Here is a 72,089-nt window from a genome sequence, read left to right on the forward strand (position 1 = left end):
AACCACATATCATGAATTATCCTAAGAATAACATCAGAAGATAACACCTGATTAACATATTTACTACTATACATCCTTATAACCACCTCTACCATTATGCTTTTTTCAATAAACAAAACATACTACATCCATCAACTGTTCATATTGAAACTTTCCCCCATCAAAAAAATGTCTTTATTCATGTCAATATTATCTCTTGGTGGGCTACCCCCCTACTAGGGTTTTTACCAAAATGACTAGTTATTATTCAAACAACCAACCTTAAACAATTAATTATAATTATAATTCTAATTAGTATATCACTATTAACCCTATACTATTACTTACGAACCTCACTTACATCAATTTTAATAAATTATAAAACTAATATATGAAACATTATTAACAATAAACCATTAAATTTAAAAGAACAAGTATTATCGGTAGTTACAATTTTTCTCGCAGTGTGTGGGTTACCCATAATTCAACCAATTTATATATCTTTATAAGATCTTCATAAGGTCTTAAGTTAATTTTAAACTAATGACCTTCAAAGTCATAAATAAAGGGTATTCTTTTAGGCCTTAATACATATAACGTATTACCCTGAAATTGCAGTTCAAAATTATTATTCTTAACTATAAAGCCAAAATTTAATGAGAGAGTTTAAAACTCATAAATAAATTTACAGTTTATCACCTATATAACTTCAGTCATCTCATTCTTGCAACGATGATTATTTTCTACTAACCATAAAGATATTGGTACAATATATTTAATTTTCGGAGTATGATCAGGAATAGTTGGAACATCATTAAGTATCTTAATCCGCATAGAATCAGGCCAACCAGGAAGTTTAATTGGAGATGATCAAATCTACAATGTAATTGTAACTGCACACGCATTTATTATAATTTTTTTCATAGTAATACCCATTATAATTGGGGGATTTGGAAACTGATTAGTACCTTTAATGATTGGAGCCCCAGACATAGCCTTCCCACGATTAAATAATATAAGATTTTGATTACTACCCCCATCATTAACTCTACTATTATCAGGAAGAATTGTAGAAAGTGGTGCAGGAACTGGTTGAACAGTGTATCCTCCCCTATCTGCAGGAATTGCACATGCCGGAGCCTCTGTTGATTTATCAATTTTTTCATTACATTTAGCAGGAGTATCCTCTATTCTAGGGGCAGTAAACTTTATTACAACAGTAATTAATATACGAACTATAGGAATATCTATAGAACGAGTACCATTATTTGTATGATCAGTAGTAATTACTGCAGTTCTACTATTATTATCACTACCAGTTCTAGCAGGAGCAATTACTATATTATTAACAGATCGAAACTTAAATACCTCATTCTTTGATCCATCTGGTGGTGGAGATCCAATCTTATATCAACACCTATTCTGATTTTTTGGACACCCAGAAGTGTATATCCTAATTCTACCAGGATTTGGGATAATTTCACATATTGTAACTCAAGAAAGAGGTAAAAAAGAAACATTTGGAGTCCTTGGAATAATTTATGCAATAATAGCAATTGGATTCCTAGGATTTATTGTTTGAGCACATCATATATTTACTGTAGGAATAGATGTTGATACACGAGCATATTTTACTGCAGCCACAATAATCATTGCTGTACCAACAGGAATTAAGATATTTAGATGGATTGCAACATTACACGGGACACAAATTAATTACTCCCCATCAATATTATGAGCATTAGGATTTATTTTCTTATTTACGATAGGGGGATTAACAGGAGTAGTATTAGCAAATTCATCACTAGATATTGTACTACATGATACATACTATGTTGTAGCACACTTTCACTATGTACTGTCTATAGGAGCAGTATTTGCTATTATAGCAGGACTAGTACATTGATTTCCGCTATTTACAGGAGTAATGATAAATCCAGATTGATTAAAAATTCAATTCATCTCAATATTTATTGGGGTCAACCTAACATTCTTTCCACAACATTTTCTAGGATTAAGAGGGATACCACGACGATACTCAGATTACCCAGATGCATATATAATATGAAATATTGTTTCAAGATTAGGGTCAATCTTATCATTTACAGCAGTAATTATTATAATTTTTATTACCTGAGAAGGTATGACAAGCGCCCGACCAACATTATTTAATCTACAACAAGCATCATCAATTGAGTGATATCAAATATCACCTCCTTCTGAACATACATACTCAGAACTTCCAATACTACTTACTAACAACTAATCTTTAAGGTGGCAGAGAAGTGCATTGAACTTAAGCTTCAAATATAAGGATACCCTTACTTAAAAGTGGCAACCTGAAATCAAATAGGATTACAAGATAGATCCTCCCCATTAATAGATCAAATAATATTTTTCCATGACCACACAATATTAATTTTAATTATAATTACAGTATTAGTAGGATATTTAATAGCATCATTATTTAATAATAAATTAACAAATCGAATACTTTTAGAAGGACAAACACTAGAAACAATATGAACAATTATGCCACCAATTACCCTAATTTTTATTGCCCTACCCTCTTTACGTTTATTATATTTATTAGATGAAATTAATCAACCTTCATTAACGCTTAAAACTATTGGGCATCAATGATACTGAAGTTATGAATACTCCGATTTTATAAAGGCAGAATTTGATTCATATATATCCCCAACAAATGAAATATCTTTAAACTCGTTTCGATTATTGGATGTAGATAATCGAACAGTACTACCAATTAACATAGATATTCGAGTATTAACTACATCTGCTGAGGTATTGCATTCATGAGCCATACCATCCATAGGAATTAAGATAGATGCCACTCCAGGACGACTTAACCAGGCAGGGGTAAACATTAGTCGAATTGGTCTATTTTTTGGACAGTGTTCAGAAATTTGTGGGTCTAATCATAGATTTATACCGATTATTGTTGAAACTACAACTCACAAATCTTTTATTAATTGATTAATAAAAATTATACAAGAATCATTAGATGACTGAAAAGTAAGTAATGGTCTCTTAAACCACAAAATAGTAATATAACAACTACTTCTAATGAAAAGAGTTAGTTAATATAATAACATAGGAATGTCAAACCTAAATTATCCTTGTAGATACTTTTTTATCCCACAAATATATCCGTTAAACTGAATTATTCTATTTACAATATTTATATTAATTTATTTTTTATTTTTAATTGTCAACTATTATAATTATAATAAATTATTAAATAATAATAATTTTAAAATAGAAAATAAGCCAAAAATGAAATACTGAAAATGATAACAAGATTATTTTCATCATTCGACCCAACATCATCAGTTATAAGTATATCACTAAATTGAATAAGAACATTCTTGGGGTTATTAATAATTCCAGTCCCATTTTGGTTAATACAATCACGAACCTCTATATTATATAATATAATAATAGTAAAATTACATGAAGAGTTTAAAACATTTTTAGGAATAATTAATCACCAAGGAAGAACTCTAATATTTATTAGTATATTTTCAATAATCTTATTTAATAATTCAATAGGATTATTACGTTATGTATTTACTAGATCAAGCCACTTAGTCTTTACCCTAACCCTAGCCCTACCAATATGATTATCATTTATAATATTCGGGTGAATTAATAACACAAAACATATATTAGCACACCTAGTACCGGAAGGTGTGCCAGCACTATTAATACCAATTATAGTAGGGATTGAAATGATTAGAAACCTAATTCGTCCAATAACTCTATCAGTACGACTAGCAGCCAACATAATAGTTGGCCATTTAATAATATCAATAATTGGAAATGCAGGAACAGTATTAGAAATTATTGGGATTTCAGTACTAATTTTAGCACAAGTTATACTAATTATTATAGAAACAGCCGTAGCATTTATTCAGTCTTATGTATTTGCCTTATTAATTGCTATTTATTCTAGAGAATCAAAATAACTAATGTCAGCAAATCAAAATCACCCATATCACTTAGTAGATCAAAGCCCATGACCAGCAACAGGAGCCCTTAGAGCAATAATATTAACAACAGGGATAATTAGATGATTTCACCAACAAAATATAGTACTATTATTAATAGGGATAACAACAATACTCCTTACAATAATTCAATGATGACGAGATATTTCACGAGAAGGAACATATCAAGGATTACATACAAATCAAGTTATAATAGGATTACGATGAGGTATAATTTTATTTATTATTTCAGAAGTATTATTTTTCGTATCATTCTTTTGAGCATTTTTCCATAGAAGATTGTCCCCGACAATTGAACTAGGAATACTATGACCACCAAGGGGGATTACTCCATTTAACCCAATACAAGTACCTTTATTAAATACAGCAATTCTGCTAGCCTCAGGAGTAACAGTAACATGAGCCCATCATAGACTATTAGAAAAAAACCATTCACATACAATGCAAGCACTTATATTAACACTAATATTAGGAGTATATTTCACTATTCTTCAGGCATATGAATATTATGAATCCCCGTTTACTATTGCTGATGCAGTATATGGATCCACATTCTTTATAGCAACAGGATTTCACGGATTACATGTTATTATTGGGTCAACATTCCTAGGAGTATGCTTAGCTCGACACATCTCATGCCACTTTTCACCAACACATCACTTCGGGTTTGAGGCAGCAGCATGATATTGACATTTCGTAGATGTAGAATGATTATTCCTTTATATTTCAATTTATTGATGAGGTAGATAATTTACTTAGTATATTTAAAGTACACTTAACTTCCAATTAAAAATATTATAATAAAATAAAGTAAATAATTAATATAATCATAAGTACTTCATTATTAATTATAATAATTACATCAATTGTAATAATATTATCCACACTACTATCAAAAAAAATAATTACAGACCGAGAAAAAAGATCACCATTTGAATGTGGATTTGACCCAAAATCCTCAGCACGAATTCCATTCTCTATAAAATTTTTTCTAATTGCAGAAATTTTTCTAATTTTTGATGTAGAAATTGTATTACTATTACCAATAACAGTTATTATTACTAATTCAAAATTAATATATTGATTATGTGTTAGACTCCTATTCCTATTAATTTTACTTTTAGGCTTGTATCATGAATGAACCCAAGGATCACTAGAATGAGCATGCTGGAGTTATAGTTAATAATAACATTTGAGTTGCATTCAAAAGGTATTGAATTATTCAATTTACTTTACTAAGCAAGAAGCAAAAGCAATCAGCTTCGACCTGAATAAATTGGTATATATTACCCTTGCTTACTTGACTGAAGCCAAAGAAAGGCGGCATATTAATGTTAATAATAAAATTAGGGTTATCCCCTCAGTTAAGGAGTATATTATTAAGTGGGGGCTGCTAACTTCCATCTTTAGTGGTGAAATTCCATTAATACTCTTCACATTATTTCTTTAGTATAAATTTACATTATCTTTTCATGATAAAGCTGGACTTTAAATAAGTTCAAGAAATGTTTACAGAATTATTTTATTCTTCCTAATAACTTCAATATCATGCTTTATTATAAGCTATATAAACACACATAAATTATTAATAAAATTACTATTAAAAATGAAAATATAAAATAAATATTAAAATAATTAGAATGTATTAGTTGAATATTTAAAGAACCACTCCTTATATATTTATACACTCCCTGCCCCCCATAAGCTCACTTCACCCATAATCAATAACCTTAATATATATCCCCCAGTAATAAATGATCTACCAATTAATCCACCGGAAGATAAATAAGGCAAAAATCATATTCCTCCTAATAAATAGTATATTATTTTATTATTAAAAAATGGATAAACTTCGAACAAAAAAGATGTAATATTATATCCAATTCACCCTCCCAATAAAATACAAATAACTGCTCCTATTTTCAAATTAAGGGGAATAACAACAACAAACCCAGAAGAAAAAACTAATCATATTAACCCAGAACCACCTACAACAGATAACAACAATAAGCCTAATATGCCTTTAAATATACCTCACCCCCCATCATCAGAAAAGAATTGAAATGATGACCCTCTATAAGATTTACCAGCTAAATAATAATTTAATCGAAAACTATAAGCTATGGTTATACCCGTAGAAATTCATAATAAAGCAAATATTACTAAATTAAAAGAAGACATGCTTAATATTTCCAAAATTAAATCCTTAGAATAAAACCCAGCCAAAAATGGTATTCCACATAGGGCAAGGCTAGAAACTATTATACAAGAAATAGTTATTGGTATTTTATTAATTAATCCCCCCATACAACGGATAACCTGAACATCTCCTATAATATGAATTACTACACCAGCACATAAAAACAATAAAGACTTAAATATAGCGTGTGTCAACAAGTGAAAAAAGGCTAACTCCTTTAATCCCATAGATAATGTTAATATTATTAGCCCAAGTTGTCTTAATGTAGATAAGGCAATAATTTTCCTTAAATCATATTCAAAATTAGCACCAACCCCAGCCATAAATATAGTTAGCCCAGATAGTAATAAAAGTATCCTACCAAAAACAGTATATATTAATATATCTCCAAAACGAATTAATAAATAAACCCCAGCAGTAACCAAAGTAGAAGAATGAACTAATGCAGAAACTGGGGTTGGTGCAGCTATAGCCGCCGGCAACCACGCAGAAAACGGAATTTGTGCACTCTTTGTTATTCCAGCAATAATAATAAATCTAGTAATTAATATTATATCAAAATCAGAAACTAATCATAAATAACAAATATAATTTCATCTACCATAGTTTAATATTCAAGCAATAGATAATAAAATAAATACATCACCAATTCGATTAGACAAAGCAGTTAATATCCCAGCAGAATAGGAACGAACATTCTGATAATAAATTACTAGACAGTAAGAAACTAATCCTAGACCATCCCATCCTAAAATAATTCTAATAATATTAGGAGAAATAATTAAAAACATTATAGATCCAACAAATAATAAGACTAAAATAATAAATCGATTTATATTATAGTCTCCCTCCATATAAGAACCTCTATAATTAATAACCATAGAAGAGATATATATAACTAAGCCCATAAAAATTAAAGATATTCAATCGAATAATATTGTTATAATAATGTTAGATCTATTCAAATTAACAATACTTCACTCAATAAAAATTGTAACATCCTTAATTAAAAATATTATCCCTAATAACAATAAAATTATTATACTAATTAATAAAATAATTGATACTATGCTTGTAATAAAAAAATTAAAAACAATTGATTTAAGAACTTTTAGTTACCGCTAAGCCCACAACTTACTATTCTATTTAAACTACTTAAATATTTTAAATTCAATGAAATATTGGAGAACAAAAAATAATTAAAAAATTTAATGGAAATAAATGACAAAATAATAATAAATATTCACGAATATTACTTCTTCAACAAGAAAATACACCAGAATAATATATTCCATGCTGAGTATAAGAATATAAATATAGAGTATAGCCAGCACTTAAAAAAGAAAGTAACGCAACACCCACAAAACTAAAGTAAGATCACCCAATAATTCTATTAATTAAACTAATTTCACCCAGCAAGTTAATAGAGGGGGGAGCAGCCATATTAGTAATTCTTAATATAAATCATCACAAAGATAATCTAGGAATATAATTAATTATTCCCCTATTAATTAGTATACTACGACTACCTAATCGTTCATAAGTAATATTCACTAGACAAAATATCCCAGAAGAACAAAGGCCATGTGCCACTATTAAAGTAAGACCACCATTTATCCCTCATGCTCCTATAGTTATAATCCCTATTAAAACAAGACCTATGTGTGCTACAGATGAATACGCAACTAAGGCCCTTAAATCAATTTGACGTATACAAACAAGACTAATTATTCAAATTCCAACAATTCTAATACCAAATCAAAAAATATTATATTTAATAGCTAATCTCTCAATACAAGAAATAACTCGCAAAATCCCATATCCCCCAAGCTTTAATAAAATTCCAGCCAAAATTATAGACCCACTAACTGGAGCCTCAACATGAGCCCTAGGTAATCACAAATGAACCAAAAATATAGGTATTTTTACTAAAAAAGCAAACACCATTCTAATATATCAAACAAAATAATTTATATTAATATTAATATATCTAAATATATATATATACAGACCACCCACCTTATAATTTAACATAAAAATGCCAACCAAAAGAGGTAAAGAAGCAAGTAATGTGTAAAAAAGTAAATATACCCCCGCTTGTACTCGCTCTGGTTGATATCCTCACCCTAAAATTAAAAATAAAGTAGGTACTAATTGATACGCACCCACTTATTGTATCATTTTAGGTGTTTAATATGTTTAAAATGTTAATTGTCTATTATGACGTAATTTGTTTTGTTGAATTGGTTAGTCTTTTATGGTTATGAACTAACCTTAAAACATTTGATTGTGAATTGTGAGGTGAGAGATATTATGGATGTTTCTGGAATAATGGAAGTGATTTTGGAAATGTGAATGTTTTAATTTGTGTTGTGGAGAAGTATTATGATCGAAATACACTTTTGTTTGTAATAAGAAGTTTAATTGTGAGTTCTAGTGTAATATATTAACATTAACATATCCTTATCTGTTTTCCCACAACCTGAGGGCTTCATGGTAGGCTGATAAGTCTCAGGCTCGCCGTTGAGGAATAAACGTAAGTTGATCCTTTGAGTATATTCCGGGGAACGTAACAGGTTTAAACTTTTTGGCGCCCAACGTGGGGCTCGATAAATGTGTTTGAAAAGGGTATGCAGAAGCGTAATTTAAGAAGTGATCGTCGTAAGTTAAAAATGGATACTTTAAGTTGCTGTTCCGATAAAGGGAAAGCTGATGATGAAGAGGTCGAGTGCAATGATTGCAAAAGAAGCTTCCACTTACGTTGTGCTGGTTATCCTTTGCCAAAATCGCAGTATAAGGGGGAAGAATTGAAATGTCTAATTTGTAAAGAGAAGGGTAACAAAGGAAGTCCTTGTTTGGAACAGTTGTTTCAAACCCTGATGGAGAAAATGGAAATGGGAAGAAAAGAAGATAAAGATGAACAAGAAAGAATCAGAAGAGAAGATAAAGAGGAACAGGAAAGGATAAGAAAAGAAGATAAAGAGGAACAGGAAAGGATAAGAAATGAACAAGAAAGAATCAGAAGAGAAGATAAAGAGGAACAGGAAAGGATAAGAAAAGAAGATAAAGAGGAACAGGAAAGGATAAGAAATGAACAAGAAAGAATCAGAAGAGAAGATAAAGAGGAACAGGAAAGGATAAGAAAAGAAGATAAAGAGGAACAGGAAAGGATAAGAAATGAACAAGATAGAAAAAGAAATGAAGATAAAGATGAACAAGAAAGAATCAGAAGAGAAGATAAAGAGGAACAGGAAAGGATAAGAAATGAACAAGAAAAAATCAGAAGAGAAGATAAAGAGGAACAGGAAAGGATAAGAAATGAACAAGAAAAAATCAGAAGAGAAGATAAAGAGGAACAGGAAAAGATAAGAAATGAACAAGAAAGAAAAAGGAATGAAGAAAGAGGAGAATTGATGAAGCTGCTCAGTCAAGATAAGGAAGAATTATTATTTAGAATAGAAGAGGGGCGAAAGGAATGTAGAGAAATTAAGGAGACTCTGAGGAAGGAAATTGCGTGTGAGAGGCAGCAAGTAGCTGAATTAATTCTAAAGCTGGAAGAAAAACAAAAGGAGGATTATGACAAGTGGAACTTAGACTTGACACAGGAGAAAACATCTAGAGAAGCTAAAGAAAAGGAAATGGAAAATGAAATTGAGAAATTGAGGGGACGAATAGAGAGTGTTGAAATAATTGCAAGGCCAGAAGGAACACAGGGTTCCTCAGAATTACTTGATAATTTAGAGCTAAATCAGAGAAGGCAAGAAAGGAAACTTGAAGAAGTTACGGAGAAAGTCGCATCTGTAGATAGGCAGGTCGATCAACTACAGATGTTAATGGCAGGCTGTCGGGTTCTAGAACCTTCTCAAAATGGTGAAGCTGTATTTCAACCGGGAATGAACGGTTCAACAACTAGAGGTGATTCCAAGAGGAAGATGAGGAAAAGAAATCGTTACTCGTCAAGTTCTTGCTCTGCAGTTTCCTCTAGTTCTGAGGAAACTGAAACTAGGAAAATTACAAAGCCCAGGAAGAGACATAATAATGGAAAGTCCGAGAGATTGGTACAGGATGAGATATCTCGTGACAATGCCTATAAGAATAGCTCCTACAAATCTTTTCGCTTGTCTGATGTTAACGCTCTTTCAAAGTTTGCTGGAGAGATTAATACTGTCTCTGCTGAGAGGTATTTAAAAGAGCTAATAACATACCTCGATCTAATGAATGTCCCTATGATTTTTAGATTGAAGTTATTGCCCTCTCTTATGGTAGGAAAAGCTAAGGCGTGGTTTGTTGCAAATGAGAAGAAGTGGAAGACTTTTGAACACTTTTGTGCTGCCTTTAGAAAACAATATGCCTCTGCTGATGCCAAACAAAGGGAAATGCAGACTCTGATAAACAAAAGGTATACGAGGAGCTGTGGCCTCTCAATTGAAGAATATTGCTGGGACACATATGGCTCTTATTGTAATCTTGTGGATAGTGTTGACCAAAGCGAAGCGCTGAACTTGGTTATTAGTCAACTTCCGCTGCGAGTGCGTCAGTTGGTACTTACTCGCGATCCACGCAACATGGATCAACTTACCAGCTTCTTGGGAAGATATGAAGCCTCGGAGCAACTCGACGGATGGAGGACAGAAAACCTGAGATTCGAGGACAGAAGAACCAACCAAGCTAGAGTTAGGCAATTGACGTTCTCCAGAAATCAACCCGATTCAGCGAAGGTGCCTGCTGGTAACGGAAGATCTGATAATGAGAACTTTAGTGGTAGCGCTCGACAAACTAACAATACTTCAGGAGAAGAAAATAGAGGCAGGTTCTACAGAAGAAGGAACTGCGAGGGATCACAGCGATCTTCTGGAGAAGAAAGAAGAACGCCATTCCGAAGAAGTTCATATGGTAATAATAATTTCTCCCCACATCGCTATAACCGGTATAGAGGTAACTACAATTGGAGGAGGAAAGAAAGTGCTACACAGACGGAAGATTTCGATAGTGGAGAAACTAGTGTTAAACAATTAGATGTTACCACTTGGAATACGTCTGCCCCATCCTACACTCCAAGAAACTGAGAAGCAGTTTTGAGTTGAGTGGATGGCCCTAGAGTTTTGAAAAAGAAAATTTACTCCATTTTCATTTTGTTAATTTTCTTTTTGTTTGTGGGAGGATGCCATGATACGCACCCACTTATTGTATCATTTTAGGTGTTTAATATGTTTAAAATGTTAATTGTCTATTATGACGTAATTTGTTTTGTTGAATTGGTTAGTCTTTTATGGTTATGAACTAACCTTAAAACATTTGATTGTGAATTGTGAGGTGAGAGATATTATGGATGTTTCTGGAATAATGGAAGTGATTTTGGAAATGTGAATGTTTTAATTTGTGTTGTGGAGAAGTATTATGATCGAAATACACTTTTGTTTGTAATAAGAAGTTTAATTGTGAGTTCTAGTGTAATATATTAACATTAACATATCCTTATCTGTTTTCCCACAACCTGAGGGCTTCATGGTAGGCTGATAAGTCTCAGGCTCGCCGTTGAGGAATAAACGTAAGTTGATCCTTTGAGTATATTCCGGGGAACGTAACATAATGATCCCTCAAAAAACAAATAAAATAAAAAAAAAAATATTCTTATAAAAGTTAATATTAATAATAATAATAAAATAATTAACAAAAACATAAATCTAAAAGGATAAAAATAAATAGATATAATACTATTTCTAGCCACTATTATTAAAAAAAACAATTCAAATACTAAGCAAAATTAAAGAATAAGACATCACGTCTAATCCAATAAAATAACCAGCCCCCATACTCCGATACCAAACCACACTATTAATAAAAACAAAAAACAACCAAAAACAATAGAAATTTGAACCACCATTCATAAAGAACTATTAAATCTCAAAAGGATTAAAAATATAAAATAAAAAATATATTTTAACATTTTAACAATACAAAAGAATTAAAATAATCATTACCGTGAGTACGTGTAACTGACACTATAACAGATAGGCCAAGAGCCCCCTCACATACACAAAATGAAATAAATAATAAACAAAAATAAGCTTCTTCCTGATTATTAATAAAATAATAAGCTATATATAAATATAAGGATAATACAATAAATTCAAGTCTTAATAGAGTTACTAATAAATGCCTACGTTGAGAAATAAAACATAAAAATCTAATAAATAAAATAATTAATATAAATAATATGCTTAACATAAGTTTTTATAGTTTAATAAAAACAATGGTCTTGTAAATCATAAATGAATTAATAATTCTAAAAACATCAAGGAAGATATAATTATATCATCATTAGCTCCCAAAGCCAATATTTTTATTAAACTACTCCTTGATATTAAAATACAATTAATACTAATTATTATTATATTATTATTAGCACTAATAATATTATATATAAAACATCCACTATCTATGGGGGTTATACTAATTATACAAACTGTTACTGCATGTCTAACAATATCAACATTCTTAAAATCCACATGACTTTCCTATGTATTATTCCTAGTATTTTTAGGAGGAATATTAGTTCTATAAATTTATACAACAAGACTTACACCAAATGAAATATTCAAAATAAGAATAAAAATATTGGTTTTGGGCGTAACCCTAATATTATTATGTTTATTTATATTAATAATGATAGATCCATTATTAGCCCCCTCAATGTTACAAAATATAGATACCTATACAACCTGAAGAAATACCCCCCCCTGCCAGGAATAAAATTATATAATGAATCCATTATAATAATAACTACTATAACAGTAGTATATTTATTTATTACATTAATTGCAATTGTAAAAATTACTAGACTTTCATATGGTCCTCTAAAAATAATTAAATAATTACAAATGACAAAGCCAGCACGGATTTATCACCCCCTACTTAAATTAGCAAATAATGCATTAGTGGACTTACCAGCCCCACTAAATATTTCATACTGATGAAATTTTGGTTCACTTATAGGAATGTGTCTTTCAATCCAAATCTTAACAGGTCTTTTTTTAGCAATACATTATATTTCAAGAACAGATTTAGCCTTTTCTAGAGTAATACACATCTGCTGAGATGTAAATTATGGATGAATATTACGAACTATTCATGCTAACGGAGCCTCCATATTCTTTATTTGTATATATATATATACATGTTGGACGAGGAATATATTATGGATCCTACTTAGATTTTCACACATGATCTATTGGGGTCATAATTATATTAGCAACAATAGCAACAGCATTTGTTGGATATGTACTACCATGGGGTCAAATATCATTTTGAGGTGCTACAGTAATTACTAACTTACTCTCGGCAATTCCATACTTAGGAACTATATTAGTTCAATGAATTTGGGGTGGATTTGCAGTAGATAGTGTCACACTGACTCGATTCTTCGCCTTCCATTTTTTATTACCATTTATTTTAATAGCAATATCCATAGTTCATTTACTTTTTTTTGCATCAAACCGGATCTAATAATCCACTATCTATTAATAGCAACATGGATAAAATTCCATTCCATCCATACTTCTCCATAAAAGACATATTAGGGTTTATACTTATAATTTTAAGATTAATACAACTCTCATTAATATTTCCAACAACCCTAGGAGATCCTGAAAACTTTAACCCTGCAAATCCGCTAGTAACACCTGTACACATTCAACCAGAATGATACTTTCTATTTGCATATGCCATTCTACGATCAATTCCAAATAAACTTGGAGGAGTAGTAGCACTAGTATTATCTATTATAATTTTATTTATTATACCAATACATCATAAAAGAAATTTTCGTGGACTACAATTTTACCCTTTAAATCAAGTATTATTTTGATTAATATTTGCAAGCTTTATTTTATTAACCTGAATTGGAGCCCGACCCGTAGAAACTCCATATATTACTACTGGGCAAATATTAACAGTTATATATTTTATATACTTCATTATATCCCCGGCAACCCTACTACTATGAGATAAAATTTTAAAAAAATGACTTCTTGACTGAAATTTTAAGTGTATGTCTTGAAAACATAAAATAGAATGTAAATATTCTAGAAGTCTTTACATTCTAATTATTATGCAACTAAATATAAACTGATACAATCAAGCCCCTAAAACCGACAAAAAAAATAAATAGTTCAAAGAAACCGGAAGAAAACTCCTCCAAGCTAAATACATAAGTTTATCATAACAAAATCGTGGTAGTGTACCTCGAACTCAAATATAAATAAATCCTAAAAAAATAACCCTTAAATAAAAAAGATAAGAAAAATGGTATCCCCCAATAATAAAATTCTAAATAAAACACTTATAAATAAAATACTAGCATATTCAGATATAAAAATTAAAGCAAACCCCCCAGCACTATACTCAATATTAAATCCAGAAACAAGTTCAGACTCCCCCTCAGCAAAATCAAAAGGAGTTCGGTTAGTTTCAGCTAAACAAGAACTCAATCAGGCCAACGCCAGTGGTATAGCAATAAAAATAAATCATAAATAATCCTGAAAGATATTAAATAAAAGTAAATTATAACCACCAATTAAAAAAATAAAAGATAATAAAATTAATACTAATCTAACCTCATAAGAAATAGTTTGAGCAACAGCTCGAAGCCCACCAAGTAATGCATAATTAGAATTAGATGATCACCCAGCAGATATTACTCTATATACTCCTATTCTTATACAACATAAAAAGAAAAACACCCCCAAATAAAAATTAAATAATAAGGTGTGATACGGAAAAACAACCCAAACAACCAAAGATAAGAATAAGCTAAAAACTGGAGATATATAATATGGGTAATAATTTCTCAAAGTAGGTAATGTTTGCTCCTTAGTAAATAATTTAACTGCATCAGCAAAAGGCTGAAAAATACCACAAATTCCAACCCGATTAGGCCCCCTACGAGTTTGAATATAACCTAATACCCTACGTTCAAATAAAGTAAAAAAAGCAACTCTAATTAAAACACATACAACTAAAATAACAAAAGAAATAACTCCAATAAATAAATCTAATATCATCTACTATAAAAAGAAATTTATCTTCATTATTGAATTCTAAATTCAATGCACTTCTCTGCCATAATAGTAATTATTACTAATCAATATCACATATATAATATAAGTATTTGGTCCTTTCGTACTAAAACACTTTTAATATTAAAAGATAGAAACCAACCTGGCTCACGCCGGTTTGAACTCAGATCATGTAAGAAATTAAAGGTCGAACAGACCATCAAATTTGAAATGCTACATCCAAATGATATCTTAATCCAACATCGAGGTCGCAACCCCTCCTGTCGATAGGATCTCTCAAGAAAGATTACGCTGTTATCCCTAAGGTAACTTATTCTTTAAATCACTAAAAATGGATCCAAAATAACAAAAATTATTGAATATTAAATAAAAAAGAGCTAATTATTATCTTCCCATCACCCCCAACGAAATATTATTAAATAATATATATAGTTATACTGCTAATCAAAACATCATTAAAATAATATAAAGATCTATAGGGTCTTATCGTCCCCTTAAAAAATAAAGCCTTTTCACTTTAAAGTAAAATTATATATTAATTAACTAAAGACAGTCTATTCCTCGTCCAACCATTCATTCTAGCCCCCAATTAAAAGACTAATGATTATGCTACCTTCGCACGGTCAAAATACCGCGGCCATTAAACAAATGTCATTGGGCAGGTTATACTACCAGCTCCACTCCGTGGATTTGCATAATTTTTTTTTTTACGTCACTCAAAACCCCATGATTTAAATCCCCGCCGCACACAGCAGCAACCCTAGAAATTCTTCTTTTTCGATAATACACTTTGTATTATAAAACCCCCACTCTTAAATTTTCTCTTCCGCTCACTATCTTTCATTTCTTGTGAATAAGTGCATAAAAATTCCCCCTCCCTAAATTCGCATGAACGAATCCCAAATTATTCTTCACGAATAGCTAGACCGTTCTCTTGAGCAGATTCTCTCCTTAGCCTCCGCTATTAATTCCCCCGCTCCTTCCCCCCGAATAACCAGATCCAAGGCTCAACATCCCGATTATCCACAGTTTCTAGGTGGTCTAGAAACTCCTAAACGAAAAAAGAAACATCCATAACCCCAAACCAGTACACCTAAAACTAACACCCCTACCACCATCAATCCTACCCCTACCACCATCAATCCATCCCCGTCAAGGATGTCCGTAAATATACCCCATGGCTTATACCACGCCCCCTTCACAGGAAAAAACCCTCAAGAAGTTGAGCAGTTCTTTGAAAAGTTCGATAGTATTGCGGGCGCTTTGGCATGGGAGGAAAATAAAAAACGCGAAATGTTGCCATTGTTCCTCGCAGACATAGCGCTCACATTTTTGAACGATCTCAAGAAGCAGCCAAACTTCAACACCCTCACCTTTCCGCAAATCAAAAAAGAATTAATTTCATTATTTAAAGGCAGTCACTTAGTCAGCATGCCTATCCAAATTTTATTAGAGACAAAGCAGGAAATTAACCAGCCCATTCATGATTATGTTATTCGTAAGAAAAATCTCGTCCTTCAATTCTTCCCGCAAGCCACGAACCCTCAAATCCTTTCCTATGTTCTGTCGGGACTTCGATCTAAACACATTGCTGCGATAGGAGACAAAGAGTTCACCGACACAAGTTCTCTTATTGCACATCTGCAGAATCAAGAAAGGCAAGACATGCTGATTCAAGCTAGACGCAATGAGGAACAAAGTGAAGCGATGAAACTGATAGATGCCGCTAAGTACATGCACTCCATTTACGCAACAGCCTCCCCTCAGTTTCCCAGCTGTACGCAACCACAGGTCAGCAACACGCATCCTTTCCCCACACCTCAGCCTGCTTCGTCATTTGTGACGTATTCCCCCTTTACCCCCCTCCCGCAGATCTCTCAAGCTCCATACAACTTTCTTCCGCAGCAATCTTATCAAGCAACACCAGCTCTCCCGACCAACTCCTGGCAGTCACAAATCAATTGCAAACCTTAACATTAGAAAATAAAGTTGAAGCATTGTGTCACACTGTACAGAACCTGGCGGACCAAATACAATCAAATAACAGTAATCAATTTCAGACCCGGCCTACTTTTTACGGCCAGGGGAATGGCAATCGCAGAGGTTCTACTCGCGGCACGAGACGTATTTTCAGATCTCGAGGTGGAAATAATAATTCAGTCGGGGGGCGACAAAATTCACAGTTTTCGCAATGCCAGATCTGTTTCCGTTCAAATCACTCTACCAGGGACTGTTTTTATAATCCAAACAATGAAAACAAGGGCGATTTAAACTGAAAAACCGTGTGAATCGATGGGACGGATCCACACGCAAGACAAAATTTGACACAGTTCCTATCCTTGAAAAAAACAACCTATTATTCATTCAAGCTCATGTAAATAATACCCCCCTAGAAATTATGATTGACAACGCAAGCCAGATTAGTATTTGTCCTCAGCATTTAATTCCACCCAATGCAAAGAAAATTCAAATGCACAGCATTATTAAAGGCGTCGCTGGCAACAGACTTCCTATCTCAGAAATTGTAATACTCCCCCTTCACATAGGAAGATATAGGTACTCCCACCCTTTTAGAGTTGTGCAATCCAAAGAATTACCTCCTCTCCTTGGCAATGACTTCTTGAAGACACAAAATTGTGACATTTCACTTAGTACTAACCTGTTAACTCTTAGACGCTTAGGCCATATTCCGAACTATAACCTTCCCACAAAATCACACACCTACACCATCCCTGATGTAATTTTTTCTAAACTACACCCTACTAGCAACCAACACAGTTTAGTAACAATCCCAGAAAATGTAACCCTAAAACCTAGAACCCGAACATATGTGTCCGTTTCCATCACTCCCCCCTACCCCACAATATCCTACTCACACCTTCTCAGGAAACACTCCTTACATACAATATCCTCATACCCCATGCTCTCCTTAACACTTCTTCCCCTCTGTTACTAATTCATAACCCCTCAGAGAAACCAGTCACTCTCAAATCCAACACCCCACTTGGCCAAGCAACCCCCTGTGACATAATAATAGACATGACAGACGCATCCAACACTGATATGACTACCACTACATACGCATGCACAGAAGACAACACAAGACTGAAGGAAAGTCAGCAAAAATTTGACCCATCTTGCATCAGTATTAACCCTGACTTATCAGAGGCAGACAAACAAAAAATCATACAGTTAGTATTTGATTATGCTGATGTTTTAGCTTGGAAAGGCGATAAACTCACCACAACCCCAATTTATGAGTATGACATTGACATTGTAAACAATCAACCTCCTTATATGAGACAATACCCCATCTCTTTGAATCTTAGAGAGCAAATGAAAATTGAGCTATACAAGCTCTTACAAGATGGCATCATTCGCAGGTCAGAAGGTAGTCCATTCCGACACCCAGTTCTCTTAGTGCGCAAGCGAGACAATTCGTTCCGTGTGGTGTCTGACCTTCGGGCGCTTAATAAAATTATTCAGCCCTCTTCTCTCCCAACACCTAACACTGATAACATTTTAGCAGATATGGCAGGCAAGAAATATTACACAACCCTTGACCTTAAATCGGCATTTTTTCAGGTAAAATTAACAGAAAGGTCAAAGAAAATGACCTCATTTGCAATTCGTAATTGTGGAAATTACGAGTATGAAGTATTGCCAATGTGATTGAAGACAAGTAGTCAGGTCATGAACAATGTAATGTCTATGGCTCTATCTGGCATAGATAGTTCCGAGATATCTGCATATACGGATGACATAATTTGCTACACAAACTCAGTTGACGCAATGCTACAAGTTTTACATAAAGTCTTTGCTAAATTACGTGCAGCCAATTTAAAACTAGGGCCAAATAAATGTAAATTCTGCTTTGAAGAAATTCCAGTCTTGGGCCATCTTGTGTCGCAAAAGGGATTTAAAATTTCTGATCACATCCTGCGTGCAATCAAAGAATTCCCTCCACCTAAATCTAAGAAGAATTTGAAATCCTTCCTAGGCATATGCAATTTCATCAGACGCTATGTACAAGGGTTTGCGGAACCCGCAGAATGTTTGTTCAAATTACTCAAAAAGAAAGTAAACTTTCATTGGCATGAAGAGCATCAGAAAAGCTTTGAGGCATTAAAAGACAAAATTATTTCCGCACCCATTCTTAGACCTTATGACTCAAAGCAAACTTAATGCGTATACATCGACGCGTCCTACCAGGGTATGGGCGGCTGTCTTATGCAGAGGGATACTGATGGAGCACTACATCCGATAGCCTTCTGCAGCAGACACCTTACAGACACTGAGAAAAAAGCAGATGTATTTTCTCTTGAAATTGCAGCTGCCTTTTATGTCCTAAAATCATTCAAATTCTTCTTAATCAACACACCCTTTATAGTTTTCACAGATAACCATGCATTGTCTTACCTTAGAACAACAAAACAGTTGTCCGGGGTCCTTGCTCGAAGATCACTCTTCTTCCAAGAGTTCGACTTCCAAATCCACCATATCCCATCATCACAGAATGGTATTGCTGATGCATTATCGAGGAATCCTGTAGACCCAGCCCCTTCCTTGCCCAACGACACAGCACAAGACACTTCCCTTGACACAGACGAGGAGGACATACTAAATCAAGTCTTCATGTTACAATCTGATGACTTTGACATAGGTACGGCACAAAGAGAGGACCCATACTTACAAGCATTAATCAAAATTCATGAAAACCACCCAGATGCTGATCACAAATTAGAGAAAACAGCCTACTCATTTGTTCTTGACAACGGAATCCTTTATAGGAACACTAAATTTTCACCAGCCTATAGAAAACAGTTATGTATTCCCCAAAAACTAAGAAAAGAAGTGTTTCAATTAATTCACTGTAACAAAATGATGGCCGCACATCAAGGTGCTGCTAAAACATACTCCCATCTCTCTTTACGCTACTATTGGCCTAATCTAAAGAAATATGTGTACGCTGCAGTACGCAAATGCACTGAATGTCAAGTAGCAAAAAGAGCTCACGGAGCCGTACAACATACACTGCAAACGAGCCCACCCGCTAGTCATCCCTTTAGCCAAATACATATTGACGTGTGTGGACCACTGACTTCAACCTCTGACACAGGACACAAATATTTTCTATCCGTTGTTGACAATTGTACCAGATTTGCCATAACTACAACCCTCCCCAACCATGATGCCAACTCAATAGCTAACGCCCTTGTCTCGCATGTTTTTCTCATTTTTGGTCTTCCAGAGACGATTATGCTTGACAGGAGCTCCCCGAACTGTAGCAAATTAATACAGGAATTATCCAAATTTACTGGTGTCACATTAAAATTTGTTGATATCGCTGCCCACTTCAGAAATGGTGTAGTCGAATCATCTTTTCACTACTTAAAATCCATCATGAAAACTTATGTGGTACAAAAACAAGGTAAATGGCATGAACTTTTGGCTAGCGCGACCCATGCCCACAATGTAAGTACACATCTTGGTATGAACAACTCCCCCTATTTTTTGCTATTTGGACAACACCCTAGATTAATTGCAGATGCTGTTCTCCTTACTAATCCCAACACCACTATCCACTCTAATGAACAGAGAATAGAACAACTCCAGGCCGCTCGAGAACTAGCACACAAACATTTAGCAAAGCGATTTGAGTAGCAAAAACAATGTGCCGACAAAAAGACACAACAAACAACCTACTCCCCTGGACAATTAGTGTATATTTTGGACACTACCCCTCATCCCCACGTACCCAAGGCATTTTCCTCCTCCTACAAATTTCACGGGAAAATAATTTCACAAAACGACGCCAATTCCTATTTGGTGGAATACACCGATGGTCGTGGCAAACTGAAAACCGATGCTATCACGATTCACCGTTTGAAACCAAGGCACCTTGACTCGGACGAGTCTGTCACTTAAATATTCAATTTTTCCATTTTTCACCGTTGCACAGTCCATTCACACCTTATAAATATTCTTTTCGCACCCACATGCTAATATAATACTTGTATTTTCGCAATTTTTTTTCTTTTTCGCAACGCGATTTTTTTTTCACTCAGCCGCACAAAAGTACGAGCACATGTAAAAACGAAAGTTCCGCCATTTTGATTCACGTAGTACCCTCTTCCTTATGTTCCCTCCTCCTCAACACTGTACACATAAAAGAGTCGGGAATTAACTTTCAAAGCAAGTTCGAAGACTAAAATAAACTTTTAATATTCCACAAAGTAATAATAATAAAGAAGTAGAAAGTAAAAACGGCCAATCAGGAACGTAATCTCTCAACTGACTACTGGTTGAGTACGTGAATTTTCCACTCGCTAGCAACAACGCGATTTTTCTGTCTGCAGCAAGCAGATTGTAAAAAAAAAAAACTCGCACAAGTATCTGCGCATGCGCGACCTACCCGTAGACGAATATCGCACAGCTGACGATGTAGCAATCGCTTCGGCTCGAGCAAATACATAGCGGAGCACAAAACGTAAACAAATGGTAATAAAATACAAACAAATAAAAAATGCAGAAGTTTATATTATAAACTATTCAGTCTCGAGAATCGCTTGCATTACAGTTTGTTATTCCTCCTCTTTTCTAATTTTTCATTAATGATCTTTTACAATTTTATTTGAGTAGCTTACTCGGAAAACACTTTTTTTTTTCATCACAAATCTCATGCTTAATACATGATATTTTTTTATGCAAACTCAGTTTTAAAATTGTATCTTTGTCCCTTTCAGGGTTCACTATCGACAATGGCAGTAATGTTACTACTTTCCCTTTTTTCCCTCATTTTTTCGGTCACCACGGCAACTGAACATGTGAAAATCATCTCGGGAATTTATCTGAAAGAACTACCAGGAACCATCCCTTATCATTATACCATCCCCATCTACTATAATGTGAAATTAGAAATGCCTAAACCCCAGCACTTCCCATCAACACTACTTAATGCCATGTGCAACAAAGGCGAAGAAGATTCCAACCAATGTAAACTTGCGGTCCAACTCCAAAATTTTCATTCACACCTTTTTTCACACCTTTCCCTCGTCACACGACTCACTCCCAACACTTCCGTAGTTAGACAAAAGCGTGCACTCCTTGGCTTTATAAGTAGCATTGCTAACTATTGCTGTGATTTTGCCACTACTAAGCAACTAGAACCCCTATTCCAAAATGCTCATGAAGTAAAACAAACGATATCTAACATTAAATTACAACTGCAAGCTAATCATATTTTCTATCAAAATTTAACTGGTGAAATTCACTCTTTCCAACATCAGATTGAGGATGTTTTTACTGAAAATGCTAACCACTCTTATAGTTTGGCTAGAAATCAGGAAGCATTGATTAATAAACTCAAAAATTTAACAATCAAAGATGCACATCAAGCACAGGCATATCTCATTGAATTTATGACCCTAACCTTGCAGCTTAGCCAAATGTTCACCCTTTTTGAATATGAGAACACCATTAACAATTGTAAACATCATTTTCTCTCTGAACATGTTGTATCTAAAACAACACTGCACCGAGACTTGAAAAAGATTCAAAAAAATATTCTTCCTACTGGATTTGATATAGCGATTCCTCTCACCCTTATTGACATGTATTATCAGATACCACTGTCCCAGTGCAGAATATCTGCTGATGCTGTCAATATTGAGTTGAAGGTGCCTATCACTTCCACTCAGAAGAAATATAAACTTTATTTAGCAATCCCTGTCCCCTTTTCGTATCAAAATTTAACATGCGTAGTGTCGCATAATCCATCGTATATCGCCATCGATGATTCTCATAATGTTGTCACTATTAGTGGTACAGACCTTGAAAATTGTCAGGTCCATACACAGAAATTGTGCCTTCTGCCTTCTCACACAGGAAGACACGAGGGGCTCAGTTTCTGTTTTTCCAAATTGATTCAAGCAACAACCGTGGCTGATACGATGAATGGGTGTACCTACACATGTCACGAATCCCACCTCACTGATGTGATCAAATTAGATTTAAATGTTTATGCAATAATTAATCCTCCTCCTACCATCACCTTTTTTTACGCTAATGGCTCCACTTTACATTATAATCTTACCACTTTTCACGAACCCGGTGCAGTATTGTTACACGTGGCTTGCCGTACAGATGTACTTATCACCCCCGATATCAAAATTCATGCTATCTTTCCTTGTGGTTTCGATCATTCAACAATCCACCGAACAATTCATATCCTTCCTGCGGCCTGGACCAACAATCCCAATTTTCTACTAGACACCCATTATAAAATTTCCCCCCTTGTGAATGCAACAGCTCTATATCATAAACAATGGACATTTCATATCCCTCACCTTAACCTCTCCCAATATAAAGTTCTTGACATCCCTCCTATAACTCCACTTTACAGACATGCGGATTTTCCTATCATTATAATTTTTGTCTGGCTCACATGTCTTACTCTAGGTGTCATATACCAATTTAAACTTCTCCACATTACCCTTTTCTTATGTTTTACTTCTAAGGCTCGTGCACTTACCCCTCATGACCTTGTAAAATCTCCTGCACATACAACCTCCTATCTCTTCTTAATTTTCATAGCTCTCCTGCTTCTTTGTATTTGCATTACTTACATGTACTTACGTCTAAAACGTCACACTTCTTGCTGTTCATGTTGTCACCGGCGAACCCCATCTCCTCCTAAGACATGTTCCGTCCCTATTATTAGTCCCCCTATTTCCTTAGCTGCTATATCTCAATTCACATTCCCCACCACCCCTCCCCCTCTTCGTCAACTTACAACTCCCACTCGCTTAGCTCCTCCTCTTCCCACACATATCACCTTCGATGATGGCTACTGTCTACCCACCCCTGTCATTTCACTTATGTCACCTTCGACTCCAACCTTTACTCTTCCGCACTTAGGCGAACACCTTTTATTATAACTTCCCCTTCCCTACGCTTGTCGGATCCCCCTTGCACAACGTCACCATCTGGCCATACTACACTCACGGCGTTTCTCAAGCATCTCTTCCGCAGTTCCGCATAGAGCCAGTCACCCAGCAGTCGGTCAGCGAGGAATCATCATGGCGCAGCAGTCATCCTGGAGCAGCTGTACAAGCAGCCAGCCAGCAGCCATCCATTGCAGACATCATGCAGCCAGCCAGCCAGGAGACCTGCTATTGCAGCAGACACCATGCAGCCAGCCAACCAGCGGCCATCTATTGCAGACATCATGCAGCCAGGAGATATCTTATTTCAGCTCATCATGCAGCCCGCCAGTCGGCCAGTGGACATCATGCAGACACCATGCAGCCAGCCAACCAGCAGACATCTTATTGCCGCTCATCATGCAGACATCAGGCAGCCAGCAAGCCAGCAGATATCCTATTGCACTTCATCATGCTGCTCATCATGCAGACATCAGGCAGCCAGCCAGCCAGCACATATTCTATTGCAGACATCATGCAGCCAGCCCGCCAGAAGATATCTTATTGCAGCTCATCATGCAGCAGGGTTGGCAAAATTTGTGTTTTTTTAAAAAAGAACAAAACAAACTGTTTTTTTGTTTAAAACATGTTTTTCTTGTTTTAAACATAGTTTTAAACATGAGTTTAAAAAAAACATGTTTTAAACATGTTTTAAACAAAACAAATTCACCCTTTTCCCAGTAAATTATAGTTAAAGTCGTTAAAGAGAAAAAATACTCATTTTTATGAGTACAATGGCGACAAGGACAGTTTATTTACATTTGGAGATAAGGTTTACCATGCTGCAGGGTAGGGGTGTGGGGTACAGAATTTTTTGGGTCGGGACGGGGAAAATTCTCAATTTCCCGAAAAAGTCGGAAAATTTTCGGGACGGGATGTGTTCGAAATTTCCCAAAGCTCTTGAAATCTCGAATTCTACATGTAATTTCCATCTTAAGTGCTTGTTTTTGCACTTCTGGTACAAAACCACAATGCAGAGAATGTCTAGAATTGACGACGTTTTAAAATGACCATTCGGAATTTCCAGACTGCTTGGGATCCCAAAACGTCGGAAAGTCAGGATCGGGACGGAAATTTTCTTTCCCGATCCCGGTCCCGACTTTTCGGGATCTCGCACACCTCTACTGCAGGTATAGGCGCCGACTCCATGGGGCTTAAGGGGGGGTCGAGCCCCCCAATATTAACAATGTGGGGGCAGAGCCACCCAAATAATTTTGCTTAAGAGGATCTAATGTATTATTTTGCTTCTCTTGTAAAGTTTACTCTGAACTGTGCCACATGAACTTAACTTTTAATACACATTTAAAATTTTCTACACCATCAACTTTGGTGGACTAAAACCGCTAAACCATCAACTTTGGGGAGGCTATGACCAGAGACAGCAAAACGCATGATTTATTTCTAGTATATACTAAGTATGTAATTATGAGTATTGTTAAAATTTTTACTAAACATGAGTTTCAAAAGACGATGTGCATGAACTAGGGTAGTGGATGGGACTTTCGGGCTACAAATGGCTCTCGCATGACATTCAGAACGAGATCATTGATATATTAGGGAGATCTGTTTTGCGCTCCGTGGTAGCAGATAATAAAAGTCGGGAATATTTTGCTATTATGGTTGACGAAACTTGTGACATATCCAACCGTGGACAATTAATATTCTGCATTCGAACTGTGAATAAAAAAATGACATTTTTGAGGAATTCATGGGCTTTTATTAGGGGTGTGCGGGACGGGAAAAATTTTCAATTTCCCTACTGAGTCGGGAAATGTTCAAAATTTCCCGAAGCTCTGAAAATCTCGAATTATACACGTCATTTTCACTTTAAGTGATTTCTGGATTAAAAACTAACAATTTACGGTAAGTTCCAGAAATTTGCAATGCAGAAAACGTCGAGAAATAACGACATTTTCAAAGGAGCATTCGGTATTTCCCGACTGCACGGGATCCCGAAAATTCGGGAAATCATTTCCCGAAGTCCGGATCGGACTTTTATGAGATTCCGAACACTGTGGCCAAAACTTAAAAAAGGGAGAGAGTGAGTCATTCAATAATTTATTTCAGTGATCAGAGACACCCCCAATAATTTTGACAAGTCGGCGGCCGTGACTGCAGGGACAAAAGTTGTGGGTAATAGCCCCCCTTTTTCCGCCACTACTGAAGTAGGTTAGGATTTATATTCATCTAAATTTCAAGAAACTAAATATTATAGAATTCCTATCCTCGTCCTGAAAAAATCACGGTGAAATATGTCCTGCTGCCTGAACAGTTTATATAGCAGAAAACAACCTGCAGTGTCATAATAGATTCTCCAGATGATTTTTTTCAAAGTACAAAATTATGTTTCCAAAAGTAAGCATCTGCGCTTCATTCAGTTATACAAACCAATGAATCGTATCGCAAAAGAAAAAAAATCACGTCACGATCAAAATCACGCATTGTGTATTTAGATATTAGTTTCCATTTCAAGCTTCCACCAGTCTCAAACTTACAGGACGATACGAAACAAGGAACTGAGAGGTTTCCATTTCTACAGTAAAGCACGGGTCTTTCTTGTCGCACAACAATCTTGCTACCTTGTGCATACATTGCTAGCCTGCCTAAGCTAACAACATAGGCAGCCTAAAATTATAAAGCTTTCTCCCGTGACGTCAGAACATAAGGTTGCTCAAGTGTTGTGCGATAAGTGAGACCTGTAAAGAACGGATTAATTGACACAGATTCAATGAAAAACAGGGTTGCCAAACAAAAAAATTATCACAGACTATAAAATATGTGTTTTAAACACTTGTAAAAAAAACATGTTTAAAACAGATTGTTTTAAACGTTTAAAACATTTGTAAAAAAAACAAAGCCGTGTGTTTTAAACGTTTAAAACAAAGTGTTTTAAACACTTTTGTTTTAAACATGCCAACCCTGTCATGCAGACATCATACAGCCCGCCAGCCAGGAAATACGTAATTCCACACACCAGATGGGACTGCAGACCAAATGTCTGCAATTTCCTGATAGTTTCGGAATTTCTGCGAGAAGAAACTGCATTGAGACTGTCAAATCAGTTATTTCCCCCCCCCCCCGAGTTATGACGATAGGTGTCATAAGCGTCCCTCACAAGATGGTATATGTGATTTAACTTGGTTGATAACATAGAAGTCTATTGGGTACTGTAATTGCCCATAGATGGCAGTATGATACAGATCAGCCGACAGAGCTGATATTTGATTCAAAGGACTCTCAATAGATGTCCTCAGTGCACCCTGAATTTAAATTTGTCAAATTAATGTTTTTTTTTATTAATTTAATTATGATTGTGATATTAATATAGAGAGTGATAGTGTTTGCGAATAAGATATTTCCAGGTTGAAATGCAAACTTATTTTGTAGTGATAATTACGAAGTTGCATAAATGGGAAAAATCCATGAAACAGGACGAAAGTTAGCGTTCAACAGGAACTGATTCCAAAGAACGGTTCGTGGAACCCGTTGGCCTAGTAGAAAACGAAGGGGCTTGGACGAATGGAATCGGATGCAAGAACTGGTTATAAAAAAGAACGGATCATGGAACCCGTTGGCCTAGTAGAAAACGAAGGGGCTTGGACGAATGGAATCGGATGCATGGCAGATGAAACGCAACGGGTGGGAAAAGAATCGATGGAAATCGCGGTGAATGCAAAGTAATAAGTGATTCCATATGGTTGGACATGTTCGCCAAAGGTTGCGATTTACGAATCTCGACAAGTATCGAAATAAAAGTTAGTGTGGAAAAGGATATTATAAGTTGAATTCGGTGGTGATATATCCGGCCGGAGGACTGGTGACGTGTAAGTACACATCAAGACATACTACTACAAGATGTTACAGCTGCGGGTTAAAAATGGTTGACAGTATGGCGGCACTGGAAGGTCGTTTCCTCGCGACCACCGACGGCAGCACCGTCGGGGAAAAAAAACAGAAGACGAACGCTATGCGCAAGGACTCGCGGATTGCTCGAAACGAGAAAACACTATCGTGTTCCGTACCATTCGCGTTCCGATACTTTCTAACCGCGTTCAGCCGATTTGCGCGTATAATAAATTATACGCGCAAATTGACTAAACGTAGTTAGAAGTGGCGGAAATTAATTATATGCAATGCTTTCGTTTAAGTACAAACTTTTCGCATTAAAATTGATTTCTATCACAAAAATAAAAGTATACGAAAATTATATGGAAAAAGTACTATTACCAAAACTTCCTGAAATTGCACTCTTACTTTAAGCGGAAATATATAATTTCCTCTAAAGGCATTTTTAAAAACATTCTTCATCATACGAAAATGACAGTCTTAAAATAGGTGACTTTTTTTTCTTGGGTGGAGAAATGGAATGAAATAAGTATACAATAATTCAGAACGATTTATGTCATGCTAATCCATAAAAAAAAAAACAAAAAAAAACTGACTGATCCTTCCACTGTACAGGATTGTATTGCAAGATATTACACCGATCAATAAAACATTTTGTTTACCACATATTAAAACGAAAAAAAATAACTGCCTACAGCAATTACGCTCCATTCGATAATAAAAATTTCAATACTGTCAGGGATCAGTTCACATACCTTATGGCCATGGACGTCCGAAAGGGGGGAGGGGCACGCCCTTCCCCCTGGATAATGAATGTCTGACAAAAGGTATATATTTCACACATAATTTCATTTCAGTCAGTAATTTATGTTAATTATTATAAGGGCGTTGAAGAACATGATAATTTCAGACTGAAACAGTGTTTTTTGAAGGGACATCACTATTATGGGGGAAAATATGACTCCTTTGCCCACTGGAAAAAAAATTGCCTTACTTGCCCCTCCCTGGAAAAAATCCTGTGGACGCCCATGCTTATGGCACTGATTAGAAATAGGTTAGTCTGCACAGAAACAATATAATAATTACCAAGAGAATGCTCGGAAGTTTTCTCAAAAATCACATAAATAAAAAGTACTAGGTTGAATGCTACGAAAAGGTTCAGCCTTTTAACAAAATTTACTGTCATGACACTGACCATTAAGTTGAAGTGAATTTTCATACCTTATTGTAGCAAGTCCAGCAGCACCTACTATACATGTATGCTTTTTACACTGAAAGAAAAGTATGAAAATATACTTTGGAAAATTAATAGTTGTTCCTTGAAGACTTCTTTCAGCATTTAAAGCAATTGAAAGAATGAAAACCCCTAATATTGAAAATTAATATTTCTACTTTAAAAAAAACAGAAAATATTAACAAAAATAATATCTACACACACACACACACACACACACACACACACATATATATATATATATATATATATATATATATAAAATGATATCTACAATATCTCTCACATAAAACAGCTTATTTAAAAATCAAATACTCATCATTTACTAAATAGCTGAACATGAATGAAGAAATGTTGATTTATTTCCCTCCACGATGAACTTTGTGCCAGCTGATACAAGACTTAAACAGAGAAGTGCCATATTTATTACACTTCCCACGTCCAAGTCCCATACCGGACTTTGCATTTGTATCTCTTCTATCTTGATGTGTGCATAAAACACGCACACTGGTGGATAATTCCTAGAAATTAAATAAATGCTCTACAGTGCCGTACAGTAGGATTCATTTTCTTGCATTTTCATCTTCAAATACTATGTACTGGGAATTGCCCAATGGGAAACATAGTTTCCCTGGTGACACTAACATTTCAGTAGCCAACTTGAAACATATCACTTCATATCTGATAGTTGTGAAATCGCAGGCATGCAATTGTAGTTCGTGGCCTACTTCAAGGATAAACAGGGTCCGTTATAAAGTTGTAATTGACATTGCCATAAATGCTTGTTGTTAAATAAACATCTATTATTGACTCGTGATTTTACGATTTAAACCTTATGATTTTCTTAGTGTGTAAATTGTATACATATTTCTGTGTTTAATGCTAATGTTCCTTTTCAGTCAAGGAGTGTACATTTCGCTCTGGTCAATAAGGGTTATTTCCATGCTTGGGGGAAAGGTTTAGTGGGAAAAGATAGCTGAAACAATAGGTTAGGGCATATTCAGGTTGTATGATGTTAGCCTGGGGGCGTTGGGGGAATGTGGTATAGAAGGGGGGAGTCTGAAGGAAGGCGATTCTGTTAAGGAGTAGATGTATTTGAGGGAATTGACTGATTGAAAATGATGGGCATTGTTAACTTGATTTCACTGTAGTCCAATTGACATCGCTACTAGCGCTACCGATTGCCGTTCTAGGGTTTTCTGTAAAATTTTGGTCCTGTTGCAACAGATATCGAGAATCTGATTTTCAGTTCCTCGATGTCAGTTTCATAGAATTTGAATCTTATTTGAGTTCAAATTCCCAGGGGCATTTCTTAAGATCTCGAAACCCAGTTTGAACTTGCGCTACATAGAGTCATCTTAAATATATTTGGTTTTTTAAAACGCAGTGACACAGGATGAACAGAAAACTATCAATTCTATCGTGACATCGTGATACATACACACAACTTTGTCGGGTCCAGCACCCTCTGCTCCCCAACCAGTTTCCGGGCAGCAGTGTCCTGGATTTTCACTTACGAAATAAAGCAACCCTAATCATACCAAAAGTTGATCCATATTCTCCCCCCCACGTGAACTATATATACGCCATGTGTATAAAAATATCCCATACCGAAATGGTACGATATATTTGAATTTTGTACTGCGAAAAAAGCTGCCTCATCTCGATACCCCGAACGCATTAATTGGTCTGTTCACCACTAAGGATCCTATCGAGACGAGACATGGCAGCCTTGGTCTCGTTCTCGTTGAGAGTTGTAAATGTCTGTCTCGTGTTTATTTGTATATGTCTCATTGACAGTCCGTCTAGGTTTGGGAGGGCAATTCTCGTTCTCGTCTCAAGTCTTGAAAAATATTGAATTAACAACAGATGCAAAGGCTTATCATTATAAATACAAAAAACTTTTTTAATTTATTGTTATTATTATTATTTTTTACTCCTTTTTTCGACGGTACGAGCCCTCTAAAACTGAATATTATCCTGCTTATCTATGCAAACCAAACCGCAGATTCAGAATTACGAGGAATGACCTGGCATTGTAATTATTATACACAATATTCATGATTTATCTGAGGAAGTCGCATGTTCCAGGGTTGACTCTCGACTTGGGCATGACTGTTTCCTTGTGAGTGACATTTCATTGAACTGGAAATTGTTACATGGGAGGATGTTTGCTCGAGACTTTGGGGACAGCTAGGGGATGCTTCTATTGTTAATATTAGTGTTTCTCACGAGACGAGACATTTTCCATCTCGTCTCATAAAAGGAGATGGGACAAGTGAATGTTTTCGAAATGAAATGGGACAGAAAAAAAGGTTCGTTTCGTATCGTGTCAGGTTGGGTGATACTTAGATTGTGATTGCTGGTAGTGTGTGTGTGTGGGGGGAGTGTTCTCCTGCACCCGGACTTCGAATACTGCTTGTAGTCATTCATCTTCATTGTAGCGATTAGACAAAAGTGGGAAGAAATGTGATGTTAGAGAAGATACATACTAAATTAACCATGCGTTCTCATCGTTGCGGTTAAACAAAGTAACGAAAAAGTAGGCTAAATACAAAACTTTGCAATATATATATTAACTGAAGAAAACTGTCATTTACTGCAGGAAATTTAAAAAAACTCCCCGTACCATTTTATACCGTATCACCTCTTATATTGCAGAAATTGGCATGTAAACCAGTGTTCTAAACGTATTATCTTAAAATTTGCGAAGAAAATATTATGACGAAAATAATTGTAATTCCAGAAAATGCTTTCCTATAATATTAAGTTCTTGCCAGTCAGAACCAGCCTATGTATTCGCATCGAACAAGGCTGTTCACGTGTTCAGCCATTGACTGTTACAAGTTTTGCTTTGTCACCCTAATGGAAAAACCCTATACCGAGTGGCTGAATTATAGTAAATACTGCTATACTGCCAGGGCATAATTCATCTCCAAGAAATGGAGCAGAGATTTTTGCACTGGAAGTTACAAGATACTTGTTTTACACAGTAACAAGTGACTTTATTGTCGCTTCCGCGACTCATGCTAAGTTGTAAGGAAGAGCAGAAGCCCTGCCTGCACGCATTTCTATGTGATGACGTCAGAGGACCTTGTGTCTGTGGAGAGGACATTTTCAAATCCGTGACGTAGGAGGTGAATTTCAGCGGTGTTTGACGGTGTGTTTCTCGAGAACCAAAACAAATATCGCCGATATATTTTGCACATTTCATGTTTGTGTCATTATCTGTAAAATGAATGGATTTAAAACGTTTTATTAGTAAAAAAACGTTTATGTGCACACTAAAATAGCGAAAGAACACGTCAACTCCAAACATAACACAGCTAACGAAAAATTTTAGCTGATGTTGTGCGAGATGCCTTCACGCTGTTCCACATTAAAGTAACAGACTTACTTTGTTTCACAATAACACATCTGCGCGAGCTAAAAATAGTGGAAAACATTGATATTCAACACAATATTTATAAACCATGCAAGGCATTTACTTTCTTGAGGGAGTATAGATGGTTAAGTGTGCCAAGTATTTCTATTTTGGGTGCAACTACGGGCACGAGGTGGTGAGACCAGATATATCATTCCCACATTTTTAATGTATGTATGTTAAATTACTTACACTAATCATAATCATTAAACGGGATGTAATGGGTGATCCTTCCACGTAGTGCACCCAATAGTCAACCTCATTTCCACGTAGTACACCCTGGACTTGACTAACAAGGCTCTGGCGACTGGACCCATGGCCAGTATAATTTTGTTTGTGTTGTCCTGTGTTTTGTCCTTATTTGTGCTGAGTGCTCCTTTACAGCCCCAGTTTTTGACGAAAGTCAGAAGCTTTTAATATTTTATGATTTTAGGTCTGCAACATTAGAGTTGTTATGTGTAATGATAAGGGGCTGGACCCCATATAATGTGACGGGTGCTAAATGGCCTTAGTGCTGACGCATCCAAAATTTTAATTTCAAATTCAAAATAATCATTAAACATAACGTGGAAAAATAAACAACAGAATAACATTTAAACTAACTACCTAACCTGTGCACTATAGTAGAAGTTTCTGATTATTTTAAGACACACACATGGAATACCTAACTGCCCTCCTTAACATGCAGTGCAAAAGATAGAATACAAGAAAATATTTGTGTTATTCAAAAAATTTTCAGTGACAAATCACGAGACCTGGTGAAAATAGCACTACAGCTTGGTTCATAACCTGGTGAATGAAGGTAGTCACTGATTTCATTTCATTACTACAAAGGGAGGTATTTATGGCACAAAAATATACGATTTAGCATAAACATATTTGAACAAGCATTGTGAAATCATGAACATTTCTCTTCTATTTTGAATTCAACAGGTATACTTACACAGAAGATGTAATATCCTTTCATATAATTTTTATTTCACATAAATTAATACAGGCCCAAACTCTGATTTTGTAATTTTTATATTCTCATAATACACGTACATACATTTACGTTAATCAAATTTTACATATGCCTATAAGCAAATACTGAACAGGTTTTCTGATGAGCACAATATTACCATCCTAATCGTGTGTACTTATGTGAGTAGGTTAGGCAGGTAAGCATAGGTGCTATGAAAAAAGAAAAAAAAGTGCTCCCCTGTGCTTAGCACCATGCCATGAAAGCGTATTTTTAAATATGTAACAATTGTGGGTTAATTTGTGGTTAGACATTAATTTATGTGGCATGAATTTTCTTTAGAACTTTCCATGTTCTTGTTTTAAAATTGTGAGATCAGTCTTATATTTCACACCTCATGTTCATAGTCTTAAGGATATTTTGTTGTTATTTTTTCAGGTACTGGCAGGTTCCCGAAAGGAGTTCTTGACTTTGTGGCTACATGGGCAGGAGGTATTTATGATAATTTGATATTCCAAAAGACAAGATGCACTTCTTCATGGCAAGGAATATGCAGCTCAACCATACATCCCATTCCAAGACCCAACAACTGATCCAGAACAGATGTACAACTATGCCCATGCTCAGCAGAGGAATGTTGTAGAGAGGACCTTTGGGATATCAAATTGGCATTTTCCATGTTTGGTCAGAAGGTTTGGAAACAGTTCAAGACATTACTATTGCATGTGCAGTTCTCCAAAATACTAGTATCATATACAGTGACGATATCAAAATTTTCCATGAACCGCAGATAGATGAACGTGCATGGTAACAATGCTGAACTAGCAAGGGAGCTTCTTGTGAATGGACTGTTCATGTGAACATTACCGATGTGGACAGCGTGTATTTTGATCAAAGACTATTCACTCAGTTTTCAATGTTTTTCTTTTCCTTTCTCTCACAATTTTCTGTGTCAGTGTGTGTGTTGTATTTGTGTGTGTGTGTGTGTGTGTGTGTGTGTGTGTGGAGAGAAAGTGAGTTCTAGTGGTAGGAATCCTAGTTTTATGAGATGTCACCTGGGTATCTCTTCTGAGTTTGGTATTGTTTGAGCATTTCACAATTGAGATTTATGTGAGAAGCCAATGATCTTGTACGTTCTGCTTTTTTGATGGAACACCTAACATACCCAATGTATTGTTACACACTGTTGCCTTAAACTTTGATCCATCCATTTCACATATTCATTAAATGACAATGACAGATTTTTTCTATCTTCTGGCAAAAGTTAAGCTCTTAACATAATCTGGATATGTGATGGACATAGCCTGCCCGTTGCTCACTCATATTGTGCATGAATATCAGGCTAAAATTGCACCACATATCTCGTTCACATGTATTGCAACTACCTGTTTCAAAATCAAACTACTAGATGTTACACTTTCTTAGTTGATGAATTTTACTTGTACTGGTGTCAAATTACATCATTGCATTGTGCTTATACTCTTGAGAATAGGAGTGAACAATTTATATGCACATCATGGAAATTCAATATGAGTATTCCGGTTTCGATTTCGCACCTATAGTCACAATTTCAAATCCGAAGAAGTTTTTAGGTTATTCTTTATGGATTATTTCAGGGTATCTACCAGCCAAGAAATCGAGAGTTAGGTCAAGAATTTTTCCTATTTTTTGCAGTATAAAGAAATTGCATTGTTATATACTTGTACTGGGATTTGATAAGATTGAATAATTGGAAATGTAAAATTGTATTGGGTTGTGGTTAATATTTTTTTTTGCTTTGTTTCTTAAGAATTACAATTTTATATGCATAAAGTCTTGTAAAAATATTTCAGTTATGTTGCCATTCCCCATCCAGGATGATGTCTGGAGCATAAATTTTTAGGTGCATTATTAATTGAAGCAAGTCAAAATCTCTTGTTAAATTCAGCTTCATCTCTTATCTTAACCAGCCTTGTGGTTATGGGTTTTCATTGAAAAAGAAATATCTATTTTATTCAGTTCCATCTAAAGGGGGCGATTAAATACATATTAAGAAAAAGGTCAAGAATATTGAAATTGTTACTTAGGTAGACATGTTGCATTTATTCTTGGTTTTGGACTTTTAACCATTGTGTTATTTTTTAAACAATTACCAACGTTTCAGACAGACGAGGTGGAGCCAAGTCCACCGAGAATAATTATCCAGGGCAAAAATTTATAGACACCATATGATTTAACAGACTATACGCTACCCTGAAGATGGAGGCAGATTCAGCCTCCGCAACGTTGGGAATTTTTTAAAAAATAACAGAGTAGTTAAAAGTCCAAAACCAAGAAACCACTGATTAGCTACAAAGAAGAGCTGTATTTTTATATATTACATTGTTTATTTTTCTCTCAAAAATGGTTACAAAAATCTTCATAAATTTGAGAAAATGGGATATATATTTAATATATGTGGAAAGAGGACATCATGTAGATTTAAAAAAAAAATCAACATTTGTTTTCTATGATTTTCTGAAGAAAGAACATGACAATATGCAGGTAAGTTTGGACTAGAAAGCCCTTTCTAATTTGATGCACTTTTTGACTCTAGGGTAGCAAGTACAGGAGTATCCCAGCAGTATTAGACTGATGCAAGGAAATTGTGTTTAAACAGATCGATGCTACAGTGAAAGAATGGTAAGGTTCAAATTCATAAGATTCTGCAAATGTGTGCTTGCAGCTGTAAATGGCCATTTCGCTCAACTATGATTTTTTTAAAATCTTTTGCTTATGGATACATATTTACAAATGAATTGCATTTTCACAATATATAATGTATCTCAACATTACTTTAATAGACTGAACCAAAAACTATCATAAAAATATCTCATTACTATCTGAATATAATATCGCACATCTCAATGCAGCCAATAGTGGAAACTGTTTCACGTTGAATAACAATCTGTTGAATAACAATCTGCATAAAATCGGTTTCACAATGTGAATTGACAATGACAATGGATTTGAGAAACGGATGCAAAGGGCTTCAAAACAAGACCAAAATTGTATTTGTAAGACTACCTAATACTAAGAAAACGTTTTTTTCGAAAAATTGGTAAGAGCTGTTTTTTTTACAAATTTTAAAAATCTGAAAAGTAATAATTGTGTTTAAAAACCTTTCTGTCTGCACTGTACTAAAATTGCATTACGATCGGATCACCCGTTTCTTATTTATAGAATTTCAGAGAGCGATCCTTTGCAAAAAAAGATAACTGCACTTTGTTTTATTTGTTCTCACGACAATTAAAAATAGAAGGCATATTTGAAAAAAAAAAACTGGTTAGCATGGATTAATGCAGAATTAAATAAACTGAATTTCGATATAACTCGTTTCTTTGTAGGACTAACTACTGGTTAATTTTTAATTAGAACATGAAACATGAAGCTACGACGCGTTGCATGCCGTGAATTTGCATTTTGACCACACGACCGCTGCGTGTTTTTCTATTGTTTCAATACCAACATACAGCCCCATCGCTGACCCAAGAAAAACATACAAAGACATGAAAGTAATTTCTTTTATGTAACAAAATCATCAGTTATCGAAACAAATGTACTTTTGCGACTCTTTTCATAACTTCACGTAATTTATTAATGTATTTAAAAATGTGTTTTATTGTTTCTTTTGACACAATATCTTGCATTTCTTAAGAGTTGGCAGTACTTCAGGCAATCTCATCTCAAGATCGAGATCTTGGCGAAGAGAAGGTTTCTTTCCTTGGGAAGAGAGGATCTTAGCCATGATTTTCTCAAGATACGAATATGAAACGACACTGTCTCAACACGAGCACGGCGATTCACGAGAATGACTACATAATCGAGTCCACAACGATGTAGTAGCTTTTAGTAGTAAAAGATGGAGTAAAGTGCAATTCACGAATCAGTCTACTAAGAATCGAGTATATCTTTAATTGTCTACAGCGCACGGGTACAAGGAAAGTGGGAAACCTGGCGAAACTAAGCAATTTCTATGGATAGAATCGATATTTGTATTGATTGTTGTGCTATTTCCTTGACATTATCGATGCATGTCGTACTTCGAGATTCCGAGAGTTGTTTGTTTACACAGAACTAGTTTACTTTGTTAAAACTGCTAAGTAATCGTGATGTACGCGTAACTGTAAAGTAATTTGTATAAAATGAAAATACTCGTTGAATTAAAGCAATTTTGTGTAAATAAACTAAATTGAATAGCAGATCCTATGTTTTACCTTCTACTGTATGTTACTGTTGAAACATATGCAGCAAAACTAAGGAATACCATTTTTGTTATGTTGCAAGTGAATGATGCAAAATGTAAAGGCAGCTCTAGTTTTTCATGCTTTGCCATTATTATCTATAATGCAGGGAGTAAGATAGCATTAAATTATGCACTCACTGAATATCTCGTGAAAACTCAATTTTCTTCTTTTTACAAATTTTTAGTTGTTTGGCATTACATTTTCTTTAGGCAGGCGTTCGTAGCAAGAACGTCTACGTTTTCTTAACCTGTTCAAACCCCTAAAGATAAGATTAACGTTGCGAGTTTCGTACAAACTGTTTCTCTTTACTCAACTTTTTGCACAAATAGCCCTGCTGAAAATTCTGTCTACTGTTTTCAGCAGGTCAATGGGTGGTTTGAAACATTGTTCACATATTCAAGCAGATGTAAATAAAATTTGTTAATAAGGAGGAATGAAATGTTATACGTATTTGCAGCCATCATCTTATGCTAAGCACACTACATACACATTAAATATAATACTAAAGAAATGATTTACACTTTTAGTTTCTTCTGTACTGTTTTCAGTAGATCAACAGGTGTTTTGAAACATCTACTGCGTTTAGATTTTCAAGCAGATATGAAAACAAATCGTTTATCGTGAGGAATGACAATAATTATTTACAGCCAATATGTTAAAGAAATGGTAGGTGAGTTGTTCATAACAGTTTTCATTTGGTCTGTTCTGTACAATGTGAAATTTAAATGAAAATGTAAAAAAGTGGAGGACAATATGTGCTTCACTTCAACAGAATTCCATTCTTTAAAGCAACATATGATGTGGAATGAAAAAATGAAAAGAGCAATGAACTATATGCCTACTATATCCTTTGCTCTTGGCTGTACATTATGTCTACGGCCCGTATTCATAGTCGTTTCTCAAGAAAGGAAAGTGTCTTGAGATCTCTCTTAACACACTATACTGTTTCATAGACGTATCACAAGATACTAGCCAAGAGACTGTTTGCTTCAGAAGAGTCTGTGCCAAGAGAGTCTTACGGACGATTTTTCTCGTTTCATAGTTCTCTCTCAAGATTTATCTTAGATTTGCTGTTTCATAGACATGTCTTGGCAGCGTAAGAGCGATATTTGGTGTCTTAAGATCCTGTATTCGCCAAGAGAACTAAACAGGTCTCTTGAGGTAGAGAAAGTTCTCTTGAGAAAATAAAAATGGACGTTGCAGTTAGAAATTATGATGAAGAGGACGGAGATTTTCTCATTGCAACAGCTGTTTTGTCAAGCTTTTATGCCTCGGTTTTGCATCAGGTATGTAAATTGATCTACTCTCTACGTAATTATCTTAGTTCGAGGAAACAGAAAGCTTGTTAAATGGTTGTGCTGCCTTTTTTCATTCTGTTTATTGATTCATAAAGAAAAGTATAGTCCTGTATTATAATAATATTGCTTCTGCATGAACATTATTTGATTCTGAAGTAGTGCATAGATTTGTCACTCAGTTGTGAAGCAAAATAATGGAATAAAATAGGGGATTTCGGGGCCGTTAACCCACTGTACTCCTCGAGAATTGTGTTTTGTTTTATTTTTAATCGACAGATTTCAATGTTTACGTAATATTTAATTGGTTCCAATTCGCGGAAGACACAAATAACGGATTATTTCATTCCAAAGTATGGCCAGCGTAAGTAAAAACATTCCATCTATGGGTACTTTTGCTGCCTTTTATTAGTAAAAAACTGTTTATGTGCACACTAAAATAGCGAAAGAACACGTCAACTCCAAACCTAGCACAGCTAACGAAAAATTTTAGCTGACGTTGTGGAATGTCGTGATGTCACTTGCGCGAAGCCTTCACGCTGTTTCACATTAAGGTAACAGACTTACTTTGTTTCACAATAACACATCTGCGCGAGCTAAATATAGTGGAAAACATTCATATTCAACACAATATTTATAAACCATGCAAGGCATTTACTTTCTTGAGGGAGTAGAGATGGTTAAGGGTGACAAGTATTTCTATTTTGGGTGCAACTACGGGCACGAGGTGGTGAGACCAGATATATCTTTCACACATTTTCAATGTATGTATGTTAAATTACTTACACTAATCATAATCATTAAATATAACGTGGAAAAATAAACAAAACAATTACATTTAATCTAACTACCTAACCTGTGCACTATAGTAGAAGTTTCTGATTATTTTAAGACACACACATGGAATACCTAACTGCCTTCCTTAACATGCAGTGCAAAAGATAGAATACAAGAAAATATTTGTGTCATACAAAAAATTTTCACAGTGACAAATCACGAGACCTGGTGAAAATAGCACTAAAGCTTGGTTCATAACCTGGTGAATGAAGGTAGTCACTGATTTCATTTCATTACTACAAAGGGAGGTATTTATGGCACAAAAATATACGATTTAGCATAAACATATTTGAACAAGCATTGCGAAATCATGAATATTTCTCTTCTATTATGAATTCAAAATGTGTACTTCCCAGAAGATGTAATATCCTTTCATATAATTTTTATTTCACATAAATTAATACAGGCCCAAACTCTGATTTTGTAATTTTTATATTCTCATAATACACGTACATACATTTACGTTAATCAAATTCTACATATGCCTATAAGCAAATACTGAGCAGGTTGTCTGACGAGAACAATTTTACCATCCTACTCGTGTGTTCTTATGTGAGTAGGTTAGGCAGATGAGGATAGGTGCTATGAACATTAACTAATTGTACGTATATTTTTAAGTATGTAGCAATTGTGGGTTTATTTGTGGTTAGACATTAATTTATGTTGCATGAATTTTCTTTAAAACTTTCCATGTCCTTGTTTTAAAATTGTGAGATCAGTCTTATATTTCACACCTCACGTTCATAGTCTTAAGTACAGCGCCTAGAATAACGTAGTGTGGAAAACGGCATGGTTCTGCCGTCTCTCGCTGGTTCCACTCGAATTCTTTTCCTTGTAACATTTCTTTGTATCAGAAAATTGTTATGATATTTGGTACAGTAGTCGCGAAAATATTAAAGAATATTATGAACCGTCAATCATGACCTGTCCTTGAGTTTTTATTAACAATACGGAAGAAAACATAGGTATGGATTGTAACACGTAACATGACAATTGCTGCGAGAATTAGTATTGTGTATGCATTATCCTGAAAGGTTCATTAATATTGTCATTGTGACAAATATTATTTTTATGGAAATTCACACAGACAATACTGATTTATTTTTCAAAGATTGTTTTACATCCACTCGCGTGTTGTCCAACTTACCGCCTAAAAACTCTCAAGCGTGAAATATGACACTTTTCGTTTCCCGCTTACTGGAAAAATGTAAACAACGCGTTGGTTGAGTTATATTTTCACCATGTCTGGAAACTGTCGCCACTGTTTTGTGCCTGGCTGTTCTAGTCGATATCGTTCAAGTAAAGAAAAGGGTATTTGTATATTTAGTGTTCCCAAACAAAAAGATAAGTTAGCGGAGTGGAATCGTGTAATTCCCAGAGCTGACAAGGAACTCTATGACACAGCTGGTGTTTGTGAATTGCATTTCGATGAACAATACATTATCAGAGATTATGTTCACGTAATAAATGGTAAGGAGGTAAGGTTTCCAAGGGGGAGGATATTATTAACAAAGGATGCAGTGTTCGGGATAGGCAGTCGTCAGGCTGTAATGACCACCCTACACCAACAGAATTCCTCCACATTCTTCAGTGTCTTTCCTTTTATAATTTAGCCCGTCCCCCCAAAAATGGAAATTGTCCTCCAGAAGTCATAAATTCCTTGCTAAGTGCTGATAATTTGGATCCAAATTTCATAAAAGAGCAGTTGGAGGAAAGGAAAGAAGATGAAAAAGAATTGCACAGACTGGCACACACATATATTGGAAAAGATCATGAAAGTTATGTACAGAAAAACAGTGATGAAAGGCTAATTTATTACGTAGGAGGCTATGTTGCCAAAACTTTTAAAGACAATCAACAACAATGTCAACTCTGCATCGAAAACCTCATAACAAGAAGAGAGAAAGTTGTAGCTTCTTCATCCTGCCACACTAAGGAATTTGATAGAGGTGGTTTATGTTACCCCTCGGATCAACTCCTGCAGCTTGTAAGATACCTCGAACAAACCTTCACATCTTATTTGTCAACACACAGACTCCACAGTAGCATCATCAATGATATTATGTCTGTCTTCAAACGTCAACATGCAGGATATGTAGGCTGTACCAATCATAGAGAAACTGTCACCGCAAAACTGGTCAAATTTTACTTTGTAATGAAACTTCGGTTCTATGTAAAATCACTGAACAAATCAACCAATGCACAGGCAGATAAAATGAAATACTTAAAACTAAGACGTTGCAAATGAACTTCCGATGTTACCACTGTAGTAGCTCGTATAATCAATATCTTTCATTCAATGAGCAACAGTACCTACAAATTACTTCCAAAAATAAATTTTAATCGAAAAATGCAGGCTCCACCACGACTCGAGCCTGGGGGTCTGGCATACCGTGCCATTGCTCTTACCACTGAGCTACCGAGCCGGCCAGGCCTCGCCTGACTTTTCGCTATGGCTGTATTACCTGCGTGGATTCAGGTAATACAGCGATAGCGAAAAGTCAGGCGAAGCCAGGCTGGCTCGGTAGCTCAGTAGTAAGAGCAATGGCACAGTATGCCAGAGACCCGGGTTCCAGTCCTGGTCGAGCCTATACTTTTCACTGAAAATTTCTACGTAGTATGTGCCTAATGTACAATACTTCCAAAAAGTTTTAACAATTTTAATTCACATCATTCCTTATAGTTTTTTTTTTGTATGTATTGCTTCCATTCTAGAATTATTTCTCTTGTAGTCTTCGGTTATTACAAGCATAAAATTAAATTACTTAAAAAATTATAAATAAAAAATGTGATCAAAATTTTTATCTGAAATAAAAATAAAACAGACTGCTTGTTTTTCACAGTTAAGTTGCTATATTTCAACAATGTAACGTTGACAACATCCATTGTATAAGGAATTTTCTTTTCTATTTTAAAAATTCTTAACCATTGTTATAACTGTATCTTTAGTCAAACTAAAAATAAATGTCTGATGAAGGGAGTGTGTTCTCCTGAAACGTCACAACGAAAAACTGTGTTTTTATGCTTGTAATAACCGTAGACTACAAGAGAAATAATCATTCCTTATTAATCTGAATGTAGGAGAGTATAAAAAAGTATGGCAAGTTTTTTAAAAATGAACCCAAGACAAAGTACAATCACATGTCGTGCCTTTAGTTATCTAGCTTGCTGTATGTTTTATTCTGACAGATATTCTTAGTGTATAAGATAAAAAATCACTATTTACTTCATGCTGGACAATATTGAGTAACTTAGTATTAACTGTACAACCACAAGAACAAAATTTTATGTTAAATGTATAATTTGGGAAGCAATCTCCCCATGTAAAAAATACTAACAACCAAGCATTACATATTAAATTACACAGGTTTTCAGTTAGGTGTGTAATGGCCTTATATATACTGTATGTTTTCAGTTATGTGTCAATGACATTATGTACATGTTTTCAGTTAAGTGTGCAATGACATTATGCATGTATATATAAATATATACACACACGCAAGCTTACACCGAGATAAACATACCCATTTATATCAATTGAGTGTATGCAAGAGAGAGAGAGAGAGAGTGAGTGTGTACTTTTCATGGTTACTAGAAAGCCCATAGCTGTACTTGCACTTAAAAATACTCCCTTATTTCAGCAGCCATACTTCTCCTAAACTTGAAGGAAGTCCAGAAACGAAACAAGTTCACTCATAGAAAGTAAAGCCTCATTCCATCTCACTGTTTTATTGCATTGATGGGTATGGAACAAGGTTTATGTACCAAAGATATAAAAGAGATAGTTGCACATATACTTCCACACTGAGATTCGATTTTGTTCTTGTACAGGGAAAGTGCTTTGAGAACATTGTTGCCAAATAATTGGAATGCCAAGCCTGTGTGCATCTTCTCATAGCAGTTTCAATTTGCATTAGATTTATGCAATGAATAATTCTAAAGTGCAGAGCAATTAGTCATGTAACATTAGCCCAGTCTAGTTGGCTGCACTTTTTGACACTCGGTGCAGTGCAGGTGTATCCAGTGTCAGGTTGATGTAAGGGTGGTGCAAGGATATGACGTTCAACCAACTAGACAGAAAGCGGTGTTCAAGTTCAGAATATTCAACAAATGCCTGTCTGCTGCTTTAAACAGTCATATATTTGACCATACACCAAACATACACCAGTCCGGAAGGTAGTGCAGACACCAGATACACTACTTGACTCCAAATCAACGAACTAGGCGACTCGGTGTTGCACCGTGCAACCAAATAGACGCTTCGGTGCAAAAAAAATCAAAAAGTGCAGCCAACTAGACAGAGCTATTGTGTCTGTTTATCTTGGTGTAAGCTTGAAAAAGTCCTGGGAAAACAGGATGAAACCTCGCAGAAAAAACACTAGCCACTGGAAATAACTATACATCTACAAGAGTGATTATGCGAACCTTTACTAAGAACATACTGGGTCATTCCATGTCAAGTCATCCAGAATTTTGTGAAAATGTCACCCACCATCCCCGATTTTGATGAAATTCGGTATGCTTATAGAACTTTTGATGCTGATTACCAAAATGACAACTTTTTAAAATTTGGTCAAGGGGTTCAGAAGTTACGCGCTTTTTAAGATCTCCGTGTACGCCACATGCGGCTCCACTTTGAATGACACGCATTAGGTTATAAACGATCGTATCTGCCCTTGGGTTTGCCGTAGAAACTTCAAGTTTAACTTCAAGAGCGAATTTCATGCAATGCCCCCCCCCTTCAATCTCCCCCAAATTTTATAGGTAGGTAGCTCAGAGTGTGTACTAATGCCTGATAGAAAAATTGGGATGGGCGGTTCAGAGACAGGGTGATAAGAAAATAATTTGCATAAAATAACATTAAAAGTAAATCTTATTAAAAATGCTTATGTATTTAGCACAAAGCCTGAAGTACAATATGTTTCAAGCTAGAATATTCAAAATGTATGTTCACTATGTGTGAATGTAATCATAGGCGTAATCAAAGGGAAGCAAGCACTTGCCCCCTCTCAAATTTATATATTAATTAAAATTTTCAAGTTAAATATATTTTGTGATCCTCCTGGCACTTGAGGAAGAACTGAATAAAGAGTAATAATTGTGATTCTTCAAATATATTTATCAAATAATCCTGGACACTATTTTTATGCGATGGAAAACTTTGTGATTATCTCAACCCGAAGATAGTTTCCAAGTGACACTCATTAAGATTGTACCTAAAAATTGTACGCTATGGATTTCCAAAATTTCATGTACTATAAATTGTGCCGTTCACATTTTAGATGGATATTTTGACCATTTGAAACACACTAAAGTGTTTGACTTATCAGTAAGTACATATGTCCATCCATTTATGTTGATAATGTCTACTGGACACACCTAACTTTTTGGCCAGTAGTAGGAAGTTGATGGACCAAGAGGATGCAAGAATTTAATAGCTGCATCTCCATTTTCACATGGACTTTTGAAACAATTCTACAAACAAGTTTGAGTCACGCATGCATATGCTACTACATAACTGTTTACAGTTGGAATTCGGAAAGTCACTTCTTCACAAAAGTCAAACCATACAGTTAACCAAAACATATTACAACAGCACTTACTATTTTGGCTCTCACTGTTAAACAACTAGTGTTTCGAAGTAAATAGTTACAAAGTTACAAGTACAGTTACTTTTTATTTAGGAATTCTAACTAACTAGCTACTTTTAAAAGTAAGTACCTGTAAAGTTAACAACGGTAACAGTTACTTTTTGCATAAGAGAAATAGCTAAATTGGACAATTCTGTTCCAGACTATAAAAATAAAATATGTAGATGTTGAATGCTAAATTTAGAACATCCACACATTACTGTAATTCATTTCTAATTGTATGTGAAAACTCCATTGTTTTTGGTAGACTGCTGCGTTCGTTTGGAATGTGGTTGTACAGCTAGGAAAAAGTCATTGTCGAAGGAGTGGATCTATGGATTTTGTTGAACTTGTAATGGAGGAGAAAGAAATAGGTGCAAGTGGAATCAATGACACCATATTCAAAATACCGTGGTCAGCATACAAATGATTTTTTAATTATAATCGTTCAAGCAAAGCTGACTGTGTTTTCCATAATTTATTAGCAGTAATAATGTACATATATGAATACATATTATGTACTAAAAACATAAGCAAAACACGGAAGTCTTCATGATCATTGATTTTGTGTAACTTTTACACAAATCAATGATCATTAACAGTACGTAACTGTAAAAGAAACTCAGTTACTTTCAAAGTACCAGTAACAATAACTGAGTAACTGTAACTCAGTTACTTGTAAAAAGTAACTTACGGAACCTGTAAGCTCAAAATAGTGCATACTTCCTGGTACTGTTATAGTACTTTGCAATCGCTGACACATTGTACTGTGGGTTGTTGTCATTTCATCCTAGATGATTACTAAGAAATTCATGACTTGAATACTATTTCTACGGAATTGGTACATAATTGCCTTACTTGTTTCTTTATACTATAGAAGTCTATACAATTAGTTTTACTGTTCCAACCATCCCTTCACAAGGATATTTTCTGTGGTATGTTGCGAAAAAGCTCCATTTGAAAAAACTTCAATCAGCTCAAATGTGTAGTATTAATTCTTACTTCATATTACGTATCTTCATGAAGACTAGCCAAAAAAAACTCCCGTATTGAGATAAAATGCACAATAAGAATGTTCTCGAAGATAAATTTGCTAAACTTGGGAATGTTAATAATTATTATATATCATTATATAATATATAAAATTTTTAAAAAATGAAGACTGTAGAAAATAACTTACAGTAGAACGTCAATTTTAAGTTATCCAGGAGACCAAGCTGAAAAAACTCAATACGCGGGAAAATGTAAAATCTTGGAAAATTTCTAAACAATTTGCTATGTTGGGACCACCAAGATTGAATCCAAAATTATGAAAAATGTAAAATCGAGAAACTTAAATATGAGTTCCACTGTAATTATTACTTGCAAATTTTAAATTAATCTATAAATTTGGGAGAGGGCAAGAGCTTCACTTTGCCCCGCTAGGTTACGCCTATGATTACATTCACACATAGTGAACATACATTTTGAATATTCTAGCTTGAAACATATTGTACTTCAGGCTTTGTGCTAAATACATAAGCATTTTTAATAAGATTTACTTTTAATGTCATTTTATGCAAATTATTTTCTTATCACCCTGTCTCTGAACCGCCCATCCCAATTTTTCTATCAGGCATTAGTACACACTCTGAGCTACCTACCTATAAAATTTGGGGGAAATTGAAGGGGGGGCATTGCATGAAATTCGCTCTTGAAGTTAGTCATTTATCTTTCTAAAAAAATACATAAAACTATATATAAAAATACATGTTTCTTGATGCATTCATCTGAAATGTTATTTAAATGAAAGCTTATACTATTATGAACAAAAGAAGACAAACTTGAAGTTTCTAAGGCAAACCCGAGGGCAGATACGATCGTTTATAACCTAATGTGTGTCATTCAAAGTGGAGTCACATGTGGCGTACACGGAGATCTTAAAAAGCGCCTAACTTCTGAATCCCTTGATCAATTTTTAAAAAGTTGTCATTTTTGTAATCAGCATCAAAAGTTCTATAAGCATACCGAATTTCATCAAAATCGGGGATGGTGGGTGACATGGTATGGATGAATTGACGTTGAATGACCCTACTTGTAAAAGGTATTTTAAATATTATCCATATGATTTGCATCAGCGTTCAATATATGTCAATGGCATATTCTATCTCTGAATGGTTAATTTATGTACAGGTTTTGAAGTTAATTACACATATTATTCTAGATGTTTACTGGGAAAATTAGGAAGGTAAAATATTTCAAAGTAATTATTGTATGTTAAATGTGACATTCCAAATAGAACAGTAACAGAACTTATTTCATCTTGAGTGTCATGTCCTGGTGTCTTTTTATTTTGTGAAATTCCTGTTCTGCATGGTACTGTGTGATATGTGGATATGGTCGAAGATAATAATTTCTCCTCTAAAATGCATTTAATTACTCGAAAGTACTTGTAAATGTCTCTTATCATTTTCTAAGCAGTGACTTTGCTTCACTTGGACCTGGAAGACACCATTAAACCAATAGGCTATATTATATAGTTGTATCCAAATCCTGATGCATGTGCAAGTTTTGCAATAATGTTTTCAGCATTATTAATATATAAAGAAAAAACAACAACAACATGATGACGTTATGAAACTGCAGAGTTAAAGAAGCAAGATATCAACTAAAGTGTATATTATATTTTCTCACACTACCATGATGGAACTTGTGATAGCTTGTAAGAAATATTGAAAAGTTACATGCACAATGTCATTCATTATGTTGGCTCTATGTGTAAAATAACATTATTTGTTGAAAAAAAAAGGCTTGTTTTAAATTCCCATATATATTACAAAGTGTTTAAGTTTAAATATATACACTAAAGCCGCAACTATTTTCACTACGTGGTGAGAATACCATATAAGGCTATTTTCATCAGAGAAAGTAATAGCATAACCATAACATTGTATTTTATCATAATTTATTACATTCATTGGTAGTATTGGGGGCCCTCCCGATGGCATAGCAGTAATGTAAACAAGGGGTACCAGGTTCGATACCTGGTGGAGGCACATAGCGGTTTGGATCCCACTTTAAACTGTAGGTCCAGTCCAGATTAGCCTTTCTGTACAAAAGGTGGACTTAAAATATCATTGGCATTATTACTGGAGTTACTACTGAGACAATTTAAAATTACAAATTTGTGTGACTGCTATTGTCACCAGGTGGTGAGAATAGCAGAAGCCTTGAAGACCAGATATTACATGATCAGGTATTGGGAAGTATTTACAAAAACAATTTTAATGTTTTAATGCTAACAACCCTTAACCTAATAAGAAAAGCATTTAGGGGAACAACTTAAGATGACTGGACCCCTCTCTGATTTTCTTCATATTTGGCATACTCACTAATTGAGGCCTCCTAATCACGATTCTGAAGTTAAAAGTTGTCGGAAACGTCTAGAAATTGCAAAATAAGCTAAAATAAGGTGTTAGTTTTTGGAATGGAAACCGTCGATTTTCGCGATATTTTTTGATTCACAAGCAAATATATATATTCCTGGTACTACCACGACACCAAATTTTAACTGCAGATTCGTGATTAGGAGACCCAAATTAGTAAGTATCCGAAATTTCAAACAAATAGGAGAAATTCCCTGTATTGTTAAATTATACCCCTGATACTACCACGACACAAAATTTTAACTATGTTGGCCTAACCTAACCACACGTCAATGGTTTGTGGGACTAGCGTCAGTGGTTCGCAATTATTTTGCAATTTTTAGACGTTTCCAAAAAAATTTATCGTCACATTCGTCATTAGCAGGCCTCAATTAGTAAGTATGCTATATATGAAGAAAATCGGAGAGGGGTCCGGTCATCTTAAGTCATACCAATTTAGGAATGTAATACCCCTCTATACTTATGTAATGCTACATTACCAGCACTAATGTGAACAGAAAATGTACTTGTACATATGAAAATAAATGCACTCTGTTTCAAGCTTGATAATGGCATGCATCAACAACTAAAGAATGCACACATACATGTAGTAGGCCAGGTTGAAGATCATGTACATGCACACTTTAAAAATCTGGTGAAAATAGTTTGCAAGCTAACTTCACCACCTGGTGAAAATAGTCATTCCAATTTAATAGACCAGCCAGCATAGCATGTAACTGGAATCCATATAGTTTGCAGGAAACTAATATATTTATATAACTGTGTACTTCCTTGTATGTGTATAACAATTTGGTTATAATCTCACCCAGTGTACTCACTGCAAGCAGCAATTAGATCTACAATATCTGGATGATAAGGCAACAATCTTGACAATATTATCAAGGCAACCTTTGCATCTTTAAAGTACAAGCATTGATTCCTATCAGGGATCAAGACCAGAACCCTTCATTACAAAAAAATATTATACAGTCCACTTTTATGATGAAAATATTGTTGGTTTTCATGGGTTATTTATTTTTAATTTTTGGGGAGATTCAGAAAGTGCAATATAAAATTCAGAACAATAACAACAATAAGAACATAGTTATACAAATAGTTTGCTTTTGCAAACTGTAATTGATTCATTATATATCCGAGAATGTAGTTTTAGAAATTTGTGCTATTATTATATGATCATACGATGTTAAACCGGCCAGCAATTGCACTGCCTCTAAATCGTTCATAAATGCCTTCCCATAAAAAAAAATAAAAAATAATCCAATGAATAAATACAACAGTGGACTTATGTTAATTTGCGGTTTATTTTCATCAAGTACAAGGTAGACATTTTACAGCCAAGTCACGAGTAAAAATGCACAGTTCTTAACACCAATGTTCTACTTACCAATCGACACGAAAGTAAAGCAATTTGTTGATAGAGATGACAAGGTACATCCTAATCGGCTATTTGAACTCCATGGAATATGAAATTATGAAAATGACTTCATAATATGTACGCCACGAAACATTTTTTCTCCTTCATGACACTATTTCAATTTTATTAGTATACAAAAATAAACTTGTGTACACAATCCAACATTTAACGTCCAGCCTCACATGCGATATGTTGATGTTCGTGTTGCGTTGCACATAAGACGTATTTATGTTACTTTTCTGTGTAAATTAATGCCATTTCGTGACTGCAAATCACTCCACAAATATAACTGTTTCCATCAGTTCACTTACCGCCTTTCTAGAGAAACAAATCTACACAATATATTCCAAAAACTAACTAAGCCGCATTACTTTCTTAACAAAATTAGCACCGGGGTCGATCGCACTGCCATCTACTTGTCATCGTCTCGGGGAACCAGTTTCTTGGGTCTTTTTCCACACTACGTTATTCAAGGCGCTGTAGTCTTAAGGATGTTTGTTGTTATTTTTTCAGGTACTGGCAGGTTCCCGAAAGGAGTTCTTGACTTTGTGGCTACATGGGCAGGAGGTATTTATGATAATTTGATATTCCAAAAGACAAGATGCACTTCTTCATGGCAAGGGATATGCAGCTCAACCATAAATCCCATTCCAAGACCCAACAACTGATCCTGAACAGATGTACAACTATGCCCATGCTAAGCAGAGGAATGTTGTGGAGAGGACCTTTGGGATATCAAATTGGCATTTTCCATGTTTGGCCAGAAGATTTGGAAACAGTTCAAGACATTACTATTGCATGTGCAGTTCTCCATAATACTAGTCTCATATACAGTGACGATATCGAAATTTTCCATGAACTGCATATAAATGAATGTGCATGGTAACAATGCTGAACTACCAAGGCAGTTTCTTGTGAATGGACTGTTCATGTGAACAATACCGATGTGGACAGCGTGTACTTTGATCAAAGACTATTCACTCAGTTTTCAATGTTTTCCTTTTCCTCTCTCTCACACAATTTTCTGTGTCAGTGTGTGTGTGTGTGTGTGGAGAGCAAGTGAGTTCCAGTGGTAGGAATCCTTGTTTTATGAGATGTCACCTCGGTACCTCTTCTGCAGTATTGTGATTTTAAATGTGAACGTTGTTTTAGCAGTTTCCATAACATGAAGTTCCTATTCATCCATATTCATAGAATGTGAAACGTTATCCTGGAAAACTGTATTTCCTTAAAACCATACATTCCATTACATGGTTTACCCCCCAGGTACCCCATACATTCCATTACATGGTTTTTAGTGTCAACGAAAACATGTGTATCTTGTGTACGTGAATGTCATAATTTCAATTAACTTGGTTAAGTACTGTATATATAATTTTTTTTGGTATCAAAGAAAATAATGATATGTGATCTTTTATATGTGATCAGTCAATGAGATTATTCTCAAAATATATTAGTGCTTTTACTTGTAAATTATTTTTGCTTTTTATTTATTATACAGTTTAGTGTTTCCCAAAGTGATGTAGTGTCGTCGCCTTCTAACCAAGGTGTCCCGGGTTCAATACCCGGTGGAGGCACGTAGTGGTTTGGATCCCACTTTAAACTGTAGGCCCAGTCCCGATTAGCCTTAAAAAAGGTAAAGTGCTCCCCTGTGCTTAGCACCACGCCATGAAGGCATATAGGGGGTGTGGGGGTAACATCCCACACTTTCATGATCCGGTTGTGAGTGGGGGTGATGTGATCAGCATCACGCCCCTGACCACCTTTACCCCCCAGGTACCCATGTTATTCGACGCTGGGTGGGCGCCAGGGCCGCTTCCAACGTTAGAAAAGTTGGTAAACGTTAGTGGACCGGCCGGGGATCGAACCCGGGACCTTTAACATGGTAGTGAGATGCGTTACCGACTGAGCCACTGATTATCCTTACTGTGTATAAAGTGGACTTAAACACCAAATCAACCAACAATCTCAAATTGATGTTCATGTCTCTAGGAAAATTCTACATCTTCCTAATTCCTTTGGTTCTTTTATGAATTTATAATATGTGGTAATTCTTGGAAGCCATGTGCATACATATGCACACACATGCACAGAGAATCAATAAAAAATGTCAATGAATAAATTAACATAAAAGTCTATGGTATCTTATACCAAAAAATATTCTCAACAGGAACAACTATTCAGTATAACTTGGCATATTTAAGAGTTGCTGACGTAAGTGCGTTCATCAAATTCACTTGATATCATTAATTTATTGGAAACAAATGGCGTCAAGTAGAGTTATACGTGGTGCTGTGCTCATTGAGAATACTTGTAGATAATTAGAAAAACTTCTGAAAACCTGCCACACAGACGATACGAACATCATAAGTATCTCGGGACATAGTGTAGTGATAAACAGGTAAAAATTAGGTGTAACTAAAGGAAAAATCTTAAAAATGCCAGGCTGTTGTAATTGTAACAAAGCAAAGCTGGAAATGGAAAAACTACAACATGAACTATCAACAAGAAATGAGGTCATAAAAATTCTCGAAGCAGAGAAATTAGAACTGTTAAACCGGAAAAGAGAAGAGAAGGTGGAACATGGTACATGGTCAGATGTGGTCAAATGAAACATAAACAAGAAGTCCGCGATAAACTTGTCCAACAACAACTATGCAGGCAATCGCAGTTTATCAAATACAGTTGTGCATCCAAACCCGTTTGAAGTGCTAATGAATGCAGAAGTTAGCTCCAGAACAACTGCATCGGCTCACACATCAAGTGCAAATGCTTTCCCATTGAAACACATCAGCAAAATGAGAAATCGACACAAAAAAGAAGTAAACGTCCTGACACAAATAAATATGACCAAAACACTCTAGTCAATAAAAGATACAAAGCTAATGTCTTAATTTTGGGTGATAGCCATAGTCGTGGTATTGCTTCTAAGTTGGGCGAGAAGTGTAGTGAATACAATGTATCTGGATTTACTAAACCTGGAGCCCCATGGACAGAAGTTGTTAAATCATTACCTGACATGTGCAAGGACTATGGAAAAAACGACCATGTGATCATAATGGGTGGTTCCAATGATATATCAAGAAATGAAGGAAAATTGGTATTCTCAGTACTTAAAAACTGCCTTGAAACAACAAAACATACCAACGTTGTCATTACTGCCATTCCACACAGATACGACCTAATACCAACTTCCTGTGTAAATTTCGAAATTAACAGTGTGAACTCTAAAATTTACAAAGTGTGTAAATCCTTTCCCACAGCAAAAATGCTAAGCGTTAGTGAAATTGGAAGAGATGGCCACACAAACCATGGCCAACATCTGAACGGAAAAGGGAAAACACTTCTGTGTGATAATCTCTGTGCACTATTTACTAATACACCACCCTCGCAGAAATCAGTGTACCCTCTTAAGGAAAACCCGGAAAGTGAAGTGTGTGAAGTGCAGTGTGATACTAACCTCGTAACTCCAAACAAAAATGATGACACGGTAAAAGTTGAAGAACAAATTAGTGTCAGTGTCACGGACAGGTCTTTGAAAAGGAATATAAAAAAAACAAACTAAGGGACTCTTTTTTTATGGTAAGTGAGAGTAAAAAAATGTGCAAAAATAACACTTCCTTAAAAATTATGCATAACAATGTTCAATCCATTACCAACAAATTAGATCAGATAATCATATCTCTAGAAGAATTACAAACAGATGTATTTACTGTAACTGAGTATGGACTCAATGAAGAACAAACAGAATTCTGTAGGTTAAAAGGGTACAAATTGATCTCATTCTTTACAAGAAAAGAGTTCAAAAGTGGTGGTATAGGCATATTCATTAAAGAAAAACTAATTGGATGGAAACAAATACACTGGTTAGAATCACTATGCATCGAAAAGGTCTTTGAAGTAGCAGGTATGGAAATTGATATGGGAAATTTATCTGTGAAGATAATAACCCTATACCGTTCTCCAAATGGTGACTTACGACTCTTTTATCAAACGCTAGAAATCATGTTAACAAAAATAACAAGATCAAATTGCAAAATCATTATCCTGGGAGATATTAACATTGACCTCCTCAAGAGCAATAATAAAAACACAGAATACATTGATCTCCTTAGGTCCTATGGATTCTCACAGATAATCACAGATCCAACTAGAATAACATGTAACTCCGAAAGTCTAATATATCATGTTATCACCAATCTCCTCTCTGACACAATACAAGCAGAAGTGATGCACAACTTAATATCTGATCACACAGCACAAATTGTTGAAGTTAGTATAATCAAACCACATTACAACGCAAAAAAAACCTATACGAATAGAAAGCCGAAACGTGGGGGAAGACAACATAAACTATTTGTTTCACCTATTAGGTAAAGAAAACTGGGCTCTATTATTTCAAGAAAGTGAAACCAAAAACATATGGGAGAAGTTCATGACCATACTAACTTACTTCATAAATCTTGCATGCCCCTTAAAAATAAAGCATGTTCAACCAAACAAAAAAAACAAAAACCTGGGTCACAAATGAAATAATACACAAAAAGAATGACCTCAAAGATATTTATGACAAAATGTGCATAACTAAGGAAAACAAACTTTGTGAGTCATATAGAATAAAGAAAAATGAATATAAAAAACTAATAAGATAAGCAAAATCCAAACACCTCAAAGATAATATCATAAATAATAGTAATACATCAAAGGCAATTTGGAATATCATAAATGAGCAAAGAGGCAAAAATCCCAATAAGCGTAATGAAAATACCATATTATTTGAAAATGAAGTAGAAATAACTAACCCTAAACACATTGCGGATACATTCAATAAGTATTTCTCAAACTCCTATGTAAACTGTCCCATTGACCCCACAAGTGCCCAAACAACTAAAATTGAATCAAATACTGTACTGAACTCCATTTATTTAGATGAAATAACCTTAAATGAACTAGAAACTACGATAAAATTTTTAAATAATAAGAAATCAGCAGGTCCAGATGGTTGGTCAAATTATCTAATTAAAAAATGTTCTCAATACATAACATTACCACTACACTATGCTATAAATGCCTCTATCAATAGTGGAATTTTCCCAAAAGTACTCAAGAAAAGTATAATCAAATCAATACTCAAAAAAGGAATGGAGACAGAAATAAAAAAAAACTATAGACCAATAACGATCACATCATCTTTCTCAAAACTGTTAGAGAAAATCATTTGTAACAAAATATACGAATTCTGTGCCAAATATAACATAATTAGTCCACTACAACATGGTTTCCAAAAGGGTAAATCGACAAGTACAGCTACTTCTCAATTTATTGAGATAATTATAGATGCATTAGAAGATAATGAGATACCCTGTGCTATTTTCCTGGATCTGTCGAAAGCCTTTGACTGCTTCGACCACTCTATGCTCAAGCAAAAAATATACAATTTTGGCCTTAGAGGAAATACATACAAACTGATAAAATCTTTTCTCACGGATAGACCACATTACACCCAGATACTACATACTGAAAACTCCATGGTTCACAAAATTATATCTGACACTGAATATGCAAAAACAGGAGTCTCTCAAGGCTCTATACTAGGCCCGCTACTGTTCATACTATATACCAACGACTTATACGCCCCAGACAATACAAATATTTTAACATACGCAGATGACACAACCATAACATGCAGTGCAAATACACAAGAACAATTAGAAAGACAAACCTACATATCAGTAAATATAATAACTCAGCACTTAAATTCATATAACTTGAATGTAAACTATCAAAAAACAATGTATATGGCTTTCAATCCTGGAAATAAACCCAATTTTGATAATATAAACGTACAAATAATAACTACTAGATGTTACGCTTTCTTAGTTGATGAATTTTACTTGTACTTGTGTCAAATTACATCATTGCATTGTGCTTATACTCTTGAGAATAGGAGTGAACAATTTATATGCACATCGTGGAAATTCAGTATGAGTATTCCGGTTTCGATTTAGCAGTTATAGTCACAATTTCAAACCTGAAGAAGTTTTTAGGTTATTTTTTATGGATTATTTGAGGGTGTCGAGCAGCCAAGAAATCGAGAGGTAGGACAAGAAATTAAGCTTGTTGTCAAGAATTTCTTCTATTTTTTGCAGTATAATGAAATTGCATTCTTATATATTTGTACTGGGATTTGATTAGATTGAATAATTGGAAATCTAAAATTGTATTGGGTTGTGGTTAAGATTTTTTTTGCTTTGTTTTTTAAGAATTACAATTTTATATGCATAAAGTTTTGTAAAAATATTTCAGGTATGTGGCCATTCCCATCCAGGATGATGTCTGAAGCATAAATTTTTAGGTGCATTATTAATTGAAGCAAGTCTAAATCTCTTGTTAAATTCAGCTTCATCTCTTATCTTAACCAGCCTTGTGGTAGTGGTTTTTCAATGAAAAAGAAATATCTATTTTATTCAGTTCCATCTAAAGGGGGCGATTTAATACATATTAAGAAAAAGGTCAAGAATATTGGAATTGTTATTTAGGTAGACATGTTGTATTTAATCTTGGTTTCGGACTTTTAACCACTGTGTTATTTTTTAAAAAATTACCAACGTTTCAGACAGACGAGGTGGTGCCTAGTCCACCGAGAATAATTATCCAGGGCAACCATTTATAGACACCATATGATTTAACAGACTATACGCTACCCTGAAGATGGAGGCAGATTCAGCCTCCGAAACGTTGGGAATTTTTTAAAAAAATAACAGAGTAGTTAAAAGTCCAAAACCAAGAATGAATAAATCCCCACTGATTAGCTACAAAGAAGAGCTGTATTTTTATATATTACATTGTTTATTTTTCTCTCAAAAATGGTTACAAAAATCTTCATAAATTTGAGAAAATGGGATATATATTTAATATATGTGGAAAGAGGACATCATGTAGATTTTTTAAAAAATCAACATTTGTTTTCTATGATTTTCTGAAGAAAAAACATGACAATATGCAGGTAAGTTTGGACTAGAAAGCCCTCCCTAATTTGATGCACTTTTTGGCACTAGGGTAGTACAGGAGTATCCCAGCAGTATTAGACTGATGCAAGGAAATTATGTTCAACCAGATTGATGCTACAGTGAATGGTAAGGTTCCAATTCATAAGATTCTGCAAATGTGTGCTTGCAGCTGTAAATGGCCATTTCGTTCAACTATGATTTCTTTTAAATATTTTGCTTATGGATACATATTTACAAATGAATTGCATTTTCCCTATATATATTGGTCGCGTTCGGCCAAGTGAGCCGCTCCGGAGCGGCTCAGTGATTCGGTGCTCCGAACGGCAGCTCAGTACTGAAGGCTCAATGATCAGGCGCCATTGTTTTGATCGCCTGGGAAGTACGCTCGCTGCAGTGAACCCGTTCAGTAGACATGGCGGAGCAGACGACGCGGAATCCACGATATGCTACAAATTTGCGAATATAGTTTACACCGTCACAACTAGTGCAAAAATTCATAGTCGTCTACAAGCAAATAAGTGGCCATATACTTATATATATATTATTTAGTTAAAAATAAATCGTTATTCGCAAGCATTTCTGTATCAAAGTAGCCGCGACTTGAAAGTAATGTTTATACGCGAGAGGCATAGCACGGTCAGTATGTACACATCTCAAGGGTTTCGGCAGTCCTGTATCCAGGAATTTTTTGAGTGTGTGTGTGTGTGTGTGTGTGTGTGTGTGTAGAGGGAGGCTATAGTATAAATGTTTTTATTAAGTGTTAGATTTTAATTCTATTAATAATGGTCAAACAAATTTCATATTTATATTAGCCTTACATTCGTGTTTTATCTTTATTTTGTTTATGTTGCTATACCCAGGATTTTTTGAAGGAGGAGGAAGTAGATCCGAAAATGTTTAACAAAGAGAAGATCAGAAATCCTATGAAGTTCATTGAATTGGATTATTTTTTTATTTGCTTTCTTCCAAGTTTGTCTAATCGCGAGGATGAGCGATGATATGAAATTGATGTGAAGGAACACACAGAACACCTATGCCAAAGCTGGGAATCGAACCCAGAACCCCTTTTCATCGTAGCGCACTGTGCTAACCACTTATGCCAGGACCACTGAACAAACACGAAAATTCTATGTTTAGAAAAATATGTGTTTGTAAATTAAATGATACGTGTTAGCAATTATTATTGGGGGTGGCTCAAGATAAAATTTTTACTCGGGCAAGGTTGATTTCTTGCGCCCTCTACTTTCCATCCTGTCACCCCCTCCCAACTTTCTACCCTCCACTTTACTCCAATTTATGGTTTTATTTTGAAATATTATATGTCTTTAGACATGTGTTACATTATTTTTCAATGTTATTTTCGTATTTTTTATAGGTTGTACTAATAATAATAGTAATAACCCGTGGCTCGACAGCCCTTGAAGGGCCTTGGCCTATCTCCCGACTGCCAGTGTCCCTCTAACAATCCTACCTAGAGGTGTGGAGATCTTCAACCCATAATGGGCTGACGTGAGGTCAGCACGTCGAACCTCCAATCGTTATAGGAGATTTATATGACCAGGTTACGCTACTCATTCGTAGCCCCCCAATTTCCTTACGGTGGTGGATTACCACCGGTTCCATTCACAGCCCGAAAACCCAGAGGCTGAGCCCAGGCGGACTCGAACCCATGCCGTCCCGCAGTCAGAGTCCGACTGTTGGAAATTTTAACATTTAAATATTTCACAGTTCGAGGATGGGTTTGGCCCCTTCCCTGGGTACGGGACTGGGTCTCGGGCAGTGCTTAAAGTTGTTTCATTTAATAGCACTAATGGAATTTAGGTAAAAATGGCAAAGGAAAAAATGGCAACGGAAAAAATGGCATAGGAAAAAATGGCAAGAATAGAAATGGGACATGCAATATATTCTGATTTTATGTGAAAATTGAGAAATTATGTCTAGCGTTGCATCATTTGTAATTAAATATAATATACTTTTGATGTCTTAACACTTTCTTTGAAGAGATAAATTGTATTTGATGTTCTCAAAAATTATTATTATGCTGTTTAAATTCTTCATTCTTTAATGTGGTAGAACTTGCGGATCCTATAAAATTACTATAAAATCACATGTTAATGAAAGGTGACCTTTGTGAATAATTTCAAGCATGTGAAATGAAACTTGGAGGGTAGCATAGCAGGTGTTTTAATTTTGACTGAAAATAAAGTTTACATCTTGCGCGCACCTGCTGACCAATCACACGTGTTTAATACAAGTATGACTTCACCCCAACCCTTATCTACCCCCAGCACTAATTTGTGTCACTCATTCCGCTCAGGGAGACGAACTTGTTTACTTCTTCGAAATGGAAATTGTTAGATCGCAGAAAGGTGGTGAAAAGCTCTTCTTCCTAGGATACGCGTATACAAAACAGTTTGATCTGAAGAATGTTATAAGGTGGAGGTGTGCTGACAGGTTTGGTAACCTTTTTCGGTAATATAGTGTATAAACTATCATAAATTAATTTCACACGTATCATGTATTGCATTCTTAAGAACCTGATGAATACTCTTTACAATTTACATGTGAATTACTTATATCAATTATTTATCATTTGCTTTTCCTTTCTTCTTGTCGGCATTTTTACATTCGCCATTCTCACTTTTGCCATTTTTTCCGATTGCCATTTTTTCCGTTGCCATTTTTTCCCTTTGCCATTTTTTCCGTTTGCCATTTTTTCCGTTGCCAATTTTTCCTTTGCCATTTTTACCGGACAACCACTAATGCCACAACTGAATGTACACGACTACTACTACTAGTAGCAGTAAATGAATATTAAAATAACAATCGTTATTTTCATTCATTTCACTTCGCTTTATAAACCAATTCGACCAGTTGTTGTTGTTGTTGTTATTATTATTATTGTATTCAAAGTATCTTAACTATTCTACGTATAAATGCAAGATGTGTCATCTCTGTCGCTTTCGTCTTCTTCAGTTTCGTTCACAATACCTGTACAGTTGTGTTCCTTCGGAAGGAAACTGAATTATTGCAGAATGTTCCTTTTCATTTTAATCTGCTATTCTAACAAAGAAAAGAAAATTAACGGACTCTCGTATATTACACAAGGGGGGAAATTATAAGGCCGCAGATGAACAAACTACAGAAAAAGAGGCATTTCATAGCACATAACTGACAGCAATAGGAAATATTTCTCCTCCTAGAAGCTTATATTCCGCTTCTGGGAAATCCATCGCTTTTCCGCAGGTTTGCGATTAACATCTACCAAGAGAAAAATGCGATAAACGAAATCTGTCGTGTCACCATGAAATGTCTGGCACCTACTGACTGCCCGCCGGCGGGAGGTAAATTTAGTACAAGAACTTTTCCTTTTCCTCTTCATCTCTTGTTTGCAAGAATTAATGTAACAAGAAATTATATAAATAAAATAGACTTCCAATGTTGTGGCAGGAACTGAGATCCGGTACCAAACTGATTTGTCAGAACGCAGTTTTGGTGCTTCCGCCTCACTTTAAGCACTGGTACCCAGTGGCGTCTCGTGGCCTCAAATTTGGCCGGGGCTTATTTTTTAAGAATTTAAAATATAATGACAATTCATGTGAATTACAAAAAATAGGTATTTTTTTTCTAGACTACAAAACTGGACTAACTTATTTGATAGAATTTAAAATGTAATGACAGATTACATGAATTACCAAAAAAACTGGTATTTAACTTCTTCTAAACTACAAAACTGAACTTATTTTTTTTAAAGAATTTAAAATATAATGACAATTCACATGATTACAAAAGAAAAAGGTATTGTTGTGAAACATACCTTTCTACGAACGTTGACTCCTGTTCTTCTGCTCAGCAAATTTTGTTATTACTTTTTCGTTGAAGCCTTCTATGTTTGAAATATATTCTATCTCTATTGTAAGCAAGTGCCAAGGCATTTGGTCTGTCTTGTCCCATTGCATTTCTTAAGCAGGTTTTAATACGCTTCAATGTGCTGAAACATCGTTCAGATTCAGCTGTTGCCACTGGAGTTATTAAAACTATGTTTGTCATTTTTACTGTTTCTGAAAAGGTACCATCTAAATAATTTTAAATAAAAAATAAATGCAATCTACTGATAGAGTTTATGTTTTTCAACTCTTCACTACAATAAAGAACACGAAGTTCCCTCCTTAGTTTTCCCTCTTCCATGAAGGGATAATAAATCTGGGAAGATGCTTCTGTTTAAATATTGTTATCTTTCATTATGTCCTCGTAGAGCAAGTTCATGTCGACCACAGAATTTTAAGCAATAGATAATTCTATTTAATATATGCCAATTTTTCCTGACAAATTCATTGTGTCTTGTAATTGACAGCCTATGTCCTTCATCAATTTGTGTTCGAACATCAACCCTGCCAAACTCAGTCAAACATTCCGAATGAAAGCCACCAAAGCACTACAGTACAACACGCGAGATCGAACGCGACGCAACGGAGCTAGCCCCGAATCAGCACTCAAATCCATTGCACTCTTCCCTCCTCTCTCTGCTAGCATGTGACCTTCACTGTAGCGTAGGAGGTTGTAGGCCACGCCTTCCTTTGCGACGTGCCCCGGAAAACAATAATTGATATCAATGCCGCTAGGAGCGCTGTCGTATCCATTGCAATAGACGATGAATTTATGTGGGTAAAAATCGCCTTTTAAAAGACTGTGTGATAGTTATGCGTTATGGTGATTGATAATTACGTGAATACGTTCATTTTTCTTTAGGGGCTAAGCCCCGGAAGCCCCAAGGGACGAGACGCCACTGCTGGTACCATTACGCGATAGAGGCGGATCCCACTTTAAAACTAACTCCAGTGCCGAATAGCTTATCTGTGCATAAAGTTGGCTTAAAACATCTCTAAAACCTTTTAAAAAAACTGTAAAAGGGTCCAAAATATATGGTCATCCGTTGCAAACTTTTGACAACAGGACAGCCAAGCTTGCGGTCCAGGACGACGGCAATGTTGCTCATTTGTCTGCAGCAGACGAAAATAGGCCGTCGATCACTGAGCTGAAGCGTTCGAAGAAATTCCAGTTTTCCGGTGATCGGTCGCAAGTGAGCCGCTCGGCATCGGGTCAGTCCTCCGAACGCAGCCAATGTATCTGAACATTACTTTAATAGACTGAACCAAAAACTATTTTAAAAATATCTCATTACTATCTGAATATAATATCGCACATCTCAATGCAGCCAACAGTGGAAACTGTTTCACGTACATATTTACTCTGTTGAATAACAATCCGAATAAAATCGGTTTCACAATGTGAATTGACAATGACATTGGATTTGAGAAACGGATGCAAAGGGCTTCAAAACAAGACCAAAATTGTATTTGATAGGACTACCTAATACTAAGAAAACGTTTTTTTCGAAAAATTGGTAAGAGCTGTTTTTTTTACAAATTTTAAACATCTGAAAAGTAATAATTGTGTTTAAAAACCTTTCTGTCTGCACTGTACTAAAAATGCGTTACGATCGGATCACCCGTTTCTTATTTATAGAATTTCAGAGAGCAAACCTTTGCAAAAAAAGATAACTGCACTTTGTTTTATTTGTTCTCACGACAATTAAAAATAGAAGGCATATTTGAAAAAAAACTGGTTAGCATGAATTAATGCAGAATTAAATTAACTGGATTTTGATATAACTCGTTTTCTTGTAGGACTAACTACTGGTTAATTTTTAATTAGAACATGAAACACGAAGCTACGACGCGTTGCATGCCGTGAATTTGCATTTTGACCACACGACCGCTGCTTGATTTTCTATTGTTTCAATACCAACATACAGCCCCATCGCTGACCCAAGAAAAACATACAAAGACATGAAAGTAATTTCTTTTATGTAACAAAATCATCAGTTATCGAAACAAATGTACTTTTACCACTCTTTTCATAACTTCACGTAATTTATTAATGTATTTAAAAGTGTGTTTTGTTGTTCCTTTTGACACTTCATCTTGCATTTCGTAAATGTTAGCAGTACTTCAGGCAATCTCATCTCAAGATCGAGATCTTGGCGAAGAGAAGGTTTCTTTCCTTGGGAAGAGAGGATTCTTAGCCAAGAGTTTCTCAAGATACGACTATGAAAGGACACTGTCTCAAGACGAGATTAACTTCCCATGATCGTCTTGGCTAAGAATATCTTACACAGTGTCTTGAGATTTAACTATGAATACGGGCCTAATGTAGGTGTTTGGTAGAAAACCATTTAGTTAAAGAAGATTTCCAAGAAAACAGTAGAGTACAATTGATAACAGTTGTAAATAGAAATTCCCAGCTAATCGGGCCACTATGTACCTCCACTGAGTATTGAACCTATCTCAACCATTGGAATCACTAGCGAAAATTAAGGTCAAGGTTCACGGATTACAAATATCAATAATTATTAGAACACACTTTTGAATGTTTTTGTGCTCAAAAATTGTTCATGCCTTGAACTTGGCCCAACTTCTAATTGTTGAATAAAATGTTGTCATGTTACTTGCTACATTTGTAAATATGAATTTGATTTCTGACTGAATGCACATACTAGGGAAACGTAAAAGATAGGCCTACATGTTACTTCTTTTTTCTTTAAGGACGATTTTCATGTCCCATGTTATACTGTATGGAATTCTCAACAGACAGTCATTCATTGTCTGTTGCGATGCTTCTTAACATGTTCAACCTAGGAGCAATGGTTAAAGTACCTACCAGAGTAACAAAAAATACAAAAAGTGCTCTGGACCAAATTCTATTGAACACACTAGTCGACCAATGCACAGTAGAGGTTTTTGACACTGGATTTTCAGATCACTTTGCACAGTCTTTCTCACTTTCAACACCATTTTCACAAAGCAATAGCAATGTTAAACAAATAAATGATTATACTACCAAAAGAGTTTTTAATGATGAAAATACAACTTACTTCAATCACTTACTCAGCAATGAAGATTTGAAACATATATATGAGTGTAGCACAGTAAATGATGCTTTCGACAAATTTCATTGCATATTTTCTTACTATTTTGATGTAGCCTTCCCGAAGAAGGAAGTTAAAGGGGCAACACAGAAAGAGAAACCTTGGATCACTAAAGGAATAAAGATAGCTAGTGATAGAATGAGATTCCTAAACAGGGCTAGGAAAAGCACAGCTGTAACAATTGATTTTGAAGAATACTTCAAGAAATACAAGTCAACATATAAACGCGTGTTACAAGCTGCAAAAAAAGGGCATAATGCGAAACTAATTTCAGACTCTTCAAATAAAGCCAGAGCAATGTGGGGCATAATAAAAAAAGAACTGCAGGGAAATTGCAAAAAACTAGAGAACATCACACTTAATAAAAATGACACAAACGTAAGCGATCCTTTGGTAGTGGCAAACTTTTTTAATAAATACCTAATCAATGTAAATAAGGATAAAGTCAAAACCAATCAAAACTCTGGTAAGGTTAAAATGAATACACATAGTGCATCAATGTTTCTACGCCCAGTTTCTGTGGAGGAACTGACAGACATCATTTTAAAAATGAAGAACAAATGGTCAACTGGCTTGGATGAAATTCCATCCTCAATTATAAAGAAATGTCACACGCATATCCTACACCCATTATGTTATCTAGTGAACTTATCCTTTGTTACTGGTGTGTTCCCAGATAAACTAAAACAAGCAAAAATCAAACCTGTGTATAAAAAAGGGGATAAGCGTAGTGTAGATAATTACAGGCCCATAGCTCTGCTTTCACCCTTCTCAAAAATCATGGAAATTGCAATGAACAAACAAATTACAACCTTCTTAAATAAAAACAACATAATATCTCAATCACAACATGGTTTCCGTAAAGGCAAATCAACAACTACAGCAATATTTGAATACATCGAACATGTCAGACAACTCCTGGACAATAGGGAACAGTGTGTAGGTCTCTTTCTTGATTTATCAAAAGCTTTTGACACAGTATCGCATGACCAACTTCTGAAAAAATGAAATCACTATGGAATAAGGGGTATAGTAAACACCTGGTTTAGATCTTACCTGCAAAATCGCAGTCAAGCTGTAGAGATCTTACATGTAGAAGGGACAAATACCAATGCATCTTCCCATATCTCTAGGGTAGAAGAAGTGACATGCGGTGTTCCTCAAGGCTCTATTCTAGGGCCAGTACTATTTACCATATACATAAATGACCTGCCTTCAAACTTACCCTCAGTTAAAACTACTTTATATGCAGATGACACGAGCATTGTGATAACTGGCAAAAATGAACAAATTCTAAATTCAAATATAAAAAACACCTCAAACGAACTCTGCAAATGGTTCCCCACAAATAAGTTGAGGATAAATAAAAACAAAACTTTAGCAATAAAATTCCATCATTCAAGAAATAAGAACAATGAAGAACCAGTAATAAAAATAGAAAATGAACACGTCAAATATACAAATTCCATAAAATTCCTGGGTATTTGGATACAGGAAAATCTGAACTGGGACATACATATAGAGCACCTAGCAGGGAAATTAAGCAAAACCATATATGGTATACGAACCTTAAGAAACATAATAAACAGGGAGACAATAAGAATAACATATTTCAGTCTTTTCCAGTCAGAACTAACATACGGAATTGTATTTTGGGGGAATGCTGGAAACAGTGCAAAAATTTTTATTTTGCAGAAGAGAGTAGTACGAATTATGGCAGGAAAGAAAATAAATGAACCATGTAGGAAAATTTTCAGGGATCTTGGCATTCTACCATTACCTTGCCTATATATATTACATTTACTGTGCTATGTAAAACAAGATATGTCTAGTTTCTCCAAACGTATCAAGGAAGTACATCAATACAACACAAGAAAAAATCACAATCTGGTTATACAAACTCATAATACCACTCTCCTTGAAAAAGGTCCTAAATTCGTAGGTATCCACCTGTATAATAAATTACCTGATCACATGAAAACAATGGAATCAACTACCCAATTTAAGAGGGAATTAACGAAATTCTTATTACGACATTGTTTTTATTCAATAAATGAATTTCTAAATTTGTAAATATTAAATTACATAAATTGTCAACAAAGAGGGTTCGGTTGTACAGAAAATGGAATTATACTATTTATATTATCACGTATGAAGTATTCACTATATGCTATTATTGTGCCAAAATAATCATTAATCGGTTCTGTATAGATATTGCATTCTTCCATGTTGTATAAGTTACATAGTTACTTTTACATCTTATTTTTACACTAAAAAAAAAAATTCTTTGCTTATTATTGTGCTCGCCTTAAATATTGTATGTAATTTTACTCCAATAGTGTATTCTTCCTCTATTTAGATTTCCTTATGCAGAAGTTCTTCAAATCATTGCTGTAATTCTTGTCTATAATTGTATTAATATTTTTATTAGTGTATTTGGATTTCCTTCATGTAGTAGTTCTTAAAATCATTACTGTAATCCTTGTCTAAAATTGTATTAATATTTTATTACTGTATGTATTGTTATGTGACGATTTCCATACCTATGGACATAGGTCAACGGAAATAAAGAATATGAATGAATATGAATATGAATATGAATGGACTAGTACTGCCACCACCTGGCAAAAAACAACAACATACATTTGCATTATCTATGAGCAGCTAGTGACAGCAACTAACATACCTAACGTACTCACACCTGCGTCTGAGAGCAGAAATAAATCAAATTTAACCAGCCAAACTTTTTCAGATGTTTATTTTTGCTATCAGATGCATATGCGAGTAGCTTTTTGTTTTTAGCATGTAACACCAAACTGCTATAGCTGTTGTTAGCTGCTAATGTATTATCTATGTATAAAACAACCACTCACATCACATTTGCTTACACCTCCAATTTACAGAAATTTCATTCAATGAGAATGTCAAGAAATTCTTAGAAGTTACACACATCACAATTTGATACACTCCAGAATATACCTTGCATTCCTGTAGATAACAAAAAAGAACTGTTGACATTTGTAACCAATTTGGATTAGAAATCACACAATAATGAAAGAGCCAACCATATGGGATTATAGATTTAAAATAAAAATGCTCTGTTCACATATTTTTTAACATTTATTTATTTATTATATTGCTCTTCTGCCACTTTTGGCTAATCATGGAGATGGGGATGAGGAATGACATGTCTAAATTGACGAAAGGACACTCACAATAACATTCGTGTCCTGGCAAGGATTTGAACCCTTAACTCCTGGCATCATAGCATACTTTGCTAACCTCGGTAACAGTTCGTTATATAGGATACACATTTCTTCATTTTTACAGAAGAAACTACTTACGGAAAGGAGTTTCTCTAAGGTTTCCAACGTTCGTCAAGGTATTTTCTTTCATCGTGGAATCTATTTGGCTGGGAAATCATGTATTTTTCAAGAGAAATATCTCACCAACGCACAAGTCCCATTGCTTTCGCTACGTGAACCAGACGCTGCATACGTTTGATGACGTAAGCCCCTGTCAGTGTTTCCAACCCCTTGTTTTTTAACTATGCTTGCCTAACCTAACCAAACCTAACCTAACCTTATCAGAAATTATTTGTGGGGCTATCCGTAAGCTACCCGTGCATAATGTACAATTTGCACACGTGACAAACATGATAGTAGGTATTTTTCGGTGAAGAAGGTTGGAAACACTGCATACCTACAAGGGTAGTCAACCTCTGCCCGCCATATTATGTGTTACGGAAGCAAAAAAAGGAATAACAAAAACTACTCTCTATGTGAAAAATTGTGTTTGTTTTCGTGTAAAAAGCATAATGGCACCTTGAACTATGTTCTGCAATACACAATTTGTAAGTACGAACCATGCGGAACACAAAATATCGGATTTTAATGTGTCTCCGATAAAACGAACTGTTACCCTAACCTCTTTACCTATTTACACTAGAATACTTTGGTGCAACAAATTAATTTCAAAAAATCATATTCTAATACAATTTCCTCTCCTATATTAACTATTTTCAAAGTTGTGTTGTTTTACAATAATTGCTACCACAAATTTTTAACCGTTAAAAAATAAGTAGTAGGGGTTGCACATAGAGGAAATATAGTGCTTCTTGTTTATAATAGTGATATCCATAATATTTTACATTCATCGAAAGATGTTTTGTGCTGGCTGTTACAGGATTTGAACTGAGAAGTTTTATGTACAATACACTTCTCAACCACAAATCCCATACCATGCCTTGCATTAATGCTCCTGACAGGATCCCAGGGAAGCTAGAATGAACTTGGAACCTGAGAAAAATAAAAAAAATTAAATATAGCTTGCACATGGTAATGAACACATAATCGTCACAACAAACTCTAAATGTTTACATGTGTTTGTGAGATAATACGTGCTCTATCTACACTATGCCCTAAGTATACAATGTGTAAATAAAACCTGCTGTAAAGTACAATTTTTATCCACATCTAATTTTTACATGACATATGTTTCAAAAATTTGTATTAATCTTCATAAAAATTATTTCATAATAAATGCATAATTATTGTGCTGTGAATTTTCTTTATAAATTAAGTAAATGCTTAATAAATTTATGTAAAACTATATTTCACACAAATCTTGAGCACTGCACAAAGAAGAGAAATATATCTAATGAGAGTTCATTGAAGCCCATGTTAACAATTGAGAAGGTTGATTTGATTTGCTTTATTCTATTTCGCATTTGAGCCACTTTTGGTTAATTTGCGAAGATGGGAATGAGGGATGATATGAGGAAATTGATTAATGGATACTCAGAAACATCCATGCCCAGGCCAGGATTCGAACCCGGGACCCCTAGCACTTTAACAGAAGAGGAAAAAATCGCATTTCTCAAAGGATCATGGATACAGTAAATGAAGTTCATACAGACTGTTCTACCCAGGGAGGTGCAGTCTGGCGTTCGGAAAAGTTCGGAACCGTTCGTAAACCTCCACGGATGACGTCAGCCACGGGACATGTCAAAGACGAGCACCAGCAACGGCGTAGGAATTCACACATCTTCCGTGTTTTCGGAAATATATTTGTTTTAAAAATCGAATGAATGTTCTAGCGTGTGTGTATAAGTAAATGTATATGTATAGAGCAGACTATATCTAGTAAACTGTGTCGCTGAAAGTTAACTATCAATAGAATTACATGTAATGAAAAGCGGGAAAACCGGCTCGGACGTGGAGCAGAGGTTTGTTCAGAATTTTCTATTTGAGTGGTGTAAATTCGTGTTTATGGGGGTGAAAAGTTATACTTAGAGCCAAAATGACCACAAAGTTGTCCTTTTTAAAACATTGTGTGGGGTGTTAGGGCGAAGTTGTTGGATAAATCACTGGGGACGAGACATTACAACTTCATGTTTTATAATCCAAAAGTTGCTTTTTTAGCACTTTCACCCTGTAGTGTCTGCAGTTTTTTTATTTGTTCTTCAACACATTTTAATTTCTTTTTCAGAGTTTCCAACACACTATCTTGTTGGAGATTGGGTATATTTCAAGTACTCAAAGTCTCTGAATTATGTGCCATGCAAATTCTTTTGCGAGGAGACAACTCTTCAAGTCTTTCTAACAGTGGCGTTGCGTTAATGAACGCCCATACGCCCGGCGTTCCCTTTATTTAAAATGAGGAAAAAATTCGTGCATCCTGTAAATAAAAAGTAAAACATTTCTAATAGTACATATGTTTGACCTATGTAGCATTATAATAGCTATTTATCTCGGTTCGCCTACAACGCTCCGCTAACAGCTCTCTAGCTAGCATTTTTCCAATGCCTTTGCTGGCTGGACGCCGAGTAGGTTTGGCGTACATGACTCTGCCTTACAGATTAGAAGACTCTGCTGCCTGGAGTGAAACATTGGATCTCTACAGCACATGCGAAATGCTCCCTTTTACGCTGGCGTACGAGCACCTGATTGGTTCCAGGGTTCATGCGACCCTTCCTGCAATGCCACCCTATTAGCAGAAGACGAAAACCGATTTCCTGCTGTTTTTTTCTCGCGCGGGGAAGCAGGGAGGAGTTGGCATGCGTTGTTTTTCTTTCCTTGTGTGTTTGTGTGTTGTGTGGTGCTACAAAAAGCAATATGACTGACGTAAGTGTACCAGACTTAAACATACTAAATTTCTTAATGATAACTTCATTGGGTAATTTATCATATGAACAGCGATGCGTATTAAAATCTAAAAGACCAACACCGCTTTTGTCGATTAAAGAAGTCGGTAAAAATCGCGTTCGTTATTTTTCAGTACTCGTGGTATGAAAGATTTCCTTGGTTAGCTGGGTGCGCTGAAAAAAAACAAAATGTTCTGCTACACATGTATTATGTTTGGGTTCAAAGACTCCGAATGGTGTAAGGAAGGTATTTCTGACTTGAGTAATCTAATTAAAAAAGCTATGAAACACCAGTCTTCCAAACATCATTTGTTGTATAGTGAGGCATTTCACTTGCTGGGCAAAACACGCATAGATCATGCTTTATCGGAAGCTGTCCGACTTCAGGCAAAAAAAAAACACAATGAGATTGTGTTTTCAAATAGACAATACTTACGGCGACTCATTCAGTCTGTAATATATTTAAGCAAACAGGAGCTACTTGTAGCTTTCCGTGGGCACCGAGAGGACGGGAGTGCTGCCAACAAAGGAAACTATTTGGAATTGTTGGATCTGCTAGCTCAAAATGAATCAATTGTTAGAGATCATTTGCAGTCAACTTCATTATTAAAAGGAACATCGCCAGACATTCAAAATGACCTGATTGAGGTAAAAACCGATTATTTAAATGAATGAATCAAAACTGAAATAAATGAGTCCCTTTTCGTTGCTATTCAAGCCGACGAGACACTAGATGTATCTTGTAAGAGCCAAATGAGCATAATATTTAGATATTGCGTGAATGACAGAGTAGAAGAAAGGTTCGTTGGTTTTTACGACGTTTCGAAGGACAAATCTGCTACTGGATTATCAGAAATAATACGTCAAGTTTTACTTGAGTGGGATGTGGACGGAAAAAAAGTTGTAAGTCAGACATATGATGGCGCCTCTGTAATGGCAGGTAGACAAGGAGGAGTTCAAAAACTGGTGAAATACTTTTGCCCATATGCTCTTTTCATCCATTGCTATGCCCATCAATTAAATTTGGTGCTTTTACATGGATCGAAAACTATAAAACAAGTTCGTTTATTTGTATGTGCCTTGACTGCTTTTCACAATTTCTTCAGTAAGTCTTCAAAAAGAACAGTTTTGTTAACTGAAAAAGGATTTAAGCTCCCACAAGCCAGCAGTACAAGATGGAATTTACATTCGAGAGCAGTTTTCACCATTAAAAAGCATTTCACAGAACTGTATTGCACTTTCAATGAAATTATCGATGATGATGACGGTTTATGGGACCACGAAACTGTGAACTGCGCAGTAGGACTCAAGAGATACATGGATGATCCAATTTTTGTGTATCTG

General features: G+C 35.1%; 2 pseudogenes; one reads left to right on the forward strand and one right to left on the reverse strand.

Moving 5' to 3' along the window:
• Positions 1–5,807: 5,807 nt before the first annotated feature.
• LOC146002776 (NADH-ubiquinone oxidoreductase chain 5 pseudogene) lies at positions 5,808–12,094 on the reverse strand (annotated as a pseudogene).
• Positions 12,095–13,091: 997 nt separating this feature from the next.
• LOC146002777 (cytochrome b pseudogene) lies at positions 13,092–14,236 on the forward strand (annotated as a pseudogene).
• The last annotated feature ends 57,853 nt before the right edge of the window (positions 14,237–72,089 follow it).

Source organism: Lepisma saccharinum, chromosome 19 (assembly GCF_977018435.1).
Source record: "Lepisma saccharinum chromosome 19, izLepSacc3.1, whole genome shotgun sequence".
NCBI lineage: Eukaryota > Metazoa > Arthropoda > Insecta > Zygentoma > Lepismatidae > Lepisma > Lepisma saccharinum.